The sequence below is a fragment of the Podarcis tiliguerta genome (genome assembly GCF_965153285.1).
Source record: "Podarcis tiliguerta genome assembly, chromosome: 9".
NCBI classification, from domain to species: Eukaryota; Metazoa; Chordata; class Lepidosauria; order Squamata; family Lacertidae; genus Podarcis; species Podarcis tiliguerta.
Genome location: NC_139542.1, coordinates 61,003,945 through 61,076,033, shown reverse-complemented (window position 1 = coordinate 61,076,033; position 72,089 = coordinate 61,003,945). Strand labels below are relative to the sequence as shown.

Sequence of the window (72,089 nt, the reverse complement as noted above, 5' to 3'; positions counted from 1 at the left end):
GTGCTGCTACGAGGCACAGATCTTTTTCTTATATTGACAAGAGGGATTGGGCATCACACAAGGCCCTTGAATGGGGTCTGATTTGCTTATGCGGTGATGGCAATTATCAAACCCATTTCACAGAACACCTACACAATATAGACACTTTTCTTCTCTGCCTATTCTCTTTTACAGCTTGTCTTCCCATCTCCCTCTGGCCTTCTCTCATTATCAATGTCATTCTGGTCCACTCCCTGTTCCAGTCCTTCCTACCTTGGCCACTAGCCTGAACACAAGCCCCTGCTTGTGATGGGACACACACAGTCCATCATTTCCCAATGTTTTCCACCAGCCCTGTCCTTCTCTGGGATCTGAGGAGCTCAGACAATGGTAGCCAAAGAACCCTTTGTGAGATTAGAGGTGGTCAGCCAGAGGTAAACTCACCATCACCAAATCTCTTGGTACAGTTTGGATGAGATTAAAAAATATGGGCAGAGATGACCTCAAGTAATGTCAATGAGCAGACAAGATGGAGCAGAGATGTCTTCATGGAATTAGATGGCACACTTTGTATTAGGACAGAGTAGGATTCTACTGCCTTATTGGTGGTTTACTAGCATCTTCAAAAGGCTGATTTTGCTGGGAATTAATCACTGCAGTTGTTGTACGTGACAGTTTGGTTCCTTGAATCAGAACATAATAACTCCCTTGGTAGGTCTGATCTATGGCTTTTCTAGTCTTATGTAGTTCAGCAATCCACTGGGGTTGGGAACTGGCACACAATCCCCACTGAAATTAATCAACTTACTTCTGAGTAGAGAAGTTTAGCATTGCACTGTTCAGATATAATCCTACACATCCTTACTCAGAAGCAAGGCTGTCTGAAATTATAGTCAGATTAAACTTGCAGCTAGCTACCAGAAGCTGATGGTGGGCTAGAAAGTTCAGCTACAATTCGTGGACCACTGTTCAGACCCATCAAATGTTATCCCACAAGAGCTGAGTGTGCATTACAATGCACTCAGTACTCTCCTGCAACTTCATTATACAAAGGAAGATCAATTACGGTGGATGTTGATCAAGCTGGTTTGGGCCAAACCACAACACAAGCCAAATTAGACATTTGGGGTAGAGGTTCCCCCATCACTGATGTGAGACATCAAATACTTTACAAGACAAAAGCCTGTCAAAATAAAATGCCTTCATAGACTGAAGAAAAACAGAGGGGGCTGTCAAAGCTTCACAAGGCAAAGTATTCCACAATAATGATGCAACCATGGAAAAGGTCTGAACACCATTACTGATGTTGTTACCAAGAAAGTCCACTGTTCCTAGGAACACACTGTTCTAGAAGTCACTTGCATATGTGTGATAATTTTTCTTCTTTTAATTAAGTCATACTAATGATCAAATGTGTACACATTAACCTATCATTTAATTAAACCTTAAGAAACAAGATGACAAATATCAGCCATGGATGGTACAAGAAAAATATAATAACACAAATAAAACAGTCTCCTAAAAGCCACACACAAGTCTACGAAAGCCCTGGAGAATTTTGATAATTAGTTTTCAGTGCTGTACTAGAAAGGCAACTTAATACTGTTCACCTTTGTTACTCCATGTTATATTATATCATAATTATATTATATTCTTTGTCTTCTTTTTCAAAATCCTCCGGAAAATTCTTCAGCATTTTAGTGCAAATTTCTCCCGCTATACACTATGCAAGTTTGCCTCGTGCATTTATTTTTTGCAGAGCAATGCTCCTCAATGCCATGCATTGTTTTCTTCTTATTTTCACTGATATATGCATTTTCATGCACACTTACTATTCTAGCATATGCATATTTGTACACGTTACTTGGCTGGAGAGGTACAAATTGCAAAGGATAAGCTGTGTTTTGATCCCTGTACTCTTTCAGGTGGGGCTGCCTTTAAAGGCAAACTGAACTGAATTTGGCTCCCATCTCTGCTTCCACCCTGCCCAGGTCTCTTGCAAGGTGGGCCACATTATTTCCCTTTGCGTTATTGCATGCTGCTGCGTCTCGCACCTTCGGGAAATGCACCCCGTTTCATCACTGAAAATTCTACCTGAGAAGAGACCTTTAGGCCCTCTCATGCCTACCAGTTCTATGACACTAATCTCTTTAATCTATTACTAATATGAAAGCCATCCCATACTCTTAATTATTTTTATATTCCTTCTCTTCACCTCTTTGCTCCTGCTATCCCTGTATTATTGGCACAGGGAAAGCTGCGCTCTCAAGCTGTCAAAATGGATCATTTCATAAGCACTCAAGTCATGCAAGGATTTTTGTTTGTTTGTTTTTAATATATGCTGCCTCCCAAGAACGATTTTTTTTCCATATATAAAAAAAGCTTTGATCTGTTTGAATGTTAACTCATCAGGAATTGAAGACTTTTGTTCTGTAGGATTTGTTATACAACACTTCAATAGATTCAAGTTCTGAAGTGCAATAATCTTAAAACTTCACGAAGCTCCTTTAAAGAGTTATTCCCATCCTTTAAAGATCATTCAAATATACTATAAAGAGCCAGAAAGAAGCACATTTATTGCTTTTGCTGTGTGATGTGTTGAATGTATGCATATCCTATTACAACCGTAGCTATTAGCATTCGGGCCAGAGATGGCGCCACATGCAACCTATCCTACCAGCCATCTAGGGCTCACCACCTGCATGACTGTCAGAAAGGTTCCAGGCTAGCCACCCATCAACAAAATATCTCCTCCAAAACTCCTATTGGTCCGGAACCCAAAGCTGGGTTACTGACCAGGGCTCATGCATCTCTCCAGTTTCACTGTGCATATTTTTAAGGACAATGCCAAGTAGCAAGGATGCCTCTCTGTCAGGGGCTGGACTAAGGAGGAATGGTGGAGACGGTTTTTTAAGGGGGAGATTGCGTTGAAATCAATGTCAATGTCCTGGTGTCACCAAGTGTGCAGAATGCCCAGAGAGCTGCAATTGGCCCACATACTGACACCACTGTCCTGCATTCACTTTTCTCCTACTCCAATAAGCAGTGGAGGCAGGGGAAGAGCTTCCATGTAGAAGGGCCCAAGTATTATTTCCAGACAAGGCTGACTCCATACCCCATCCCTTTACCTTCATATGCAGTGGCTGTGGTATTACAAACTTCAACACACACACTGCTCCCCATCTCTGCACCCAGGGGGCTGTGGGTGCCTGGGCACCCACAATAAGATAATTGTGGGAGCCAGAAACCCACAAAGTCAATGAAAAATGTTGTCAGGTGGCAGCGGTGCTGCCTCTGAGAGAGAAGCAATTCAGCTCTGTCTTCTGCAACCAGCCAGCAAGACATCCTTTTCTGTGGGCTGGGCCTCAGACAGAGAGGCAGAGTCTCTCTGCTTCTAACTCCAAGGCCTGTCAGCATCGACCTTGAGCCAGTGCCACCAACTGGACTCATACACTTCAGCCCCGACTGGGCCAGGCGAGCTGGGTAGCACTTCCAGAGACCACCTTCTGCACAGGAACAGGTCAAAGTGCTGTGAACTCACAGCTTAGAGTTGTGAGCACCGGATTCACTCCAACAAGAAGACAGTCGTCGCACAGCAGAGTACAGCAGAGTATAGCAGAGCATAAACGACTCGGAGAGCAGCTCTGTAGAATATCTTCTGTTATTCTATCTACAATTATAATACACAACTATGCACAGAGCTAAATGAGGTCTAAACGAAAAAATGCTGAACTGCACTGATTGTCTGAAGCTGCTCTTAGCAGCAACCTTATCTATACACACGATCTCTCTGTAACACTCAGTCTCTCTCTCTCTCTTTGATGTGAGGCTGGAGCACAATAAGTAGAGAGCAGAAACCGCCCCCTCCTCCCTGGAGAATCAGCAGAGAACACCAGCAGATTCTTGGATATGGGAGGGATGAAATCTCCTCAAGGCCCTCCCTGTGGAAAAGGGTGCCTCGCTGGCTGCGGATAGGAGGATGAAGAGGAGTCGCTGATGCCACCGGCCGCCACTGGCTGCCGCAACACGGACATGCAACGTCACATGCACACGGCTGCACATACGGTGTGTGATGTCACACAGGTTATGTTCAGGTGTGGTGTGTGCGGGCACCCACAATTCTGAGGGCAAAATGGCACCCCTGTCTCTGCATATAAAATATGTGATTGTTTTCTGAATGCTGGTTATCTCTCGCTCTGGATATTGAACCTGCTTTGTGTCTGGAGTTCAATTTCCAGACTAAAAGACATCCTGGATTCAAAGCACCACCGTTCTTCTGGTTTGGATGCTTCCTTCAACATGCAGAGCTAAGGAGGGGCAGGGAAGACTGGATGAGCCTGGGGGATTGAAATAGGAGTGTGTGAGGGAGTGAAAATGCACCAACATTCCTTTCTTCCTCTAAAGCCAGCATATTTTCTAGCAGGCTAAATAGAAACAGCACCATTTCTAAACGAAGCCTCTTTTCCGAATGGATTCTGACAAGGGTCCTTCTGAGCCTCGGAGCTACTATTCAAATGATCATTTTTCTTCTCCTACAGATTTAAAAGGTAACGTGCACCTGCAGTATTGAGTCATCAGAAGCAGAAGCCGCTTCTAAGCTCCTTCTTCCATGGCCCTGATTTGTTTAACTGAAAGAAATGAAAGTGCTCTTTCTTTCTTTCTAAAACTGTGTTGTTGAATTATTTCTGAAAAGCCCGCTTAGAATTATAAGAGATTCAGTATGACTGCAACAATGACAATAACTGCCCCACCCTCCAGAAGCCTGACAAGATAACATAACATAATGCTTTTGTGGTTGTGTCTTATTCTACAGATTTTATGTATATTTATAATCTTCTTTTTATCTGATTTATTTTATCAGGTTTATCTTCATTGTCAACTGCCCTGCGGCTTGCTCAAAGGACAGTATAAGGTAAAGGTAAAGGGACCCCTGACCATTAGGTCCAGTCGTGACCGACACAGGGTTTGCGGTGCTCATCTCGCTTTATTGGCCGAGGGAGCTGGCGTACAGCTTCCGGGTCATGTGGCCAGAATGACTAAGCCGCTTCTGGCAAACCAGAGCAGCACATGGAAATGTCGTTTACCTTCTCGCCAGAGCAGTACCTATTTATCTACTTGCACTTTGATGTGCTTTCGAACTGCTAGGTTGGCAGGAGCAGGGGCCGAGCAACGGGAGCTCACCCCATCGCGGTGATTCGAAACGCGACCTTCTGATCGGCAAGTCCTAGGCTCTGTGGTTTAACCCACAGCGTCACCCGCATCCCAAAGGACAGTATACAAATGGCTTAAATCAGCTAATGATTTAACAAACAAAACTCTTCACTCTCTATAACAGCAGCAGCTAACATGGTGTCCTCTGGATGTTGTTGGACCACAGTGCCTGGAGACAGTCAGTCAGGTCGTGTATCCACAGCAGTAACCAGAGGAGAAATGATCATTGGGAGGAGCACAGAGAGAAGAAATGCCATGGTGCATCTGCAGCAGCACAACCAGATGCCTTCATCTGCCCCAGCTGCAACAAAACATGCTTCTTCCCTATCAGTCTCAACAGTCACAGCAGGCACTGCAACTCTCCAGCAGTTTGACTTCACCCATGAAGGCACACTCCTCCACTGTCCTCTGAGACAGATGGATGCCAGCCAACCAACCAACCAACCAACCAGCTCCCACTAATCCCAGGCCAGCACAGCCTACAGTCAAGGGTGATGGGACTTGTAGTCCAACAATACCCATATAACACCACATTGGCTACCCCTGTGTTATTACACATAACTCATCCTTTCATTTGGCACATTCAGCTTATGTAGCCAAAATGGCACCATCCACACATGAATAGGCATGGGACAACCCCAAGGTTTGCAGAAGTACAGAAACATATTTAGGAGGAACCTGAAACGGCATAATAAGGATTGAATGTTTTCAGCGGCTGTGGGATGTTGGCTGGGACCTACGAAGTGAAGGACATAGCATAGCACTTCACAGTGACCCATTTTACTTCAAATCCCATGCCTGAGTTACATCATGGGAGAAGGGATTCCAGCTTTGCTACCTCTTGCCTTTAGAAGCCTCGCAAGTTGCAACGTAAGAGGAACTGTAAACAACATCGTAGGAGGGAAATTTATAGAAAGAAGATGGAACAATCAAGCTCCCTTGTTATTGCTGCTATTGCCAGGACATTCTTAAGGTAATCTTGTTGCCCAAACAGCACAACATTTCCGTCTTACAAATCTATGCTATTATACTTGTTATGGTGCCATTTTATTATACTATTTGAAATTGCTTTTGCACTATTTGCTTTTGAGAATCATTCCTCTTTTCTTTGTTGTAAGGTGCTTTGAGCTTGATTGGTTGATTGACTGATTGTGGAAAAGGAGCATACAAACAAAATAATGAATGAACGAATGGCCTTAAACCGCTCAAGCATAAACCCCATTGTGTTCATCAACATCTGCACAAGTCAGAAACAGAAGTCAATTTTCAAACAATTTACTCCCCGGGTAAATTTACTTTCCTTGAGCTACCTTCCTAAAATCTATTTTCCTTTTTCATGACTCAGTGTCGCCAGTTAACATTCTCATTATGTAATTGCAAATACCTGAGCATTTTGCTTTAAAGAAATGTATCACACGCATAGTATATTCAGTTAAGTGTCCACATGCCCAGAAGTCTTTGCTAATATCTGTTTGTCACCGCAGAAGGTTCTGGTTGACATGATTTTTAAAAGAAATGATTTCCAATTTGAATTCCTTTTCTAGATGATGAATCCAAGAAGGTGAAATAAGAGTATCCTATGTGTAAGCAATTATATATATAATTGAAATATGGTCTCATATCTCCACCTACAGACACAAAGACAATGGCAGGAGATTTTATTTTCCTCTTCTGCTAATGCCTTTTAGAAACCAGTGCCATATATTCTGAAGCAGAAGACATGCAGGTACTTCACAATAACACTTCATTATACTTGGGTCTTCACAGCAAATGCTAATAAATGAACAAATGCATATTTGCATATTTTACATTTGCATTTCATCTTCTCTCCTGTAGCAAATGAACAGTCCTGTGTTAAACCCTTTTCTTTGCAAGTCCAAATATCCTTCATCATCGTATGAAAAGTAGCACACGTGCTTTAGAGCAGCCCAAGGCATTTTGATGCCTGAGGCAAATAGCAAGATTATGCCCCTTCCCCAATTTATACCAACTAGACTGGCAGCTTTATGACTGGCAGCCATTTAAGTTTGTTTGTTTTTCAACTGTTTTTACTCTTGTAAATTGTTGTGACCTGCACTTGGGTTTTGGGGTGAAGTGTAGGTTAGTTAATTAATTAATAATACCCATCATCTTTACATAAGCACAAAGATTTTGTTGACTACTGCCTAGAAAGTCTTGCGAGTGCATTGTACACAGTTAGTGCACAAGCAGCACATATGCAGCAAAAATAATTTTAAACCGGAATAAATGATGTAACAATTCCATTAAAACATAAAAACATAAATGACCATGTTTAAAACATGAAATAAAATATCTTATTAAAATAACAAGGCAATTAAAACAGGATACTCGGGCCAAGAGGTCGAGGGAATGCCTGTAAACAGATGCGTATACAAAAGAGTGTGGGATACCAGTGCAGATGTGGGCTTTTGGTATTTCAGCAGAAAGTGCACTCCACAACACCAGAGCAACTATTATTATTATTATTATTATTATTATTATTATTATTATTATAAAAAAAACCTCTTTGTCACTACAAGCAAATCTCTACATTGTTCACAACAGGCTAAAGCCTCTTTAAAAAATACTGAAAACACCCTCCTTCTCAATCCATAGACCATAAAACACAATTAACAACTAAATAAATATACTCCCATCCCAGATATCTGAAATGCTTTTCTAGCAACACTCCTTAGAATAGTTTTACAGTTGTGCCTTGGTTGTCAAGCTTAATCCTTTCCAGGAGTCCGTTTGACTCCTGAAATGGTTCAAAAACCAAGGCGCAGCTTCCGATTGGCTGCAGGAGCTTCCTGCACTCAATCAGAAGCCGTGTCAGACGTTTGGCTTCTGAAAAACATTTGCAAACTGGAACACTCACTTCCAGGTTTCCACCGTTTGGGAGCCAAAACGTCCGAGTACCAAGGCATTTGACAACCAAGGTACGACTGTAGTGACAAAAACAGCTGGCCCTGTTGATGATGGAAATAAATCCACCTCAACAGCTTATTAATGGGTTAATTGAAATGACAGGCATAGAATCAACTTGAAATTGCTTATCTTTATCTGGCATGGTTGGGATAATTTGTCCTGCTTCTCTCTCTCTTTTTCCTCCTTTAAAAAGGAGGGAAACCGCCTTTTCTGTACCTATTATAGTGATCAGCACCAACACTGTAAATCGCACATGCGCAACAGAGAAAATCAGATGTGAAAAGGTGATATTCTTGTTAATCTGGCACAGAATGTGGAAGCAGAAAGACCTACAGGGGGAATTTCTGCTTTGTCAAGACGACGACTCCTGCCAAAGCACACATTTTCCTATTCTTTTTTGTGTCCTTCATCCATCATGCCAGTCTCAATTAAAAGAAAGTGTCTGTATTTTGTATGCGCTACCATTAATGACTGGAACGCGGGTGGTGCTGTGGTCTAAACCATGGAGCCTAGGGCTTCCTGATCAGAAGGTTGGCAGTTCGAATCCCCATGACAGGGTGAGCTCCCGTTGTTGCCCTGCCAAACCTAGCAGTTTGAAAGCACATAAAAGTGCAAGTAGATAAATAGGAACTGCTCCGGTGGGAAGGTAAATGGCATTTTCGTGTGTGGCTCTGGTTCACCAGAAGCGGCTTAATCATGCTGGCCACATGACCTGGAAGCTGTCTGCAGACAAACGCCGGCTCCATAGGCCTATAGAGTGAGATGAGTGCACAACCCCAGAGTCGTCCATGACTGGACTTAACGGTCAGGGTCCCTTTACCTTTTTACCATTAATGAAATTATTCCCACCTATACCTACTCTCTCGGCTGTGAAATGCACGCTGTTTGGTGTGGTGATGCTCACTAAAGTTCATCATCATCATTTTTAATTTGCATGCCGCCTTTCTATCTTACAATACTCAGGGCGGTTTACAAGCTGAAGAAACAAAAAATGTACATCTTATAACAATCTAATGCAATGCAAAAATGTGATAATAAAACATAACTTTAAAATAGGCCACCTCCATCGAAAAGGTAACATTCAACAATCATTAGAATAGTATAAAATAATAATATCAACATATAAAAGTTAAACAGAAATCCACTCAGCAGTTACAATAATATCTAAACCATAATCAATAAAACAACGGCAAGCCTGGGTCTCCAATTTGGGATGAAGAAGAAGAAGAAGATGTGATGGGATGAAGAGCTGCTTGTGTGTAAATTGCAATCCCTCAGAGTTTGAACAGCTTCTCAAACCTCTGCCTGTGACGGAGCCCCTCCAGCATGGCTGCGTCAGTCGCTAGCAGAATCCGAAAGTGGCTGCTTTCGGAAACGTTTCCAACATAAAAGCTCCTTAACGGAAACACGTCTTCTGGACTCTCTGCGTGACAGTTTCCGCCGAGGAACGGGTGTTCCTATAGGAGGTCCTGAGACTTCCCCACTGTTTTCACTGGAAGCATCTCTGAGCCATTCCTCCGACTCTCCTTCTCTTGACGTTCCTGTTCGCCCCCTACTGGTTCCCTCTTCAGGTGTCAAGTCTCTCTCTACCTCAGAGAGCCTTGGCACCTCCTGTCCTGCCGATGGCAGTTCCCTGACATCCACCTCCCCTCCAGGGCCCCCTTCACCCCCTCCCGTCTCCTCCCCTACGGGTTGTGAGGAGGTAAAACCCCGGAAAGAACCTTCCTCATCGTCTGAAGTTTCGAACACCTTTCTCCACTCGTTGTGGTTCCTAGTCTCTCGGTACTCCTCGTCATCTGAGTCCGTTCCTTCTTCCAACTCCGACTCCGCGAATCCTTCCAGTTCCTCTTCCTCGTCTGTGGTGCCGAAATACTCCCTTCTAAACCTTGTTACCGGCTGTGGTTTCCGCGGGAATCTTTGGTGGAACGTTTCTGTTAAAACCTCGTCATTGACCTCCTCTGCAGTCACCCAGGTGTTTTCTGACTCCGGTTCCCCTTCCCACGCCACTAAATACTCCACCTGATTGCCCTTCCACCTGGAATCGAGGATTTCCGCTACATGGTTACTGCTTTCCCTCTCTTCCAAGACCGGTCCCCTGGTGTGCTCCTCTTCACCTCCCCCCTTGTACGGTGACAGTAATGACCTGTGGAACACTGGATGCAATTTCATGTGGTTGGGTAACCGGAGTTTGAAAGCCACTGGGTTGACCTGCTGAATGACCTCAAAGGGTCCCAATCTCTTGGGTCTTAATTTCTTACAACCCCCTTTGAACGGCAACCCTTGGGTGGACAACCACACCTGATCCCCCACCCTTATGGTTTCACCTTCCCTCCTGTTCTTGTCTGCCTGCTTCTTATATTGAGCCTTGGCCCTTTCTAAGTTGAGCTGAAGCTGACGATGGATCGCTTCCATCTCTTCTACAAAATGTTCGGCCGCTGGGACGCTCCATCTCTCGCCCCCCTCCCCCGGGAATGCCCTGGGGTGACACCCGTAATTGGCCAAAAAGGGGCTCATCCCTGTGGACACATGCTCCGCATTGTTGTAGGCAAATTCTGCCAGCTCCAGCTTTTCGACCCAATCATTCCCTCTGTCATTGACATAGCACCTCAGATATTGTTGGAGGATGCCATTTGCTCTTTCCGCCTGCCCGTTGGTTTCAGGATGCCGGGCCGTCGAAAAATTGACTTCCACGTGCAGCAAGCTCATGAGCTTCCTCCAGAACCTGGAAGTAAATTGTTTCCCGCGGTCCGAGACAACCCTCAAGGGGGCGCCATGCAGCCGGAAGACGTGTTCTACAAACAACTTCGCTGTTTCTTCCGCTGTGACTGCATGGGAACATGCTACAAAGTGGCACATCTTAGTTAACAGGTCCACTACTACCATGATGGCCGTCTTCCCTTTGGATTTGGGCAGATCCGTCATAAAATCTATTGATACCGCCTCCCAAGGCCGTTCTGGCGTGGGTAGTGGTTCCAATAACCCTGCCGGCGCCCTTCTTTCCCCCTTGGCCCTCTGGCATTGGTCACACCCTCTTACATACTCCTTTACATCTTCCCTCACCTTGGGCCACCAAAACTCCCTGGTGACCATCCACATGGTCTTGTGTTGTCCAAAATGTCCCGCCGTGGGACTATCATGCAACTGCTTGAGTACCCTCCCTCTCAATTCACCTTCTGGTATATACAGTGCCCCTTTGTAATACAATGCCCCATTTCTTTCTTCAAAACCCTCCGGGCTCTCACCCTCTCCCCTGAGGCCTCTGAGCTTATTTTGGGCATATTCGTCAGTTTCCGTTTCTTCTACCAGCTCTCGTCTCCCCACCAGCGCCGCCCCACACACCCAGCGGTCCTCAGGGATGGCATGTCTTTCTTCGCTTGCCCCCTCCCCTTCCAAGTACTCTGGTTTGCGTGAGAGAGCGTCCGCCCTGACGTTCTCTGGGCCTGGTACATAACAAATCTCAAAGTGGAATTTGGAAAATTCCTGTGCCCATCTCACTTGCCGTTGGTTGAGTACTCGAGCTGTTCTCCAATACTCCAAATTCTTGTGGTCGGTGCACACTTGCACCTTGTGTTGTGCCCCAATCAATAAATGTCTCCACCTCCGGAACGCTTCGTGAATGGCAAGTAGTTCCCTGTCATACACCGTGTAGTTCCGCTCGGACTTATTCAGCTTCCTCGAGAAAAAGGCACACGGTCTCCACTCCGACGTATTTCTTCCCGGCTGAAGAAGCACAGCCCCCACCGCTCTGTCTGACGCGTCTGTCTCCACCCTCATGGGCTTCTGTAGGTCCACATGCAGAAGTTGTTCTTCCGAAGCGAAAGCCCTTTTCAGTTCTTCAAAAGCTCTCTCCGCCTCCGCCGTCCAAACAAATTTCTTCTTGCTACTGAGGCAGTCGGTGATGGGCGCCGTCAAGTGTGCAAAATTCTTGATGAACTTCCGATAAAAGTTCCCAAACCCCAGGAATCTTTGCACATCCTTCTTGGTTTTCGGTGTCTTCCATTCCAGCACCGCCTGGACCTTGCCTGGATCCATGGCCAATCCTTGGTCTGACAGGCGGTACCCCAGGAATTCCACCTCCTTGGCATGAAACTGGCACTTCTCCAGTTTCACCCACAGCTGATTGGCTTGCAGCCGGCCCAACACTTCTCTCACGTCCCTCACATGCTGCTCTTCATTTTCCGAATACACCAACACGTCATCCAAAAAGGCCACACAATTCTTGTAGAGCAACGGCCCCAGGACGTGGTTGATGAAAGCTTGAAAACATGCGGAGCCGGCTTGGAGACCGAAGGGCATTACGAGGTATTCAAATGCTCCCAAAGGGGTGAACATGGTGGTCTTCCATTCATCCCCCTTCCTTATTCGTATCAGATTATACGCCCCCCGCAGGTCCAGTTTTGTAAAAATCTTCCCCTTCCTCACCCTGGTCAGAATGTCATCAATTCGGGGCATAGGAAAGGCCAGGGGTTCCGACACGGCGTTTAGGGCCCTGAAATCCACTACAAGTCTCGGCTTATCTGTGTTTTTTTTGTCCACAAAAAACACTGGGCTGCCCCCCACCGCTCGGGACTCTCTGATGAAACCCCTCTTCAGGTTTTTGTCAATGAACTCCCTCAGCTCCTGCATCTCCCTGTCTGACATGGCGTACAGCTTGCCCACTGGGAGTTGAGCCCCCGGGAGTAGGTTGATTTGACAGTCAAAGGGTCTATGCGGCGGCAGTTTGTCCGCTTCTCTTTCGCTGAATACGTTGCTCAGATCTGCATATTGCGGAGGCACCTCCCCGTGCTTCATTACCTCCATCCCAGCTAAGGTGATCTTGGCTCCCCCTGGATCCTTCCCCTGCTTGCAGTGTTCCAGGCAATGCGCCGACCCAAAGGAGACCACCCTCTGGTGCCATCCCACTAGAGGATCGTGAAGTGCCAGCCAGCTCATCCCCAAAATAATGGGAGCTCCTCCCAAGGTGGCCACATTAAACGCTATCCTCTCGGTGTGTCTTGCCACCCTCATTATCATGGGAACTGTCTGTTGGTTCACTTCTCCTCCCAACAGCTCTCTGCCGTCAATCGTGGTTACCTGCAGGGGTTTACTTAAGGGGAGGGTTTGTATCTGGTGCTCAGCTGCGAACTCCTTACTCATGAAATTACAGGAGCTGCCTGAATCCAGCAGGGCCTTGATCTGTAGGGGGTGTCCATTTGGCAGCTCTAGCAACACCTCTATCACTAGAGCAGGCCTGGGAGGTTCTGGTGCGGGCACTCTCACTGCTTTTGAGCCTGGCTGCTGTGCCCCGACGGCAGCCAGGCGTTGGCTTTTACTTGCTCTGTGCTTTCCTCCTCCTCCCCCCCAACAGCTCCTGCCATGCCTTGCCATTCCTTTCTCCGTGGACAGACTCTGGCAAAGTGTCCTGGCTGTTGGCAGAGATAGCATTTTTTCCCGCCCTTTCCCTCTTTCTTGCGCCCTTCACCGATGTTTGAAACTGTGCGCGCACGCGCTGTTCCCACTTCCATCGGCTCTGCCGGCGGGAAAGGCTGCTCTGGAATGTCTGGAATGCGGAGCTCCCTCCAACGTTCTCCTTTCCCCTCCCGCTTCTCCAAAGCCCTCGCTTCCTGGCGCGCTCCAATGGCTAGCGCGGCTTTAGTCAGCTGGTCCATAGACTCTGCTCTGGGGTTCCGGGAAAGTTCATCTTTCAAGGACGAAGACAGACCCTCTTCGAAAAGCATTTGAATGGGCTCAGAAGCCAAGTCCCACCCCAATCGATGAATCAACATAGTGAACTCAGTCCAGTACTCACGGACAGTCCGGTTTCCCTGTTTGCAAGCCATTAACTGCCTTCGCACCCCTCCCTGCTCAATGTCACTGGAAAACATCAGGTCCATGGCACGAAAAAACTTCATTGCGTCCTTTAGGATCTCATTATTTGCTGCCATCAAGGGTCTAACCCAGTCCTTCGCCCCTGATTCGAGGTGGCTAATTACAAAAGCCACTCGCGATTCCTCATCAGGGAAGTCATCGAATTGCAGATTGAGAGCATATTGCATCTCTGTCCTAAAGGCATGGTAGTTCCTGGGGTCCCCCCCAAATTTCTGCACCAATCCTGGCATCTTTCTGTTGAGTGGGGTGGCTTTCTCCCTCCCCCTCTCTGCATCCTGAGCCCTCCTTTCTTCCAGCCTCGCCGTCTGCAAGGCAAGCTGGATTTCCAACGTCCTATACCTTTCCTCCAGGCTTGGACCTCCTCCAGCTGCCCCTCCGGTTCCTGCTGGTTCGCTCATGATGCCTCTCCCTGGCACAAGCTAGCTTTCGGTGACTTTCGGATTGCTGTGATGGGATGAAGAGCTGCTTGTGTGTAAATTGCAATCCCTCAGAGTTTGAACAGCTTCTCAAACCTCTGCCTGTGACGGAGCCCCTCCAGCATGGCTGCGTCAGTCGCTAGCAGAATCCGAAAGTGGCTGCTTTCGGAAACGTTTCCAACATAAAAGCTCCTTAACGGAAACACGTCTTCTGGACTCTCTGCGTGACAGTTTCCGCCGAGGAACGGGTGTTCCTATAGGAGGTCCTGAGACTTCCCCACTGTTTTCACTGGAAGCATCTCTGAGCCATTCCTCCGACTCTCCTTCTCTTGACGTTCCTGTTCGCCCCCTACTGGTTCCCTCTTCAGGTGTCAAGTCTCTCTCTACCTCAGAGAGCCTTGGCACCTCTTGTCCTGCCGATGGCAGTTCCCTGACAGAAGAATTTGGATTTGATATCTCGCCTTTCACTCCCCTTCAGGAGTCTCAAAGCGGCTAATATTCTCCTTTCCCTTCCTCCCCCACAACAAACACTCTGTGAGGTGAGTGGGGCTGAGAGACTTCAGAGAAGTGTGACCAGCCCAAGGTCACCCAGCAGCTGCATGTGGAGGAGCGGAGACGCGAACCCGGTTCCCCAGATTACAAGACTACCGCTCTTAACCACTACCCCACACTGGCTCTATGTAAAGCTGTACTTCACTTCATGGATTATTTGACTGTCCTCACTTACTGCCAAATAACAGATGGCCAGTATTTGACCAGGCAATTGACTGGCATGATAGCCTGGAGAGATCAGGCCACACTGCTTTGGGCTGACCTACAGACAACATACGCTCACCCCAACTTTTGAGGTGTCCTGGTTTTTACTTTTTGAAATACGGCAACCCCACTACAGAGAAGCCCCTCATGAGTGAGCAGAACCACAGACAGTGTAGGGAAATATCACAGAAACTAGCACAGCAAATGTATAGATCAAACAGTGCCCAGAACCTTTGGGAGGGAGGTGCTCTGGTAAACAGGATATATTCAAGGGAAGAACACATTTAGATAGGACATTTCGAAAGGAAGAGATCAGTGGACAGCTCAAAACTATTAACCAGCAATCTACTTAACAAAGGAAGAGTTGATGGTTGGCGAACAGCATACAGTGGTACCTCAGGTTAAGCACTTACCGGTAATTCATTCGGGAGGTCCGTTCTTAACCTGAAACTGTTCTTAACCTGAAGCACCACTTTAGCTAATGGGACCTCCTGCTGCCACCGCGCCGCCGGAGCACGATTTCTGTTCTTATCCTGAAGCAAAGTTCTTAACCCGAGGCACTATTTTTGGATTAGCAGAGTCTGTAACCTGAAGCATATGTAACCTGAGGCGTATGTAACCCGAGGTACCACTGTAGTAATAATAATAGTTTGTTTTTTTATTTATAGCCCACGCATCTGAGTTGCCCCAGCCACTCTGGGCGGCTTCCAACACACATAAAAACATAATAAAAACCAAACATTTTAAACTTCCTGATACAGGACTGCCTTCAGATGTTTTCTAAAAGTTGTATAGTTGTTTATCTGCTTGATATCTGTTGGAAGGGCATTCCACAGGATGGGGGTCACTACCGAGAAGGCCCTGTAACTTCACTTCTTACAGTGAGGGAACTGCCAAAATGCCCTCAGAGCTCAGGGCCAACACTATTGGTAAAACCTATTGGTGTTTCGCAACTTTCTGACTAGTTGGAGGACCTTGGCCAGACCTAGTAGAGTAAACGCAGAATCCACGGAAGCAATTGGCGACTTGGCTGCAGACAGGATAGACAAAGCAGGAACCAGGAACTTGTAGTTAGGTGTTTATTATATACAGTGGACTATTTACAGGAACAGAACACGGATCTTTTGCTAGCTCTCTCTGACACGACTCACAACTCCTACACTGACACACAGAACTCTGAACACAAACTCCGAATTAACACATTCCAGTTAGTAGGCCATTAATTATCACTCCCTTGAGAGAGCTTGACCAATCAGGGAGCGGTCTCCATGTCTCTGTTATCACCAGGCAGACTTACTCCTTCAGATTGCCTTCTGGCTGTCTGCCAAACTTTAATTGACTCTGTGTGAGTAGCTGCACGTACACAGTTTCCCAACAAACACTTTGAATTGTGCTCGCAAGCATACCAGGAGGCAATGTAGATCCTTTAGGACCAGTGCTGTATTGTCCTGTTCTCAGTCACCAGTCTAGATGCTGCATGTCAATACAGTTGGGGTATGAAAGTATATAATCAAATATGTACATTAGCTCAAGTGGCAAAAGCGTAAGTGATCAGAATAAGACGGCAGTGATCTTAAGAATCTAAGATGACCAGATATGGAAATCTCTGAACTAGATGGAATGGTACAAGGGGAGCCACTCACCCCCTTGCCCAGGTGAGTATGCCCACACCCGCCTAGCAATTATACTTTAGGGAAAAGTCATTATTGCTTTCCTTGCTCTTTGTAAGTAACTATAGATTTTGTTGTCTTGCTTTCTTTCCTTTTTACTTTTTTATTCTAAGCTGTGGCATGTGTCCAGTTTCGAAAGGACGCAGTTCTTGTTGAGGGGAAAGAACATTTCAGATTTATTCTGTCACCAACAAATCTAGGGTTAATTTGAGCTTAGAAATGGGTTATTTTATGCACAACTCAATAGCTCTAATCGCCATATTTATCGCCATGCAAAAGCTGGGACTGCTAGGAAGGTAGTGACATTTTAAGAGAAAGCACAGCTTCCCCATAGGGATTTTATTCTCCAGCATTACAGAACACCTGCCATACAGTGGTCATTGTCACCACAAGCTCAGCTGTGCAACACAATAACTTGTTTGCTAAGGGCAAATGGGCAAAAATGTCCTGGTATTATCTGAAGATTTCTTGTACTGTACAAAGTGCTGCACTGAACCTTTGTGAAAGCTTGCCAACGGGGGCAGGGAAGGGAGGAAAGATTATAAAGCATGTAGATTCAAAACCACACCAAGACTTTTAGAAACTATAGGCCTTTAAAAAAAATAGTAGCAAATTCTTTAAGGCATCTTTTAAAGTAGGGCTGAATCTTAGGCAAGTCAACTGAAAAATTGTGAAATATCACGATTTGGGGGTCTGCCAAAAAAAAAAAAAACTCATCAACTTTGGGGTGTCCTAGTTTTTACTTTTTGAAATACAGCAACCCTATTTTAAGTAGACAATGGGGAGATTAATACTGTTGTGCACACCCCAATTTCTGAGCTGCTCTAGGGGTGGCAGCTCTTACCCAGAATTCTGTTTCCTTGGAATGAAGGTCACCGGAGATGGCGGCGTCTTTAGGATATATTGTTTTGTTTACATACATATGCAGCCTGAGCACAATATAAAAGGGCTCACAACATTAGTGCCCCAACAGATCTTGCTTCCCCTAGTTTTTAGAAGGGACCCGAAAGTCATAGTTTTCATTTCAACACAGCAAGCCTGCCCAGGTTCGACATTTTTTGAGGTCCCAGCTTCAGACCAGACCAAAAAAAAACAACAACGGCTAGCTCTTGGCCTATTGTTCTTCCACCTACAAAATGGCAAGGCCTCTTGTAAGTGGGGGGAGCAGGCTTACCCCTTCCTTAAAGTGCACCTCAGTCAGTTGTCTCTATCTGTTCTTGACCAAGACTTTAGACATGTAAATGTATGCCTAACAGTCTTGGCTCAGCCCATTACCTTTAAAAAGAATCTGGCCTGACCACTTCAGCAGACCCTTCTACAGTGAACACCCATCCCACAGATATAAAACAATGGACTCGCTTGAAACTGCACAATATTAATAATATCTGCAAAACTGTATAGCAGAGGGTAAGAAGATGGGTACCAGAAACAGGGGCCTTTCAGTGTTGCCCCCATGCCTATAGATTATGATCCCCAAGGAAGTGTGTATAGCCCTTTTCCTTAATGGATTTGTTTAAAGTAAGGTTACCAGATGTCCCTGTTTCCCGGGGACAGTCCCTGGATTTACAAATCAGTCCCCATACAAAATCCATTGAAGTTGAAAAGCATCCCCGGATTTATTGGGAAAAAACTCTGGTAACCTTAGTTTAAAGGACTCTCAACACATGTTAATATCGGATCTGTTTTTTATTAGTTGTTATCACTTGCTGGGACTCACTGTTGTTTCATCATTGTTGTTTCATTTCATTGATGAATCACTTTCCACAAGGAACCCCAAAGCTATCTGCAATATAATAAACTATATAAAGCAGATACATATATAAAAGCAGTTAAAACAATCACATAAATATTACAAAACAATTAAAACAGCACATCAATTCATTTCCAAGGCAGATGTCAACTGTGATAAAGCTTTTAGAAGGTTTGTTGAAATAGGTGCTCCTCCAGCAGGCAGTGTCTGATAGAAAGTGCTTGTCTGATACACAATAGGAGCAAGTTCCAATGTATAGGTGCCACCACACTAAAGGCCCCATGCTGACATCCTGGTAGGATGGTAAGTGCCAGTTGCCCTCTCCAGCAGAACACAGTGATTGGGTGCTCTTTAACTGCTCATTCAAAGGTCTTTAATTGTTGTCTGAAATTGTTGTTTTTATTTTTCATGCTTTCCACATGCCACCTTGTGAGGACATTTTTCTTAAATGGTGGGACATAAATGAACACCTATGAGTGCCTTAACCACAGGCAACTTTTTTGTAAATTCTAAGCACCCGCTATCGGGTTACACAGTTCCAGTCCTTGGAGAAGTACGTGGAGGCACCAAGAATATAAAAGTTATTCATCCTTGTTACAAGAGCATCCTTAACAGCTGTGAGATCTGACTGAGACCAAATCCCTTTTCTGTTGCAAAAGAGCCTGCACACTTGAAACCATGGGGTAAAGCTCTGCAAGATTTATGATTTCTGCCCAGCATGTATTCCCCTCTCCGCTGACCACTGAGTGAACTATTGACAGTTTGTGCTAATTGTCTGTGGGTTTGTGTTTCGGCTTAGCACTTCTTTGGCACACCTCCCAGTCCGCTTCTCCTTGGGAAGGGAACATAATCATAAGGAACAGGAGATTTAAAGGGATGAGCACACATGGCCCTAGTTACAGTTTACCTGGACCGATGTGGGCAGCCACGGGAACGAAATGTTTAACAAGAATTTTTGGGAAGATTCAGCATGCCAGCTCCCATTAGCAAAAACAACAGAGCCTTGCAATGGCACCATAATGATCAAGACACTTATTGTGAGAGCCCAGTTCACTGGATGCATGAATGGAAACCAATTAGAAGAAAACATTTCCCCCCATGGGGCTAAGGAGAGGGAACTGCAAGATGTCAGTGGAAATATCCCAGCTCCACAAACTGCAGGTGAATGAGAAACTGTTAGTTTAGGTGCGTTTTGGGACTACAGTGGTACCTCGGGTTACAGATGCTTCAGGTTACAGACTCCACTAACCCAGAAATAGTACCTCGGGTTAAGAACTTTGCTTCAGGATGAGAACAGAAATCGTTCAGTGGCGGCACAGCAGCAGGAGGCCCCATTGGCTAAAGTGGTACCACAGGTTAAGAACAGTTTCAGGTTAAGAACAGACCTCCAGAATGAATTAAGTTCTTAACCCGAGATACCACTGTACTTGTAGTCATCCTCAAAATTGGACCTGGAGTTTTATTAGGCAGTTTTATCAAGTAGCGTGCCATCACCCTCCAGTTCTGACTACAGGGAGATATTATTATTTGTTTGCTTTTTTGTTTGTTTGTACCCCAGCCATCTGACTGGGTTGCCACAGTGCTCTGAGACACTTCCAACATATACAAAAACATTCCACATTAAAAAAGCTTCCCTACACAGCCTTCAGATGTCAAATAAAGGTTATATTATTACTCATCTCCTTGACATCTAATGGTAGGGTGTTCCACAGGATGGGTGCCACTACTGAGAAGGCCCTCATCCTTGTCCCCTGTAGCTTCATTTCTTGCAGTGAGGGAACCACCAGAAGGCCCACAGAGCTGGATTTCAGTGTCTGGGCTGAACGATGGAGGAGATAATAATAATAATAATAATTCTTTTGGTACCCCGCCCATCTGGCTGGGTTTCCCCAGCCACTCTGGGAGGCTTCCACAAGGACCAAAAATACACTAATATGTCATACATTAAAAACTTCCCTGAACAGGGCTGCCTTAAGATGTCTTCTGAATGTCAGGTAGTTGTTTATCTCTCTGACATCTGATGGGAGGGCGTTCCACAGGGCGGACGCCACTACCGAGAAGGCCCTCTGCCTGGTTCCCTGTAGCTTTGCTTCTCGCAATGAGGGAACCGCCAGAAGGCCCTCGGCACTGGACCTCAGCGTCCGGGCAGAACGATGGGCGTGGAGACGCTCCTTCAGGTATACTGGGCCACCAAACCATGAATCCTCTGAACCAGCAATAGATGAGATGAGATCAGGTGGTCCTCCTTGACCTTTATATAGGGTACCAGTTCTGGATTGTTCATTGGTCTCAGTTACTTCCTTCTACCTCCACTGTTGGAGGCAGTATTCCTCTGAGCACCAGCTGCTCATAAGTGTGGAGTGTTTTGATGTGTTCAGGACCACTTTGAGGGTTCCATAGGCATCTGGTTGGCTACTGTGAAAACAGGATGCTGGTGTAGATGAGTCTTTGCCCTGATCCAGCCTGGCTCTTCTTAACTTGAGAAGTCTTCTTCTGCTGCTGGATCCGTGTCTTCTGTTATCTTAATGGTTGGAAGGGAGAAGTGGCTAGCATTTTTTTCTTCACTTTAATTTATTCTGTCTCTTCCCTCCTCTCCCCTCCTCCCCACATAGGCCTCTCTGATGCTAGGACCTGTTTTGGAGAGGAAGGGGCAGTAGTTTCAGATCTCCTGCCAGTGGATGAGAAGCCCCGTCCAATGCAACTATTGTCTTCTCACTCATTTTGCTGGAAGCAGCATTGGCAGGATGCATGAGAAATTCAAGCTTTGTGAAGTCCTATATGAAAGCACACCCTCCAACATTTCTCCGATGAAAATAGGGACGTCCTATCCTGACCTGTGGGTCTTGGACTACTGTGAGGATCAGAATATAACTATCCAACAGATTTCATACTTCTCCATCGTTAAAATGTACCAAGTATGCATTGGTTGTCAGGGCATCAAGAAGAACTCTCAGCGAGCAATTTGTTTAACTCAGTGTCCTGGTCACTGCTGGATTCAAAAAACAGACATAAATGAATAAAGTAGGAAAAGTAAGTCTGTAACATATTCGTTTTCAGGAGTGGGGGGGGAGTTAGCTTTGAAAACCTTTTTTGTAGATAATTACCCTTTAAATAGGTCTGATTTGTGCTGTTCAAAGCTTCAAATTTGCTTAGTTGCCAAAAGCTAATTGTCCTAAAGGTTAAAACGAAATTAAGGCTACTGTTTCCTTTGAACTAAAGCTGTGGCATCCCCCCCACCCGCTGGAAAAGCCTTTCTTTACTTTCAAGAGAGCTTAATTAAAAATGCCAAAAAGTTGGAAAGAAAAATAGAAGTGGGAAGATTGAATAAAACATTCAATCAGTGTTATATTTCACTGGAACAGAAGTGCATCAACATATATATAAGCTATTTAAAAAAAAAAAAAACTTCCAAATTTCATCCAAAGTGAAATTTTACAATCAATGTTAAGGCTTCTGTTTGGGTAAAATATCTAAGGTATTTTGAGGAAAGGGGGAGGAATTATTTTGGTAAGTAATTTTTAAAAGCTTTTATTTTGCTAAAGGTATGTGCGCTGAAGACAATATTTAGTTTGAATCCAGTTTTGGCACTTTGGAAAGTGGTTCTTTTGCCTAGACTGCTTCAGAGGACATACACAGGTCAGAATCAGACCCTCTCTTCGGAAAGCCTGATGGTTTCTGTATCTCCCCATTGGCTTACAAGAGGGAAATGAAAACATGGCTATAACTTCTTTAACTTTCAACAGAATTGGATGAAATTTGCAGGTGCAATATATCATCCTGAGTAGATGATATGTGCCCAATTTCAGACAAATGAGTACAGGTTTCAAAAAATAACCTTTAAATTTTGATATATAAATATTTTTTAAAGTGAACTACCATTTAAAACAGCATCTTAAAAAGCAGAGACATCATCTTGCCAACAAAGGTCCGCATAGTTAAAGCTATGGTTTTCCCAGTAGTGATGTATGGAAGTGAGAGCTGGACCATAAAGAAGGCTGATTGCCGAAGAATTGATGCTTTTGAATTATGGTGCTGGAGGAGACTCTTGAGAGTCCCATGGACTGCAAGAAGATCAAACGCATCCATTCTTAAGGAAATTAGCCCTGAGTGCTCACTGGAAGGACAGATCGTGAAGCTGAGGCTCCAGTACTTTGGCCACATCATGAGAAGAGAAGACTCCCTGGAAAAGACCCTGACGCTGAGAAAGATTGAGGGCACAAGGAGAGGGGGACAACAGAGGGTGAGATGGTTGGACAGTTCTCGAAGCTACCAGCATGAGTTTGACCAAACTGCGGGAGGCAGTGGAAGACAGAAGTGCCTGGCGTACTCTGGTCAATGGGGTCACAAAGAGTCGGACACGACTAAACGACTAAATAACAACAACCATTTAAAAAACGGAAGAACTGGATTTTACAGTCAACTTCTGAGGTAATGTGACCCGATAGATTTCAGTCAGATAGATATTTTCTGCATTGCTCACAAAAGCACTGTGACTGAAAGTAGAAAGAAGAGGGTTGGTTAATTCCTGGATGGAAACTAGATGTGTCAGTAACAAAACTGTATTCCCTCCCCTCCCTCCCCTCCCTCTATGTGATGTTTTCCTAATTCCTAATGATGTTTTACTGCCGGGGGGTATCCATTTTTGCAGACACATTGTGTCTCTGAGTTCCTTTGAATCACCAAATAGGTCCCAAAGCTTTTGGAAATGCCCAGTTCAGTTTGAGCTCCTTGGGGGGGGGGGGCATCCATTTCTATTTGGACCTACCTCAAATCCACCAGTGTGGCTTTATTCAGTTAAGGATTCACCCAAACCAAGTGTACATCCCTAGTTCCAGCACATCTCTGCTTGAAATCTACAGAGGATACAGGTTTTGTTATATTCTCGATCTCAACTGTATCAGATGTTCGGTTGAGAACTTTGGACTAGATAAGAAACACTCCACTCTGTGTGCAAGAATATGACCTGTGGGAAATCACAAGTATCATCTAAAGTGAAAATTCATGGCAACTCTGAGGATTTCTGTTCAGGAGAAACTTCAGGATAATTCACAGAAATCAAAAAGTTCTCCATTTCTTTTTGTTTTCAATTTGTTACTAAAGGACAATTTTAACTTAAACCAGCTTTTGAGAGCACAGTCCTGTTCCTGTTTACGTAGATGTCAGTTGCATTCAATTCAGTGTAAGCCTGATTAGAATTGCAGCCTAAATAAATGTAGAGCTGTCATATTTGAATATTGGCAGAGTTTCATCTTAAACTCTGAATATGCTTTTTTGAGGAGATGCAGGAAAGTCATGAAAATAAGGATCCATGGGTATTTGGATAATATAGTCTTTAGGATAATTAAGAGTACATTGGGAACGTTTAAATGGATAAAGATATTAAAACATTACATCAAACAAGATGCTATTTTATTACCTTCATCTCTATGAAGCTATATTTAAACATGATGCTCATTTTGTATTTTCGAAACAGCATGCACACTAGATTAAAATGAGCTTGTAACGGTAATGTTTTGTTTCAGCGCTGTACAGGGATGCCAACAGGATTTCCTGGTTCCAGTATGAGCTCCCAAAATGCATGCATGTGTGGCAATCACACAGGGTCCCTGGACGTTTCACTGTCTATTGATCCCTGTGCCACCATTTTATTTCTCCCTGCCACCACCCAGGCCCTACCTGGTAAAATACAGTGGTACCTCGCAAGACGAATGCCTCGCAAGACGAAAAACTCGCAAGACGAAAGAGTTTTTTGTTTTTTGAGTTGCTTCGCAAGACAAATTTCCCTATGGGCTTGCTTTGCAAGACGAAAACGTCTTGTGCCTTTTTCTTAAAACCGTCAATGCATTCCTATGGGAAACCGTCAATGCATTTCCTATGGGAAACCGTGCTTCGCAAGGCGAAAAATTCACAAGACGAAAAAACTCGCAGAACGAATTAATTTCTTCTTGCGAGGCACCACTGTACTGAGTCCAGTCAGGGTTAAATTGAAACATAAACTTTTGTTTATTTATTGCATTTTAACAAGCGTATGTCTTCATAAACGGTATCAGCCAATTACAATGATGGGGTACCTATCGAGACCTGTAACTTCCGCTACTTGCTCTCACTCACTAAATAATAATAATAATAATTATTATTATTATTATTATTTATACCCCGCCCATCTGGCTGAGTTTCCCCCGCCACTCTGGGCGGCTCCCAATCAAATGTTAAAATCAACCACCTCTCTGATATTTACTTGTCTTCCTAGCCCCTAACTGTTCCTGACTCAGCTTATTTCGCTACACTAACTCAACCTACCCACAAACTCAATCCCAATTCACTCCCACTCCAACCAACCACCCAACGAACTCCTCCCTTTGCCCCTCCCAGAGCTGGTTTTATAGTCCCTCTGACACCACCCCCCTGGGTCCTGATTGGGTAACCTGTTTAACTATTTCACCTCCAGCACTCTCATATGTTAACGTCACAGCATGCACACACACTTTACTGGCTAGTTCTGCTGTTTATGTTCATATGTTAAATTAGCTTAGCTTCCCTCACAGGGCTATTGCAAAGATAAAATGAAGGAGGGTAATGCACACTTCCTTGAGCTCCTGGGATGTATCATAGAGTGGTAGAATTGTAGAAGGGACCACAAGGGTCATCTGGTCCAAGCCCCTGCAATACAGAAATCTTTTTGCCCAAGGTGGGGCGTGAATGCATGACCCAGAGATTAAGAGTCTCATGTTCTACCAACTGAGCTATTACCCTCCTCTCCCCCATTTTAGGGACGCAGGTGGCGCTGTGGGTTAAACCACAGAGCCTAGGGCTTGCTGATCAGAAGGTTGCCGGTTTGAATCCCCACGATGGGGTGAGCTCCCATTGCTCAGTCCCTGCTCCTACCAACCTAGCAGTTCGAAAGCACAAAGTGCAAGTAGATAAATAGGTACTGCTCCGGCGGGAAAGTAAATGGCGTTTCCGTGTGCTGCTCTGGTTCGCCAGAAGCAGCTTAGTCATGCTGGCCACATGACCCGGAAGCTGTACACCGGCTCCCTCGGCCAATAAAGTGAGATGAGTTCAGTTCACACTGTAGTACTGGAACCAAGAGATCCTATACAATGTTATAAGATTGGGCCTGCCAGACTTCCCTAAATTCCTGGACCCAGTAAGTGTTAGACTTTAATCATATTTTGTATTTGCCATTTGGGGAGGGGATTATTTAACGTCTATCCACACTTCTTGCGTAGGAGTATTTGCAGAAAACATATTCCAATGAATATCTGATCTCAGATGAGCCAACCACAGGACAGAAATATGGGCAGGGTAGAAATAAATTATTATTATTATTATTATTATTATTATTACGAGTTGGTGGAAAGGAAGGGTATGGAGATTCCAAAGACTTTTGGGAAATAAAACAGAACTGTAAAAAGCGCACTAAATGGGAGGAGAAAACAGAAGTTCTTATGATCCCAGGGATTCCTGTTGCCTCATGTCCAAACGACTCACTTAGCAACCACCATTCTGACTTCACTCATTGGATAAAATAGTGTTACGTGACAGCAGCTTGGCTGGCTCATCCCACAGAAATTTCTTAGAAGAATACCTCCACATGTTGCTTCATACCTGCCATTCTTGGAGGGCTGTTCCTCTGAATATTTCTGAAGATAAAAAAGCACCCTGCACACAACTACAAGTCAGATCAAGCAGTGCAATGAATCTTTTTAGTTAATTCAAATCAGCACATTTTTCTGGTTCATTTTGAAATCTCTGATATCTACATATGACCTTTCCATTTTTATTAATACTTTATTGGAATTTTGCATTGCGGCCAGTGGAAGATAAAGTTAATTTACACAGATGTGACAGAAAGTTAGGCAAGCAGCAGTAAACTCCAGTCTATTCACTGAATCTTCATGTATCTTTTACTTGACCTACCAATTTCGTTTTTAAAAAGCTGTGTACATTTTGTGTCTGTTAAAAAGATACACACACGAATGAAATCACCTTATTTCTGTACTTTTAAATTGCTTTTAAATTGTTTTTAATATTGTGTTGCGTTTCAATTATTGTTGCCTGCCATGGGACCTTAGTGTGAAGGGTAATAAAGTATTATTATTGAATGCCATCTTCATCATCGTTATTTTATTGTTCAAAAAATCTCAGAGCAGTGTATCAATGAAACACAAGATAATAAAATATGGCAAAAGCATCAAAATTGCAGCATATAAGTCTTTTATAAACTCCTTCCAATGTGATACTTTTTCAGATGCACTGTAGGTGAAAAAAGAGTGGCCTCCATTTTTTATTTTTTAAAGAGATAGTTGATGTAGGCCAATACTTCTGAAGGGACAGTGTCCTTGGTGAACATATTGGGTTGTCTCCAATTCAGAGTAGATCCATGAATAACAATGGACCTAAGTTAGTCAATAGTTCTACTCTGAGAGACTAAAATTGGACACAACCCCCCTTGGTCATGTGTAGGTAGGAAAGCATGGATGGAAGAAAGATGCAGAAAGCAAGCATGCTAAAATCTGGTAATTAGTTTGTTGTTGTTTTCAAAAAATGTCATAAATAACTTGAAATTTTGCAAGAGCATAATCCTGGCCACAGTTAGTCCATAGAATAATAAAGTTGCACAATGAGGGAGATCTGCTGATCCCTAGAAACCACTTGCAGTATTAGCATAGAGCTTGAAGCTTTCCCACTAGGTAAAAAAAAGGTAAAGGATTCCTGGATGGTTAAGTCCAGTCAAAGGCGACCATGGGGTTGCGGCACTCGTCTCGCTTTCAGCTGAGGGAGCTGGCGTTGGTCCACAGACAGCTTTCCAGGTCATGTGGCCAGCATGACTAAACCGCTTCTGGCACAATGGGACACCATAACAGAAACACAGGCGATGCTGTGGTCTAAACCACTCCCTCAGGCAAGGCCTCTTTCCACCAGCCTTGCCCCACCCTCCAGCCCTAGGAGTCCTCATAAGGGAGCTGGTCCTAGAGGAAGAACTGTGAGGGGAGAGACTCCATCAGGCAAGGCCTCTTTTCACCTGCCTTGCCCCACCCTCTAGTCTCTGCTTCTCAATTTGTATTGTATTATTTTATATACCATGGCTTGCCATTGTTTTATTGATTATAGTTTAGAAATTATTTATTATAACTGCTGAGTGGATTTCTGTTTACTTTTCTATGTTATTATTATTATTTAATACTATTCTAATGATTGTTGGATGATACTTTTTTGATATAGGTTACTTATTTTAAAGTTACCTTTTATTATCACGTTTTTGTATTGCATTAGATTGTTATTAAATGTATATTTTTTGTTTCTTCAGCTTGTAAACTGCCTTGAGCATTGTAAGATAGAAAGATGGTATACAAATTAAAAATGATGAATGATGATCATCAGCCTCTTGGGTTTGCTGATCAGAAGGTCAGCAGTTCGAATCCGTGCGATGAGATGAGCTCCTGTTGCTCTGTCCCAGCTCCTGCCAACAGGTATCGCTGTGGCGGGAAGCTAAATGGTGTTTCCGTGCACTCTGGTTTCCACTTTGAGGAGCACAGAGTAGAGGCTGAATTCAATACAGGGGCTTCATTTTTCAGAGCTGTTTCAAAGCACACAGTTTGAGAATCGTGGCTTGAGAGACTGGGGAAATATTGACACCATTACTTTCCCACAATATGGTTGTGCTTTTTTTTCCCAGGTACCGGGGCAGATTGGGTTTGCTGCTGTCATTACCATGAATGAGAAAAGACAAGGCATCATTTATGTGAAGCCACTCAGGGAATAGGCATGAGTCATTAAAATTTTCAGAAATGGTGAGTGTGTTTTTTTTCTCTCCCTCCCAATAAAGCAATAACTCTAAACTAATTACAGCAATCTAAGCAGTCCTCTACTCCAATGATATTAACATTCATTGATCCTTTGCATTTAATCTTTATTTGTCTAAATGCAAAATGACATTTATTGCACAAAAATAACAGTAAATTGTGCAAGCCTGGATCTCTGGATAATTAAAGGAGTCAGACGAGATTGGCAGGATTTTGAGAGAAAGGATGTCCAGTATGGTGTTGTTGAGCTAGAGGACATCTTGATTAATAACCTTCAGAAGAACACATAATTTCTTTTACCTTCTGGGCTGTTCTGTTGTATTTGGTGGAATTTAAGGCTTGGGGAGAGAATAATATAAGTAATAAAAAGAGCTCTACTGAGTCAGACTAAAGGCAGAGTAACCCACTAGCCTGTTTTCTGTGGTAGTCAACCCAGTTTATCTGGCAGAAACTCTAGAAGCAGGATACAGTTGTTACTGAGCAACTGGTATTTATTATGCCTTCATGGCTTTGAAGTATTCTTTTATATAAAGTTTATATGCCAAAATGACTTCTAAGTGGTTTACAACTATAAAATCAATGCAGAATTAAAATGCACAATAATAAATCCATTGCGACATTAAAACATCCTCAGTTAAAAATACAACAGACAAACAATTTAAAAGCATAACAATTAAAACAGTTAAGAAACAGTTAACAAAATTAACTAACTTGTTGAACAGTGTAAAGAGTTATTTGGGGCTGACAAGGTCAAAAGTCTTTGTCAGATCTACCAAGTCAATGTACAAGGGGCACCCCTAGATGTTACTTATCCCAAATTTATTGAGAGACTTTGGAAGAGACAAATGTTTTAAGGGGGTATCATGCGCAGAAAGGGTGAGGGAGTCCCATCGTTGTCCGATGATAATCATTGTTGTGTCATATCATGTCCACTGAGGTGATTGAAATTTAAGGTAACATATGCTGGTATATGAGTCAAAAAGCCACAGTTTCAGGTACTGCCATGTGGAAACAAAATTGGAGAGGATTATAGTGGAACCTCAGTTGTCGAACGCTTCAGAAGCCAAACAATTTGGAACCCAAATGCCAATAACCCAGAAGTGAATGCTTCCATTTTCAAAAGTGCCTCGCAGCTTCCGAGGCGTGTTTCTCCATTTTGTTAAAGGAATTTTCCCACCGGCAATTGCGCCTCAGTTGTCGAATGTTTCGGAAGTTGAACGGACTTCCGGAACAGATTACGTTTGACAACCGAGGTTCCGCTGTATTAGCATTATAATCAGGAAAATGAATACAATATTCCCCAAGACTGAATGCACACTAACTGAAGGGTCTTTAAGGCTCTTTGCCAACCACATCCCTTCCTCAGCAGTTCCAAACTATTCATTGCGTGTCAAGGTCCCCAGGTCAACCCCAAATAACTCACACACCACACAGAAATTTTTGTTTAAGATTTTTGGCATAATTTTGGCCACAACTTTATTAAAATACAAATTTGTGAGTGGTTGCGTAGGCATTGGTTGCAACTATCTGCCCCCACCATGGGGGACAGACTGACATTCCGCATGATGCAAAAGTCAGAATGGGGGAATACACTTGGGGGTTACGCGGAGCAGGGAACCTGCCCTCACCCCAAATGCAACCAGGAGCTCATTGCTATGGCCTGAGCCCCCTTGACAGAGTGGACAAGCAATAGTTAGCTCCCAGTTCCTTTAACGGAATCCCTTGCAGCAGCAGCATTAGAGGGGCAGGCACAGCCAATCCATGCCCCTTAACCAACCAAACCATAAACCAATGCCTAACCACAAACCTTACAAGTTGTGATGATTTGCTACGCAGTAGGCAAAAACCAAATGGCCCCAGCCAATCAGCCAGATGGACAAAATTCCTACCAGGCCCCCGCTCCAAAGCAGATGACCCCATGACAGGCATAGCAAGGTCAAAGCAAACAACCCTATTCTAGGGAGGGAGGGACGGGCAATCCGATGCATGGGCGAAAAGAGGAAGCCCTAGCCTCGTGCAAGGAGTTTTAGTATTTCTGGCTGTCAATCAATAAATGAAATTAACTTCTTCCCAACAACAAGGGAAGCCCCAATCGGATCAGTGGCCAACGATCAATTAGCCCGCCCTCCAACTTTGGAGTGTCCTGGAGGCCCCCACCGCAACACGTGCTCTCCATGAAGGAGAACACACTCTCTCAAACAGGTTTTCTCCATGCCTGTCATAAGGAAAACAGTGACTCCACCAATAATTCCTGCTGGATTGTGTAAGGTTGAGTATAGCAATAATTCAACAAAACAGTAATGCCAGCATCATCTGACGTCCAGCCAGCAAGAAGCACTTACCATAGCCCAAAGTTACAAAGCCAACATAGAAAACAACAACCCTAGAATTTAAACTGCTGTTTTTGATGATTGTGTAAGCATATCCAAAAGGAAGGCCTGGGTGAGCGGAGGGAGTGGGGGGGACATGCTCAACAAAACAAATTAGAGAAATCTGCTGGAGCTTACTGCCTTAGGGAGACCCAAAACATCGCACAATGCATGGAGCAAAAACAACACGGAAATCAAACTCATGGCAAACGCAAGCAGCGAAGCACAGAACAGGAAAGCTAACCCCCAAAAAGGATGTGCTGGTCAGGAATGACAAAAGAGAAGAGAAAATGTTGCCCTCAAGCTATGAGCATGCTGCCAGAAGTCATCAGACTTAATCTGCAATAGAGGGGGCTACTGTGAAAAGTAGGGCCAAGCAATGTGGGGGTGTGGTGGGGCAGGGGGGTGTCTATGCTGCCTCTGAAACACTCCTAGGTTGGGATGCTTCAGGAATTACAAATTATGATAGGAACTGGCCTGATTTGCTGTTCTGCCCCAGATTAATATGTAGCATCACTAAGGCCAGCTCTACCATTAGGCAGAGGGACACGGGTGGTGCTGTGGGTTAAACCACAGAGCCTAGGACTTGCCGGTCAGAAGGTGAGCGGTTCGAATCCCCGCAACGGGGTGAACTCCCATTGCTCAGTCCCTGCTCCTGCCAACCTCGCAGTTTGAAAGCACGTCAGTGCAAGTAGATAAATAGGGGGAAGGTAAACGGCATTTTTGTGTGCTGCTCTGGTTTGCCAGAAGCGGCTTAGTCATGCTGGCCACATGACCTGGAAGCTGTATGCCAGCTCCCTCGGCCAATAAAGTGAGATGAGCGCCGCAACCCCAGAGTCGGCCACAACTGGACCTAATGGTCAGGGGTCCATTTACCTTTACCATTAGGCAGAATGAGGCAACCACTTTAGATAGCATGGTTGAAGGACAGAGCTGTATTTGCTACACAACCCCTCTTGCGTACAGGAGCTGCTTGAAGGAGGCATACAAAGTGCCATCCAACAGTCTTAGGGACTCCACTCTAAATTTGTGTAGGGTTTACTCTTTATTCTTTTCCACTTCTGAAGGTATCTCATAAGGCTACGGAGAATAAAACAATAAAAAGTAGTCATAAAACCAAACAGAAGCCTAGACATTAACCTGAAGCACCACATTAGCTAATGGGGCCTCCCGCTGCTGCTGCGCCACCGGAGTACGATTTCTGTTCTCATCCTGAAGCAAAGTTCTTAACCTGAAGCACTATTTCTGGGTTAGCAGAGTCTGTAACCTGAAGCGTATGTAACCTGAAGTGTATGTAACCCAAGGTACCACTGTACCTAAAAATGCCTACTGGAATAAGAGTTGCTCATACATATCTGGTGGACCTGTGAAAAAATCAAAAGCTTCTGGGATATAGTATATGACGAACTTTAAAAAAATGTTTAATTATAACTTTGTGAAAAATACAGAAGCTTTCCTATTGGGAATAACAGACACGGGTATAGCAAAGGAAGATCGGAAAACATTCCTTTATGCCACAGGCAGGGTGAGGACCTTAATTGCCAGAAATTGGAAAAAAGAATTTGTGCCAACAAAAAAGGAATGGCAGGATAAATTATATTATTACTGAACTGGCCAGATTAACAGAGGTAATTAGGGGACAACCCAGACAAGAATTTCAAAAAGAATAAGGAAAATACAGAGAATACTTTACCAAACAGTGCCCCAAAATATATACCTGGACTTGTTTTGATTAATTTCTACAGGAGACTTTGTGGTTAAGTCATAACTAGGAAAAATTGTAATAATCACATATAAAAGAAACAGTATACAAGAAGTAAATAAGGAGGCCACTTACAGGATGAAGGAAGTCTTCTATTCTGATGTTTGTTTTCTTCATGTAAGGGAATAGGAGTTTAATTTTGATAATGAAATTGTCAATGGTGGTGGGTTTGTTTGTATGTATGAGTTGTTGTGGACTATGTTGTAAATAAATTTTTAATTATTATTTTTTAAAGAGTTGCTTTGTCATGCACTTGATGTTCAGCAAGGAGAGTGCTGAAACAAATAAATTCTTCAAGATCCCTAATTGGGTTCAGCAACACCTGGTGGATCACAAGTTTCCCATTGTTGATATAAAGCAAAGAAAAAGTATAACAACAACAACAACAATTTATTTATTATTTATACCCTGCCCATCTGGCTGGGTTTCCCTAGCCACTCTGGGTGGCTCCCAACAGAATTAAAAGCACAAAAAAATCAAACATTAAAAACTTCCCTAAACTGCGCTGCCTTCAGATGTTTTCTAAAAGTCAGATAGTTGTTTATTTCCTTGACATCTGATGGGAGGTCGTTCCACAGGACGGGGCGCCACCACCGAGAAGGCCCTCTGCCTGGTTCCCTGTAACCTCACTCCTTGCAATGAGGGAACCACCAGAAGGCCCTTGAAGTTGGACCTCAGTGTCCAGGCTAAACAATGGAGGTGGAGACGCTCCTTCTGGTATATGGGGCCAAAGCCATTTAATTCAGAACAAACCCTTTGAATTGTGATCGGAAACGTACTGGGAGCCAATGTAGGTCTTTCAGGACTGGTGTTATATGGTCTCGGTGGCTGCTCCCAGTCACCAGTCTGGCTGCCGCATTCTGGATTAGTTGTAGTTTCTGGTTCGCCTTCAAAGGTAGCCCCATGTAGAGTGCCTCCTCTTCACTTAGTGTGATGCTGTGTAGAAGAAGAAGAGTTTGGATTTGATATCCCGCTTTATAACTACCCGAAGGAGTCTCAAAGCGGCTAACATTCTCCTTTCCCTTCCTCCCCCACAACAAACACTCTGTGAGGTGAGTGAGGCTGAGAGACTTCAGAGAAGTGTGACTGGCCCAAGGTCACCCAGCAGCTGCATGTGGAGGAGTGGAGACGCGAACCCGGTTCACCAGATTACGAGACTACCGCTCTTAACCACTACACCACACTGGCTCTCTTAAATTCCCTAAGCATGGGAATTTAAGAGCGTGAGTTTGTTGAGCTCAGCCCAAGCCACTATTTCACATGTTTCATAGAAGACTGCTGAGGGGATGTATGTTTGTGATTTGTCCCATACTTGCCCCCCCCACCCGTTCAGTGGAACTGAGGGAGGCAAGATAGGGTGTGGCAGAGCAATATGGCAATGTGGCAGGAACAACTGTGAGAGGTAATCTTGATGCTTGTTTTTCACCCATTCCCAAACTCCCCTGAGCTCCTGTCCAGACACCAAGAATTTTAAAAATCTCCCTCTTCCTTTCTTCCCCCATCATCATTCCACCTGCTTTCAACATCAGGTGCTAGTCATCTGCCACAAAGTTTCATCAGATTTCAATTTTCTACCCATGTAGGTCTTTCCCGGAAAATGCAAAGTCTGCCCTGGTGGTTCCGATTCACCATTCCACTTAATTTATTTCCAAACCTGCTTAAATTAAACGTGACTGGGGACTTTATCCGTTCCTGCATATATGAAGTTGTCAGAGAGATCATAAACACACAGGCTCATTTGAGATATGATGAAGTACAAACAGTCAGGAAGGCATCCAGCTATATGACAGAAAGAGGTCCAGGAAAACTCCAGCTGTTTATGCAAATAGTGATACTGAGAGGCTGGCATCCTATCAAGGACCCAGGGATCAGTGGCATATTTGTATACTGTCGTCAGCATGTAATGGATGTTTACTGCTTCAAAGAGAGAGAAAAATGTGTGCTGTTCTGTAATAATTTACAGGGTTCAGAATACAGGGATGTTCAATAGTGCCTAAACTAGGATTATATAATTGAACTTGCCTGGAACTACTTGCAGTTTTCACTCGCCAGTGTTCCCCTGCATGCTTCAAAGAAAGAATTTTATTTGTTCTTTTCAAACAGAGTTGCCACCAGCTTTCTCCTAAAGTGAAATTTGAGGTGAAATTGGTAGACCCTATTTAGGAGAAACAGTTCTAGAATTTCAAGGGGAAACAAAGGAAGTTCACTGACGTTAACAAAATGTTTCCAGTAAGGTAAAAGGTAAAGGACCCCTGGACGGTTAAGTCCAGTCAAAGGCGACTATGGGGTTGCAGAACTCATCTCACTTTCAGGCTGAGGGAGTCGGTGTTTGTCCGCAGACAGCTTTCTGGGTCATGTGGCCAGCATGACTAAGCTGCTTCGGGTGAACCAGAGCAGCACACGGAAACACCATTTCCCTTCCCACTGCAGAGGTACCTGTTTATCTACTTGCACTGGCGTGCTTTCGAATTGCTAGGTTGGCAGGAGCTGGGACAGAGCAATGGGAGCTCACTCTATCATGGGGATTCGAACCGCCGACCTTCTTATCAGCAAACCCAAGAGGCTCAGAGATTTAGACTACAGCGCCACCCATGTTTTACCTTTGTTTCCAGTAGGTCTGTCTGTCTGTCTGAGTGTCTGTCTGTCTCTCTCTCTTTCACACACACACACACACACACATACTCCCCTGAAATTGAAGCATATTTTGGTGGGTCCTGTTCAGGCAAATACTTCTGCAAGAAATCAAAGGGTAGTTATAGCAATTATAATTTTAAATACAGTCGTATCTTGGTTTACAACTATAATCCATTCCAGAGGTCCGTTTGTAAACCAAAACAGGTTGTAACCCAAGGCGCGCTTTTGCCAATGAGGCCTCCAAAAATAAATTGTTCGTAATAAAAAACAATGGGTTGTAATCCAAAAAAAAAAAGGTTGCAAACCAGGACACACACTTCTGGGTTTGACGTGTTTGTATTCCAAAATGTATGCGAACCAAGACATCTGCAAACCAAGGTACCACTGTGTAGCAATATTTCAGGAGGTGTGAGTTGGACTCATCTAAGCGATTTCTGCATTTCACCAAAAGTGAAGGTTCTTTATCAGGTGGCACATGTATAGGGGTTTTCAGACAAACATTTCTCAGGGTCCATTTCACATGTATCTTTTGTTCTCTTCTGGTCCAGAATTAGGAAATGGCACCACCAAGCTGAATTGCCCTCACCTGCCTGCCTTCTTCCATACATCCAGTTCAAGGCTGCCAGATACCTCTTACTTAGCCTCAGTTTTGCCTTTGTAGAACTCATCAGAAAAGATGGGGACTAAACTGGAATGAATTGCCTCTGCCTCTCATTGACTATGGCCCTACTGAACTTTGAGCTACATGCTGTCTGCTCTACCACTACCATGGACTGCACAAATCCTCTTTAGCTCTGATTCCATACATATTTTTTTTTCCATATCTTGTGCTGTGTTTTCACAGCCTGAGCTGCTGCTGGTGGCTTCTTTGCCTGGTTCATCCTAGATGGGACAACACTCCTTCTGCCACTCGAAAACCAGTCACATAGCCATATAACTGGAAGAATACACCTCAAAGTTGTGAAAGCCAATGCTGTCCAGTGGGCAAAGTGGTGGCTGCGGACCTGGGTGACCTTGATTCAAATTGCAAGTCAGTGGTGGCCTTCATTGTGATATAATCTCTCATGTTCAGTTATATGGCAGGGAATGAGAGCTATCCCATACAGATGTGCAGCTGCTGATCAAGATAGCATACTCATAATATATCTATAAGAATTTGAATTATGTGTGCTTTAGAATCATGACTCATTTGAGGGCCTTTTCTTGAGTACTGGTGGAGGGGAATGAACACTATCATTGCCATTCATTTCAGCTTCGAAATGCTTACAACATTTTAAGCTGTCCAAAGCGAAAGGTGTCATTTCACAGACGGTGGTCACATTATGAGCATTTCAGCATGGTTTCTTAAATGTGGTCACCATCAGGAGTATGCATGGACCAATGGTACCAAATAGTATGGGAAACAGCCCTATTAGAAAAATTAACCAATATACTGAAACTGACACGGGGACAAACAGAAGATGGCTCCCCTTTATCACATACACAGCCCAACAAGACAATGACAATAATCCACCAACAGCATATAAATCAATATGGCTAACCTGATCCAAAACACCCACCCACCCCACTCACACATGAAAACAAAGATCACCACAGCCAATTACAAACAAACAACCACACCCTAGGCCAACCCCAACCTCTCTCACCACCAAAGGAACACAAGTGAACAGCACAAGCAACGCTGACACCAAACCCTACATACATTAAGCATAATAGAAACATCGCCACCCGACCCCTCCCATCTTCCCCCCTCCCCCCTCCCCCCAATGTCTCAACAAATGAAATGGATTTGTAAAAATGTTACATGGAAAAAATACGAGAGACATTACACATATTTCTGTAAAACAAGAAAATCTTTAATAAAAAAACCAAAAATCTAAATTTAAATGTGGTCACCAGGATCTTCTAATAAAGTCTCCACCCCACCCCACCCCCACCCACCCCGTTGAGCTGTGTGTGATATTATAGTGTTGTGACTGTTGGGATACTGTGACCAGTGAACATATTTTGTGACAGTATACCAATTTCATAACCGCTGTTCTTGAGCGTCTGAGAAGCTTATCAAAGATTGTAATTATCCAGTCCTCTTTTTCCTTGTAGAATAATGCAAGCCAGTTAATTTATAAGGTTTGTGCATGAGAGAGGCTAGAGTATGTGGGTGCTTGAACACAGTGAGAGTTTTAAGCAAACAGGCTCATGCACTCTTAGAGGTGGACATTAACAAAGCAGCATTTTTTCTAATGCAGAAATCTATAGGCAAGGTAAATCAGAATCTGCATTAAGTAGACTTCTAATCCTGTAAACAAAATGTAAATTAGAACGGAATTACAATATTTAATTGCAATTTCATTTATGATCATGAAATTATGGTTGTGAAAATATTTTACCCCTAACTTAAACAAAGTGTCACATTCTCTTTATTGAGGCTTACAAACTGTATAACAAGATGACACATTATTATGATCTTTGCTAAGCACCAATAAATATCTACTTAGTAATCAGATTTGTATTTAACAAGTACTTGCTACCCTATTAAATCCAAATTAAACACCGAGTGCATGCAAGGAAAGAAAATGTAAAAGTTCTTAGTGATTGTCAAAAAGTTAGTTTCCCAGAACTAACTTTTTCTTTCTTTCTTGGACTGTTTGTTACATTACATATAACCTCACTCAGATGTTCAGCACAATATAGAAAGAAGTAGATAAAACCCAGGGCCTCTTCCCAGTACTCCATTACTGTTGTTGCTTATTACATTTTCTTTTGCCAACCATTCACCATAGGTTCCCAGGGCAGGTTACAGCAAGATAGAATTCAGTTTTTAAAACAGTTCAAACGAATTCCAGTCACAGAAATAGGGTAGCCCCCCCCCCCAAAGCAGGTGCCAAAGTCCAGCGTAAAAAGGTGTGTCTTTGTCATCGAAAAACAAACTACATAATGAAATAGCCCGATGCCAACACTATATCGAAGGGGTCTACAGCTTAGGGGCTGCCACAAAGAATTCTCTCTTCCAAGCTGCTACTTTCTGAATTTCTGAGGACCATAGAACTACCAAGAGGACTCCCTCTGCTGATCTTAAGACCCAAGGTGGTCTTTAAGGATGGAGGTAGTCTTTCAGATATCTGGGGCTGAAGTCATTTAGAGCTTTAATTACTAGTGTGAACACCTTGAATTGGGCCGTGAAACAAACTGGCAGTGGTAGCCAAGTCAAACTACTTGCGGTATTTTTCCATCTATAAGGCACCCCTATGTATAAGACGCCCCCTATTTTGGGGGACTCTGATTTAAGAAAATGGGGGAAGAGCTATCCATGCATAAGATGCCCCCAAATTTTGGACATTGTTTTTTTAGGGAAAAACCTAGTCTTATACATGGAAAAATACGCTTCAGAGCTCCCCCACATCAAGCACTCAGTTGCATTCAGAAGCCTCATGGACTTGAATGCAAACTGCTTCTAGTTTTAATGACTCAAAAAGATGAACTAAATAAAAATGCACGACAGAAATGATCCAAGTTGGAGCAGGGACTCCTGTCTTTGATACTATCCCACCACCACAGAAGCTTTGTGAACACCACAGAAGACCTCAAGGTCTGCATGTTGGTGATGGCTGGATCGGACCATAGAACCCTTTTAGTGCAGGGATGACTAACCTGTAGCCCTCCAGATGTTCTGGAATGGTATTTCTCTAGCCACTGATTAAGTTAGCAACCCCTGCTTTAGTGGATTATGTTGTCATCCAAAGTAATTGATGGCATCCATATGAATGTTAGGTTGTCCAGATTGGAAGCTCTGGATTTTTAGCTAAAGAGCAATGAAAGAAAAGTTCAAGCTCCCAAAATAGAAGCTTTCTAATTAGATAAGCTAAATTAGCAAAGCAAGTAAAGCAATAATACTGATGCAAATGTTAATGTCAGTTGTGAATGAGACAACAAAGAACCTAAACAATTCTTTGAAGTCAGAGAAGCAAGAGACAATGGAAAGGATTAGTGTCTGGGCTGAAAAATATTTCTAGTTCAAAGTGGGTGAAGCGTTATCAAAGTCTTTCAGGGTCAAGGTACAAAATGTTTTCCATTTTCTCCAAAGTGTGATATTATCATCTGAACAGCTACAGGGTTTAAACCTTTCCTGCTTCAAAAATGCATGGGGGCCACATATATAGTCCCCTGTAAACAATTGTGTAAGTGTTGCAGCAAATAATAATAATAATAATAATAATAATAATAATAATAATAATAATAATTTATATCCCGCCCATCTGGCTGGGTTTCCCCAACTACTCTGGGCAGCTTCCAACACAATATTAAAATACAGCAATGCATCAAACATTAAAAGCTTCCCTAAACACCTTGTATGTCACTTTCATTTGCTCTCAGTGGTGAAAACGAGCTGAGGTCAGAAAGCTTGTTATGCTGTCTGTTTTGAGACATAGCAGCTTGCCATTATAAAGCAAGGAGTTAGTTTTCCACGTATCAACGAAGATCTAGAATACCATTCTGAACATTCACATTCATAGAACACTCAATCTTGGTTCACCCATGCGCACTGGTCACCAAATGACTGCGCCATCAAACCATGTCATCAGAGCCACCTCCTAGGAGCTGGGGGGGGGGCTTTGGCCCCCACAACAAAATATTTGGGGGGACAGGCCCCCACAAAGTTGATGGGTATTCCCATTCAAATGGTGTGGGTGCACTGCGTCATGTGATCGATTTATGTGGGGCGGGGCTTACCTAGGCCTCCACAATATTTTATTCAAGTTGGTACCCCTGAACCATGGCACTTTTGAATGTGTTGTCCTAAACAAAAATCTACCATCTCATCTTTCTTCAGGTGTAATGCTCTTCAGTGGATACACATTAACAAAGTGATGAGAATTCCAAATGCCCAGTTTATTGAGCATTCATCCAGATTTTTTTGCAAGGAGATTTGACAATGTTAGCTATTTAATATGCATACAGTCATCCTACAGGGCTCAAACCAAGTCACGGCAGCATCCCAGCCCCGTATCTGTTTTCAAATGGATACACTTCAGAGTAGTGAAGAATCAAAGTGCAATGAGCTTTTATACTTAGAATGAAACCAGTTTCTCACTTTTTATGAGCAAAAAACATGCAAGAGATCTGGATTGTGCATCGACTATGTACACAAAACAAGTGCTCAGTTACCATTGATTTTAGAATAAAATGTCGTGTGTACACAGTCTATGACTAAATTGACTCCATCAGATTGGTATTTTCTGTATTGGGTATCATTTCCCTCTGATTTTAGTGACTTTTTCTAAAAGCTTCACCAAAGAAATTCCAAGATTTTCTGTTTTTGGAGAGAATCCTGAACCACATCTCTGAAATGCAGGCTGTGCTATATATGTCTTGTTTACTCGTGTAAATGAAATCTCTACTTACTAAAAATGACAATCTCCTGAATGCTAATTGTCATTTTGTGAATAAGTGTTATGTTTCGTGTTGCACGCAGGAGAAGAAAAAAATGGCACTTCAGCTTGCTATTGTTATGTTCATGTAGGTTGCCAAGATGATCATGAGGCGCAATAAGGCATTCTTTTTATCATCCAAAGAACAAGGACGGGAATGAGATGACTGCTTTTCCGTGTCAGTTAAAATCATTCATGCAGTTTTGGCCTTGTACGCGATCAAAATAAAGCTTGTAACAGACGTTTTATCTTTTTAAAGGCATATAACAGTCCTTACTTTTCAGCTTTTTTTTACTTCCTCATTAAAAAGCCAGAAAGCATAATTATGCTTAACACATTTTACCTGTGACATATTTATGAAAGACAACATCAACAAAGTATAGGCACAGCATGGATTTTGGCAGGATTGAGGCAGGAATGGGGAGACTGTGGCTCACCAAGTGATGCTAGACTACAACTCCCATCTTCCCTGACAATCAGCCATGTTGATTGGGGCTAATGTGAGTTGGAACCCAGAAACGCCTGGACTTCACAGGTTACCCATTAGTGGATTAAAGAGTACAATCCATCAAAATTTATGGATTCTTCAGTCTCATTAAAATCAATTACTGTCAAGGAGGGGAAAGAAATTCAGTCTAGGTATCATTGAAAGAATGGAGGCAGTGAGAGATTTTACTTTCTTGGGCTCCATGATCACTGCAGATGGTGACAGCAGCCACGAAATTAAAAGACGCCTGCTTCTTGGGAGAAAAGCAATGACAAACCCAGACAGCATCTTAAAAAGCGGAGACATCACCTTGCCAACAAAGGTCCGTATACTAAAAGCTATGGTTTTCCCAGTAGTGATGTATGGAAGTGAGAGCTGGACCATAAAGAAGGCTGATCACCAAAGAATTGATGCTTTTGAATTATGGTGCTGGAGGAGACTCTTGAGAGTCCCATTGTACTGCAAGAAGATCAAACCGATCCATTCTCAAGGAAATCAGCCCTGAGTGCTCACTGGAAGGACAGATCGTGAAGCTGAGGCTCCAGTACTTTGGCCACCTCATGAGAAGAGAAGACTCCCTGGAAAGTCCCTGATGTTGGGAAAGATGGAGGGCACAAGGAGAAGGAGACGACAGAGGACGAGATGGTTGGGCAGTGTTCTCGAAGCTACCAGCATGAGTTTGACCAATCTGTGGGAGGCGGTGGAAGACAGAAGTGCCTGGCGTGCTCTGGTCCATGGGGTCATGAAGAGTTGGACACGACTAAAGGACTAAACAACAAAATCATTGAAAGCTACTCTATCGAATGAGGACTTTCCAAAACAATATACAAATTGAACCACAGCTATGCTTCAAAATTCATACTTTGTTAAATTGTGTGATGCAGTTCAACAGCTAAGAAATCTTTACGAAAGTGCATATATGAGACGAAGTGTGCATAAAAATGAATATACTGGTGAAAATACCACACAGAATGCCTTATATTAATGGAAATTGCTTGCAGAAATGTGCCCATTTGTTAAAACTGCATATACAAATGTGCCCATTGGGAGAAATTCACTCTAAAATTATGGTGAATTTCACAAGGATTTTAAAAAATCATGAATTGCTGCAAAATGTGGAGAAGTGAATTTAAGATGGGAAAAATGACAAGCCGAGAAAATCGAAATTGACATATCCTTCCTCCATATTTGGCCAGTACAATTCTAACCATCTAATCACCTTAATGAAGACTTATATTTTAAAGTCTCCTCCCTTCCAGTCAAATTAGACAATGAAAAGAATACGCTGGCAAAACGAATAAGCTTCTTTCTAGAGGGTAAATCCTTGTTTTGTTACTGTTGCTTATTTCCAGAATGATATTTTCTCAAGCAAACTGGAGCAGGACGGCTTTTGTGCCTGCCAAAAATTTCTCAGGAAGCAGAGCATGTTTCAGGGATGCACATTCTTGAGTGCAGAAGACTGAGGAAACTGTCTGCTTCAGTGCCATCCACAGCAGCAGGAGATGACAACAGTGGCTGTAGCAGTGGCATGAAGCCGGTTTTTCAATTTAGAAATGAAACTGAGCATATGGAGTACTAATTAGGCTTTTCCTCATTTGACCAGAATAGACCCAACTGGGCAGCATCAGTAGAGATACTGTACAGGCAGAAAAATGCAAGGTGCCATTTAGGAAAGACCTTTTAAAAAGCACACTAGCAACATGAATTCCCCTCTAAATCCGGCGTGCACAACATACAAGCAACCGCGCCAAACTCACCCTTGCATCTACCAGGAGCACAATAAATGTCCCAGCTTCATTGGCTGCATGGGATTTCAACATCTATGCCAAGAGGTCATGGAAGGCCCTGATACATGCATTGTGTTTGGTGGGACACATGTCAGACCACCCAGTCCATATGGCCTTGAGGAAGGGTTTATTCTTCACCTTTAAAGCAGGGATGGGAAACATTTTTATCCCACGGGGCCACATTTCCGTCTGGGCAATGTTCCAGGGGCCATAGGCCAATGTTCTGCAAAAGCAGGCAGAGCAGCAAATGTGGATGTTGCAAGCAATTTTCAACCTCTCTAGTCTCCTCCCTCGCTAGGAAAAGGTATTATCAGGGTTCAGGGACACACTCCAACCATGCAAAAATACACAAGGATAAAGCAGTGTTGAATGCAGCCTGGGAAAATGAGATATAGCCGGATAGAGAGTCTTGGGGCCACAACTGGCACACAGGTCTGAAGTTTTTTAGTCGTGCTTTCATATGAAGTTGTTCACTATGATGCCCCCCCCCCCGCCGCCTTTTAAAGGTAAAGGACCCCTGACAGTTAAGTCCAGTTGCAAATGACTCTGAGGTTATGATGCTCATCTCACTTTACAGGCCAAGGGAGCTGGTGTTTGTCTGCAGACAGTTTTTCCGGGTCATGTGGCCAGCATGACTAAGCTGCTTCTGGCAAAACCAGCACACGGAAACACCGTTTACCTTCCCACTGGAGCGGTACCTATTTATCTATTTACATTTTTGGTGTGCTTTCAAAATGCTAAATTGGCAGGAGCTGGGACCGAGCAACGGGAGCTCACCACGTTGCGATGAGAGAGGCTTGGGGCCACAATTGGCCCACAGGCCTGAAGTTTTCTAGTTCTGCTTTCAAATGAAGTTGCTCACTGTGATGTCCCCCCCCCCCACACACAGACCTTGTACCCAGCCCTCAATCTACAGCAGTAAATCTCTTAATTTATCTCCAAAGATATGCAAACTGAGAAAGTAGGCTGGTATTTACAGTGCCTCATTCTGCCGTATTCTATTTCTTCATGATCAATCATTCCACAATAGGATGATTGCACTAAAGTAAGCAGCAAGTGGCCCGTGGACGACATTCATCTCATGAAACACTAAATCTTGTCATTTCCCCCCTTTCAATTCATCCTCCTCCTGATTCTCTTTCAGAAACGCTGGTTCAAGTATTTCGCATTCTGATTATGTCATACAGTTCCAGCTGGTATTCTCCTTGGCAGGTTAGTTTTGAATGTGCAGGGTGACGATCATCATCATTATCTTGAGACAGCTAAGAAGTTCTGTATTTATCTACTTTATATTTTGAGAAGTTGTTTATTTGCTAGGCATTTGGACACCTCTTAAGTTACCACAATCAACTTTTTGTATGGTGGTTCCTGAGAGCAGTAACTCCATTTTCATCTAAGTTTCGATACAATTGGACACTATTTTGAATCCAGAGGGTGGAGTGACCTTTTCAAAACTGCTCTGATTTTAACAGCTGATTTCACAACTTCACTGAAATTTTGGCTCCTTGAGTTCCTGAACAATGTCAGGTATGAGGCTATTAATTATATTATAATGTCAGGGATGGCCAAAATTTGTCCTCCGGTCCAAGCCATTGTAAACAGCAGCATGGTGGAGGGACTGAATCCAACTGTCAGGAATGTCGTCTCCCCCCCCCCCCCCCCCCCGAGCACAGGAGAAGAGCTAGACTCGGAAATTGAACTAAACAAACGTGGACTTTGCAGATGAAAGCTGCCTGTCAGAGTCGAGAAAGGGAAGTTCAACCCCCCTTCCGGGGAAAACTCTATTAGCTCTCAAGATGAAGAAGAATTGGAAGGCAGCCAGAGTGTTGCTAGGCAATCAGCAGATAAGCAGAGGTCAGAGTGTGGGTCGAGTAGCAGTGGGGAGGGGGCAGGCCAGCTTCACAGTCCTCAGGCTAGGAGTCTGGATAAGATCAGATGGCAACGGAAGGGCAAGAGGGGAAAGGTGGGTTTGGCATCCTTCCTGCTGTGGGAGGGGCGAAATTTCAGACTGACCAGCTACAGTGGTACCTCAGGTTACATACGCTTCAGGTTACATACACTTTAGGTTACAGACTCCGCTAACCCAGAAATAGTGCTTCAGGTTAAGAACTTTGCTTCAGGATGAGAACAGAAATCGTGCTGCGGTGGCACAGCAGCAGCAGGAGGCCCCATTAGCTAAAGTGGTGCTTCAGGTTAAGAACAGTTTCAGGTTAAGAACGGACCTCCGGAATGAATTAAGTACTTAACCCGAGGTACCACTGTATTGTAAATGTGAGCAGGCGAGAAGCCATACATACATAAAACTCCCGGAGAGTTATTACTTTTTATCAGGGCTTGATTGTCTGCCAGATATCATTAGACCAACTGAGATAGCGGTAGTGATAAAATGTTAAAGACCCCTTCCTGACTCCACCCTCCCATGCCAACCATTTGCTAAAATGGGTGGGGAATGTGTGACTTCCTATACATTGCAATAGCGCAGCTCCCATCATCTCTGACTCTTGGCCTACTGTGGATAGGAATTGAAGTCCAGCAACACATGTAGAGACACAGGCACCGTACAATGCAAACATCAAATCTAGGATGGCCCTTAGCATCACTCTAGACAGTGAGTCAGAAAAATGCATTTTATGGTATACATATGTCGTCCTGACAAGAAGGATGTAACATTAAACAATGAACCAAGAAATGCAATCCAGGAATGCTTCAACCTTCACTGAATTGTGTCTCTGGTCCTGGCCACTGCTGGCATGTGGCTTACTATGAATTACCCTTGAACGAATGTGACCCTCAACAGAACAAAATGTTCCCCAATTCCTGGAATTAAAGTGCAGAGTAAGGTAAAGGTAAAGGACCCGTGGATGGTTATGTCCAGTGAAAGGGGGATTGCAACGCTCATCTCGCTTCTCAGGCCAATGGCATTCACCCATTGACAGCTTTCCAGGTCATGTGGCCAGCATGACTAAACCGCTTCTGGCACAATGGGACACTGTGACGGAAACCAGAGTGCACAGAAACACTGTTTACCTTCCCTCTGCAGTGGTACCTGTTTATCCACTTGCACTGGCATGCTTTCAAACTGCTAGGTTGGCAGGAGCTGGAACAGAGCAATGGGAGCTCACCCCATCGCAGGGATTCGAACCACTAACCTTCTGATTAACAAGCCCAAGAGGGTCAGTGGTTTAGACCACAGCACCACCTGTGCCCCAAAGTGTAGAGTACAGTAAGCCCTCAATTTATGAACATTTAATTTGTGTGCATTCAGCTTTACATGCTTGGCAAAAAGAATTAAAAGGGAGGCGGGGGGGGGGAGAGAATACCACCTGCCATTGCACCCAGTGTGTTTTGACTATACGTGATTTTGGCTTTAGGCACTATCCCCTGGAACATAAACCCCATGTAAATTGTAGGTTTACCTCTGGTTGTCACCAGATTGGATAACGCTGCTCTACTCTTACAACTTGAAATAATTCTCCATTCCTTTTGTGAGAAACTATGGACTACGTTTTGATCCCAACTTGATAAATAGAATTCCCCCCAGATTTTGGGGGGTCTTTACTGATGTTCTGTAGTTTCCTGGTAGGGATGTTGAAGGAGCCATCACGGTTCTAATCCAGAGCACCATCATGGACATGCAGATTTGCTGTCTCCCTTGAAAGAGTTGAATGATTTGAGCATATAAGCAGGCAGAAAGTTACTTTTTCTCCCTTAATTGCAAGAATTTTATCTGAACCAAAGCCCAAAGTCTTTCATAAAGTCTGAGAAAATGACACAGGAGTATCACGTTATTAAATCAATCCTTGCATCAATTTCTCTTTAGTGCACAGTGTCACTTTTTATTCTGACAGCTTGTTGTTTCAGATCCTGGCTGGAACCGAGTGAAAAATGTAGTGATAAAAGGGAAAGCTGGAAATGATATATAGCCCTTTACTTAAGTTCTGCTTTGTGCTTTAATTAGGAATCTTACTAAGGCCTACACTTTGAAAGGCCATATTTTATTTCATGTTTTCACAAATTCGTTCTGCATAAACTGTTGGATTGTGAGGTTTGGATGGAAAGATACTTCGTAGCCTCTTTTTAAACACATCAGACAATGTCTGGTGTTTAACTCTCAGACTTCTGCCAAACTTTGCTGTGTAAATGGAAAACACTTGATGCTGCTGTATTGAAATAAATCAGGATAGTAGTACTTACTTTTATAATTATTCCATAGAATCAGATATTCTTGTATTTCTTTCACATTGCATGACCACTGGGAGAAAAAACAGCCCAGGTGGATCTCTCAGGATTTGGTAGGACAAGATTTGTGGACAGCAAGGAGCTGCCCAAGCATTAAAACTTCAAGCTACATTAAGCTTTCTCCACCTCACTTCTAGATCAATTAATGGCCACACACACAATCCTACCACATGATTTTTTTCTTCTGATTTAGGTGCCCTTGCATTTCAGTCTAAATGGAGCTAACTTCACTAAGATATTCAGGCTTCATAACTAGAGCCAATGAGGGGTGTTCAGGTGTCAAGTGTTCCTTGTTTAGTTGGTCTTTAATAGTGAAGCCTTTTTACCTTGTCCCGTCTCCCTTGGCGCGTTGCCCCACGTGGAATGAGAAAGGAGAGTAATGAACACCAGGGTGTGGTTCATGGAGAAAGGATTTATTCAGTTCTGCGCAGAGGCAACCAGCAGAATTGCTTCCAAAGGCTGGCGGCACTTACAGCAAGCAAGCTAGCATCTTTTATACCCTTCACATCACCCCATTCCCCTCATTCCCTTATTTGGCTCATCTAGTGCCCTCTTGGCAGTTTATCATTGGCTCCGGTTTTCTGCATAGCTGCTTCCTTATGTGGCTATATGGTATGGCTACGTGTTCCTCTTTACACAACATGTTTTTCTACATCCTTACAGCGTGTGCTCGTGACACAACTCTGTTGCAATTGTGACACCATCCTGTCCTCCTATTTCTCGTCACCTTTGTAATTTTCCTTTTACACTGTTATCTCCTTCAATAGTAGTTGGCTTCTATTGATGGAGGGCTCAGCAACTGCAACTAGGGCTTCAGCAAACTCAGAAGAAAAATGGAAACAGGAATAGAATTTGCTTATCTGCCCCATGTCCAAATCCTGGAAGAATGAGGTATATAACTTAAATACTTGAAATATATTGAAGAAAGAGAAATCAACATTTTAGCCCTTTTCCAAAAACCATACAGGAATATCGGTGATGCATTCACCTAACAGCATTCATTATTTTTATTTTTTAATGCTTGATTCAAACAAATTGTGCTTGTGGGACCAGTGCTCTCCCTATGTTACCTTCATACCTTCCCCAAATCTTCTTGGGACAACCCTTAAACAGAGCAGAGGGAGGAAATGAGTGGCCGTTCTGTCTGGCAAGCAGTTACTTTTGCACAATGTTGAATTCCACCCATAAAAGCTTTATCTTAATAGTTCGTAACAAGCTATTAGAAGAAAAACAGCCAGCATGCAAGAAAGAAATGCATGTTTGAAAATAAAATTTAAAAAGCTTGCCTTCTTTCTTCATCCTGTCTTTCCCCCCTTAAAGAATATAAAACTTTGAAATGTTCCCATTGCATGCAGTCTATGCTCTATTTGTGGTTTGATATGTGAATGACAGGGATGGAAACAATATAAACAAACTCTGGATAAAGGCTCAGTCAGTGAAAGTTTTGAGTTCCATGAAGATGCAGTGGTCCATGAACAGAAACATTTCCCCCCCTTCACGGCTGATCATATGGCTGAATTTTTAAACTGTAGGCAAGGATCTAAGTTCACCTTTAAGGGCATTCTGCAAGTTAAAAACTAGCAAAGGAAGCGAGAAAGCCTTTTCACCCTGAAGTCTTAGTTCTATAAACCCCTTCTTGTCAGGCCGCAGTGCATTATGAAGACTTTATTTCAGCACTCTGTTGCTGAATGTGCTTCTGCTGTGGACTGCTTTTGTGGGGTATTATGGGAATTTATGGATATCTACTTATTATTTTTTGGGACGCGGGTGGCACTGTGGGTTAAAGCCTCAGTGCCTAGGACTTGCCGATCGAAAGGTTGGCGGTTCGAATCCCCGCGGCGGGGTGCGCTCCCGCTGTTCGGTCCCAGCGCCTGCCAACCTAGCAGTTCGAAAGCACCCCTGGGTGCAAGTAGATAAATAGGGACCGCTTACTAGCGGGAAGGTAAACGGCGTTTCCGTGTGCAGCTCTGGCTCGCCAGAGCAGCGATGTCACGCTGGCCACGTGACCCGGAAGTGTCTTCGGACAGCACTGCCCCTTGGTCTCTTTGAGTGAGATGGGCGCACAACCCTAGAGTCTGTCAAGACTGGCCCGTACGGGCAGGGGTACCTTTACCTTTACTTATTATTTTTGCAATATTCTCATGAACCAAGTGAGGGTCACTGAGAAGTAGAGCTGCATTTTAACCCACAACAATTAGCACTTCCTGCTGTTAAAAACACAGGATTAGGCTCAAGTCTATTTTCCTGAAGAGCAAGTTGAAGTACAAATGTATAAGTGTATGAAACTAAAGGTTCCTATTATGCATCTGCATGTGTTTGCATACATATTGTGTCTGAGAAATATGGGTTGTTGTTGGTTTTTTTTGAGAGGATAGCAATCATCTCATTTAAACTTGTGGTAAAAAGTATAATTGCATTTGTCAGGAATTGTGACATCTCTCCACATGAGGTCTTTAAGCCCAAACAAGAATATAAAAAAGCATTTGGAACCCTTCTTTTAAAACTCAGAATATAGATGCAGACCTATTTTATTACCATGTTTGGGGGCTTTCAGAAAGCACACTTTGTTGCAGAGCTGAAATGAGAAACTTCTGTCCCTTTTATCTAGCAAGGTTCTTGAAACATCTGACCCAATCTATGCCTTCAAGACTGTTAAATGTCTTTTCAATTCGCCACCACCAGAATGAAGACGTAAGGAAAATAAGATGGGTAAAAGGGTCAAGGCTATCTTACCTAAAGTTCTGCAGCAGGAAATAAACATGCATGAACGGCAGCTTGTTCTAGGAAGTGGCCGATGCTCGTTCACCTTTGGTTCCAAAGTTGGGCAAACCTGTCTGGCTCAAGGCTCAGTCTAGTCCAGGGATGGGGGACCTCTGACCTGCAGGCCAAACTTTGATCACGAGGCCTCCCCAATTGATCTGCAAGGCTGTTAGAGGCATGCCATGCCTGCCATACCTCCCCCCCCCATACCTGATGTGTTTGGAGCAGTTAAGGGCGGGGCTTCAAAGTAACAATCAGGAACTTTAAGTGAGCTTCTGGCTGTTCTTTTGCTGGAGCAAGACATGCCCTTCATGGCCCATCAACTTATTGGTGGTGAGAATGTCCCTAACTCTGGAAGAGGAGAGTGGTTTCCACTGAAACCACTTTTAAAATGGAGGGGAGGAATCTCCATTTTAGCAGTGGTTTACCGCTCCCAGTGCTGCTCCTTTAATCTCCAAAAACTGTTTAGAAATTTTAAAGGGGCTTTCAAACAGGCCAGTGCTGTGCTTTAAAACAGAATGATCCCCTCCCCCCAAAATCTACCTCCCAGGCAGCAGCTCCCCTGAAGCCCAAACAGTCCATAGCATGGAAAGCTGGGTTGCCATGCCAAATGCAGCTGAGGAGGGGCAGGTGGCAAAGACGTTTATACCAACATTACCCCTTCTGATTGGCTGCATGTACAGCTGAGTGGATGGGAAGGTAGCCCCTATAGGAGAAGGAAAACTCTGACCCTAAACCTCTGCTGCCTTGTGGCTCTACACATTCATGAGAAAGGCTTTGGGAGGGAAACTCCATGCCTGCCAACTTGTAGGACTTCTCTGGGAGAAGAAAGGGCTACGGAGTAAACCCTATCCAAATCCATAGTGGAGTACCTATGATGGTTGGATGGTGTCATGAATGAGCCAGCTCCCAGGGAAGGATTACTGCCAAATGAAGAAAGCAGCCAGGAACAGAGAGGGTTAACTGCCATGCAGGATGAACATTGGCTGGTGCCAACTCCCCTGCCTCTAGGAATGCCGGCTGATAAGGGAATGGCGGACAGCAAGCTAGAACATGGGCAAAGCTCACCGGAAACACAAACAGGTGGAAAAGCATTAAGAGACAGCCTCTCAGAGAATGGGGTAGAGGAGAGAGCTGACCCACTCAGTCTGATGTCTCAACGAATGGGAGGGCTGCAAGATAGGAAGCAAAATGAAAGATGTATGAAGTGAAAGTTCAGGTGCTGCTGGTCACGCCGGCAGCAGTCTTCAGAAGGGTCATCTTGATTGATGATGGCGGAAGCTGTCTTAAAGCCATCCGGTGCTATCTGTTTGTTTTGACAAAAAAAGCATCCTTTTTAATTAACAACCCTCACTGTGTTATCAAGCCGGGAACTGGACTTCTGACAGATGGCACCTGCTTCTGGCAACTCTGGCAGCCAAGCTGGTGCCAAATGTATTGTTTTGCTTTCTTTCCAACAGCATCAGTGAGGCCAAGATGGGATGTGTGTCTGGGAAGCCCAGGACATCCATACATACTCCCTAGGCTTGCACCTTGGAGGGGCACTTCGGTTCTGCTGATACAACAGAAACAATGAAGGAGGGAGCAGTTACAAGTTATGGGTCCCTGCAGCCACAGCACATGCTGTGATTCTCCAGTGGTTTGAGTTCAGTCCTGGTGGCACACTCCATTGTCTCTCAAGATTGACGGATGCCAACAACACCACATTGGGGCACCCGTGTGCCTCTTCCGCATGACTTCATTCTAGCGTTTTGTGGGAGGGGGCAGACCTGCTCTCCACCAATGGCAAGGTTTGACATTCTCTAAGTAAGCTGCTCAGATTGTGAGGGAGGAATGATAATATAGATGGAACTGATTATACCCTCTAGGCTCATTTGTTCGCTCCCCAAGTTTTCCCGACGACAATATGTTGAAATCTCTATTGAAAATGCAAAAACAGACAAGCAAGCTACCATTGTAATATTGGATCTTTCCATTTTAGAGATAAGATATCATGTACACAAGTCTGCTTTTTTATATAATGAAAGAATGACAGGGCAAAATCTCACTAGGATTAGTCGGAGAACATCCTTCCCACCGAGACGGAAGACGTTTAATCATTCCTTCACTGTTCTGGGCAGCTGCACACTGACCCCTGAGACATCACCTGCTTCTGGTCTGTCAGCCGCAGTGCCTTGTATTGAGGAGAGAGGAGATACTTCTCATGCAAGCTTTACAAAGAAGAACTGCCACTAGCTGTGACAACATCCCTAATTAGATGTTGAAATACTATTGCGAGGATTTGTCACTAGTGATTATTCATCTCTATAATGCTTCCCTCCAACAGAGCTGTGTTCCGGCTATTTAGGAAATGGCTGATGTCATTACTAGTCCCTTATGGGCTTATCCTAGTACTCTAAAGGACAGCTGTTCAATTCTGGGGTGAAACACAGTTGCCAACACTAGAAATAGCACAAGTGGGGCAAGCTGATCTTATTGCAAGAGGGAACAAAGGGTGACTGCAGACAGGAGATGACCTGCTTAAGCCCACTGCCAGCGCAGAAGAGACCATGAAAGGCGTCACTCAGAGATCAAACTCTGAACCAGATTTGGAAACTCTTCCTCTGGTAAAACATGCAAGGCTTTTGAGGGAAGCCTCAGATGTGTGACTGCATAGTGTCTAAAAGTCTTTGGAGGGATGCCTCCACATCTCTAGATAGTCCCCAAATTTTGCCAAAGTAAAATTCTTGGTGAATTTGGAGATTCCTTCTCAGGAGAAATGCCCAAGGGGTGCCATAGATAGCAAAATGTTCCAGAGGTTTCACACTTCCCAGTACTGGACGCTAAGTAAATAATAACAAAGTGTGTGTGGGGGGGTGAGATATACTGAGAAGAAAATGGAGGAAGATTAGTCTAAAACTGACCCAGCATAAGTAGAGCAACCATTTGTGCGTTTTCCAAAAGAGAATCTTATCGAAACCACACCATTCATGATTTTTGATCTGTTTTTAGTCTGTGGCACACATCCACTTATTAACACCTTACTTGCACATCAAATAAACCATGGCTTACCATGAAGCAGCAGCATCACTGTATCACTTCCTTTGTGTTTTGCCATTCCCCCCCCCCCCCTTTATTGGCTTTGGTTTATTGTTTCATGTGAGCTGGCCCTTCGTGAACCAAGAAAACCTATTGGTTTAGCATTGTGGTTTGACTAGAGAGAAGCAAACCATGAGTATTAGCTTCCATACCATAGTAAGCTAAGACTTATGACTTGTACTTGACTCAAGGAAGAGTGGAGTGAGACAGGAGTGAGTCAGTATTGCGCTTGTATACTTTTCATTCACGGTAAACTATTGTTAATGACTTTCCATGATAGGAAAACATCAGTATGTGTTGTTGTTTTTCCAGCTCATTAAAAAAAAAAATAGTTAGCTTGCACACAGACAGTGCTTTATTCCATCTTCCTGATGTTTGCTTACCAGTTAATTTTTGCTCGCAATGTGATCTTTCGCACAATGTAAAGCCTGCTTCAAATATAGTGGAATCTAGCTAGAGTTTAGTGCTCATTTCCATGTTACTTATTTCCAGAAAGAAAGAAGAAAAATCAGGCCAAACAGGAGCTGATGACACAAGTTCTCTGGCCTGGGCTCCCTCGTTTCTCCTTTCCCTCAGGTCCATTCATGGTCTGGAAATGGCTGCCCCGTCAGTTCTGCCTTCCCTCAGAGCACACAGATCTTTTTTTAAACCAAGGAAAGGTTGGGGAGCAGCTGCCACAACATCTCTCTCTGGTCATTGATGGTTCTGTCAGGGGCCTATGGGTTCTGACACAAAAGAAGGCTTCTAAGTGCACTGAACCAAATGCACTTAAGAAGCTTCACATTGGATCTTAGCACTCAACACAGGTGCTGGACTGGGCAGTGATGGAGATTTTGTGGGTGGTGTCCATACATCTGTTCCCCCCAATGGCCAAAGAACACAGGAACAGCCCTATACTAAAATTCCTACCTTATTCATACTTTTATGCACAAAGTTTGAAGAACTGCATTAATGCAAACTTAAATTTAGATGATTTTCCTACATATTCTATCTGCCAAACTAAATTAACTTTAGCTTAACTTATATGCGTGCCCTGTAGAAATTCATTCCAATTTAAAGCAGTAGTTGTTGGCGTTTCTAAAAAGGATTTCATCTCTTCCTAATAGCCTAGACACTCTTCGATACACAGCACACATTATCATTTTTGTGCATTGAGCAAATTGATAAACACGGAATAGTAACCTGAAGATTTGTAATAGAGGGTCTAACTTACTAGAAATAAAGTAATGGTTCATTCAGGTGGCAACTCAGCTGAGAAATTACAGATGAATTATTACTGACCAGAATAGCTAATTGTCACAGAGTGAAAACATCTTCCTTGTGGGTTAGCTTACATGCAGGGATGAACAAATCAATCTATTTTCAGTCCATGTCGCTTTCAAATGTGTTTACATCACATCGTCACATTAATTTGCACCCAGTCCCCCCCCAGTGTATTCTCTCAAAATACACATTTTTAAACTGTTTCCTTTTTCAATTTAATTTTTCGCCTCAAAAAATGCTTTTAAAAAACATACTTTTTCGACATTTTTCAAGCTAGGGGCTGTGAGACAACATTTGCAGGAATGAAAAATTCAGTGGACAGCTCCTTTCTGATCTGCACATTAGTTCAGGAGCTGGTGATAAGGTCAGTTCATATTGGAATCTTCAAAGACTGAATTCCTCAGATATCCATATTCACAAGACCATTACTCAAACACAAGGAGATTTTCATGCATGATAGGATTGGATGCCATCTGTTTTTTTGGAACAGGTTAGCTGATGGGTAGGCAAACTAAGGCACGGGGGCTGGATTCACCCCAATCGCCTTCTCAATCCAGCCCACGGATGGTCCATGAGTGGAATGTGTCCTTTTATTTAAAATGCATCTCTGGGTTATTTGTGGGGCCTGCCTGGTGTTTTTACATGAGTAGAATGTGTGCTTTTATTAAAATACAGTCCATTCCCCCCACAAGGTCTGAGGGACAGTGGACTGGCCCCCTGCTGAAAATGTTTGCTGACCCCTGGGTTAGCTACTTACCTTGGATATTGATTAGTAGGTGACACAAGTCTTTTGCCAATGAATTATTATATGATACAATTATTTCATCTAACTTTGACAGTGATCAACATAATCTATTTCTACGTTTATCTAGCTCAGCTACAAACTCAGCTCAGCTACAAGCTACAAAGGACTGTAAGGTGAAATATAGCACTATATCACTGAAAATAGTTTTTATTGGACATTATTTTTGCAATGCGAAAAATTCAAGAAGGAGCCCGTGAGTGGAGTACGAACTTCTGTGGATTAGACAACGTCCTTTGACACAATAAATTGTGAAGGTCTGTGGCACACCATGCTGTCCGTATATGATTGCTATGATTGCTTGTTTTTATGATGGGGGGGGGGGTTATAACCATGACACTGTGCAAATTTGTCTTACGGACCCATTCCACTGTGTCGTATTTATCAGCCATATTTCCATTTCAGGGTTTTAACAAATATGTATGCATCAGATTTATGATCAATTGGAGACAGGCTATCAGAACAGTTTTTGAGAGAGATCCAGTGCCCGATCTACATATAAGCTAAACAAGCTATAGCTTAGGGCCCCACTCTCTTGGGGGCCCCCAAAAAAATTAAAGGGGAAAAACTGGATGTACATTTCCAAAATATAAGATAAAAATCAAATAAAATAAAACCTACAAACAGCGTTTTGTGTTTTGTAGGCTCCTATGATGTAAGTAATGGGCCCTGCCTGCTAGCCTGCTCCTTAAAATATCACTGGTTTGCTTATTTCTATATATAGGGTGCCTACATTCTGCTATTTATAATGATTAGTAGTTTGCATCATATATTTACACCTATTATTATTTCATGTTATAGCAAGTTTTGAGAGACTAGATTATGAGTCTTTGTAAATTGTAAAGGAACTTTCGTTATTGCCAAATGCCAATGTGTTTGCATTATTAAGTTTGTTATGAATAAAAAATCATTTTAAGTCAGAGCTTAATATTTATTTCACTATTAATATATCGGTACCTCTTCTTAATTGTGTTTCACTATTAATATACTTCTTCTTAATTGTATTTCAGTTCCACAATTACTTTGATAAAATACATATTTTGTTATGTGCAAATGGCTTTAGATACCTATTAGGTCCATAAATTACCATTTACTGTAGCATATATTCAACACAAAAAACAGTGACAATTTGTTAACAAAGGACAGGGGGACATATAAAGGGCCCCATTAGCTTTAGGAGCTTAGGGCCTCATCAAACCTAAATCTGGCCCTGGAGAGGTCATAAAAACCTAAGAAGAGTTTTGCTGGATCAAACCAAAGACCTACCTAGCCCAACATGATGTCCTCGTGGGGAACAAACCCAGAACACAGATCATGAGCACCTCCCACTCACAATTTCAGCAACTGGTATTCGGAGGCATACTGGTTGTGATATTGGAATCATCAGGACCTGTGATAGCCTCACCCTCAATGGATTTTTCTAAACCCCCTTTAAAGCTGTCTAGGTTGGTGGCCTGTGTCCTCATTGATCACACATTTGAGGATATTTAGCAAAACTGTGGGCAGCTTTGCTTTTGCTGCCACATTTTCCACATTTATGCAGAAAACAGAACATTTGGACACACAAAAAGACGGAAACTTTGCACTAACCAACACAAGGTCATCAGCATAGTGTTCATCTCTCTATTGAATCCAGAAATTCTGTCACCAAAGTCATGCTCTAGCAGTATTGTGTGGGATTATGCAGTGTCTGACAAAGGTGGGTTTTGTGTTTGGTAGGCTCGCTTGCAGGTTTATCTTATCACTGAGGGAAAAAAATATCTATCCTGTCACTGCCCTTGCCTCACTTCTTTATAGCTGTCTATAAACAGCTATATCAATGCCATCTATAATCAGCTGGGATATTTCCATTTTAACCATTTGCATTTTAAACTGGGAGTAGAGAACTTCTTTTTGAACGACGCGAATTTTATCAAAATCCTTACTGGGGAACATCTGCACTGGCACGTGGAGGCCTTCTGTAAACCTGCAGTTGCAATATATGTGTTACAATGAAATACAAATATCCAGGAGAGGAAACATTGTTAAGGTTAGCACTGTGTACTCTGATGCTTATACCAATGTACAGTAGATGCATTTGCATGCAAACATGTGTGCCAGTCTGAGATTGGGTTTATATCTCATATAAGTAAGGACCTTAGCTGATGGCGGCTGTACAAATATCAATCACTGTGGAGAGAGACTGACCATCCAACATAAAAATATATGGTTATAGTGATATATCAAGGGTGGAGAACACATGGCCATCTAAATGTAGTTGGACTTGAACTCTCATCAACACCAGCCAGCATGGTGGAATAATGGGAATTTTAGTCCAGCAAAACCAGAAGGGGTGGGTGGGGGTTCCACAGGTTCCTCACACCAATATATATGGTTCTTTTAGTGCACATGATACTTTAAAATCCCAGGATCTCTCTCTGGGATCAGAGAGAGGAGATCAACCATCCAACATAAAAATATATGGTTATGATTATATATCAAGAATGGAGAACATATGACCATCCAAATATAGTTCGACTCCAACTCTCAATGCAACTCCCTGTAATGATGAATGAGCTTAGGATCTCTCTCTGGGACCAAAGAGAAGAAAGTTTTCAAAACTGCATAAGGCAGTTAAAGGACTGAACCGCACTACTTGTTTGCAATATGTTACTCTGTTTTTTTGTTCATGTTATGTAACTAGTATTTAAGACTGCTATGCAGTAAAACTTTGAAACTCATTCTTGGTGGGGAAAGCTCATATATATCTACACAAGGTCCAGATTATTGATTCCACTGAACAGTTCTAACACAATTCGTTTGTTATAGCAGTGGCAACACTTCCCTGTGGAGGAGGCCAGCTACAAATGAAATAAATACATTGATCATTTAGCCTTAGAACTGCTTTACACGTGTAGCAGAATGAGGTAGTGGACTAAACTAGCCAGATTGAAAACAGGGTTCACATATTATTATTATTTTAAAAGAAAATGTTCCACCATGTAACAATATTCTGACAATTAGAAAGAAGCACATCAGGGGAAAAGTTGTAGTACATCATTTTCCCTTCTGTGGTTGCTTCAACTTGCAGGTAGATTGGATACTTGTTTTTACAGCAGGGATCGTTTTAAAATGTGGCAAGACCCCACCTAGTCTGAACAATCACAGTCCATTCTCCCATCTCATTCTACTGCAAGTGTATCTAGTCTCAAATCAGAAAGGCAATTCATAAATCAATAGGCCCAATAAGGCTGTGGTGCCATGGAAGGCTTCCTGTTCAAATAAGCTCTCCAAAGGCTTAGGCAAAAACAAACAAAAAACAGAATCAGGACCAAATGCCAAAACTTCACAGACAACTGAGGCAACATAATCTTTCATAAACCTGCTGTATTGTTCCCAAAACAGCCAAGCTCCCATAATCAGAATCCATTCATTTGTGAAGAATGGTTCTGAGGCTTTCCATCTGTACTAATGTTTGTTATTGGGCTATTTTGTAGGCACGCAGAAATAAAAAAAGACTAAAAAAACTAATAATAATCAAGCTCTTTCTTTTCGGTAATGCTTGAAAACAAACGAACCAAGGCAACATGGTGCATACATGTGCTCGCAACAATTTATCAATTTTGAAATGTCACATCACTTAGAAAGGAACCAGAGAACAGGGCAACTAATGACAGCTACCACAAAAGTATAATCCTCTAATGGACAATTGGCAAATTTTTCTCGGTGCCTGTGCTTTGGAAGCATGTTATTTATTTCCCAAGCAGGTTAGGAGGTGAGAAACATGGTGATTAGAATTCAATACAAAAATACTCTTAAATAAAGTTGGAAGGAGTGCTTGACTCAGGGCTGCAGTGAATACTTTCATAGCTTCCAAATAGCTTGGATTGTGCTTTTCGTTAACTTCTTTCCCCCCTTTGTATAGTGCAATCCCTTGGAACCAAACACCCATCGCACTTTTGTTTGTGAGATAACAACAGGGGTGTTCACGTGCTACATTCAGTGAGTGTACACAGATACAACAACTGTGCACTCTTTCACACAAACCTTTATAGATGTGTAGCTTGTACCTGTGTTCAGGGTAATATGGGCCCAGTTCATGGTGCTCACATTCAACGCTCTCAACTGACTTAGGCCCTAAGTATCTCAAAGACTCCCTCTTTCCTGACAGACCCCCTCAGGTATTAACATCAGCAGAGGAGGCCCTCTTGGTAGTTTCACCTCCCTCAGAAGATACGTGGTAGTAGCAACCCCGTAGCTGTCGAATGCTCTCCCTACAAAGCTGTACAGTCATACCTCATGTTGCGTCCACTTCAGGTTACGTCTTTTCAAGTTGCATCCCGCGGCAACCCGGAAGTACCGGAATGGGCTACTTCCAGGTTTGCCAGTCGCACGTCCACAAGCGCGCTCTTCTGTATGCGAACGCTTTGAGTTGCAGACGTTCCTCCATGATTACGTCTGCAACTCGAGGTTCTACTGTATCTGACTTCTTCACTGTACAACCTTTGGCCAATGCTGAAGACACATCTCTTTACCTTTGCTTTTGACAACTGAGATATGTGATTTCAGGGGCCCACCTTATTCTTGTGAATGTAATATGGTCTGTTTTTAATTCTAAATTTTAAACAGTGGTGGTTCACCTGGGGACCTTCTGGAGAAGGGCAGGCAATGCATTTGATGATGAGAGGAACAATAATAATATTAATGTGTGAACAAGACAAATGCAGCCCTGTGCATACTTCCTTGAGAGGAAGCACATGGAACACAATGGGAGTGATTTTTCACAAGCAGAACTTGAACCCTTTTCTCTCTTGCAACAGCCCTGAATAAAATCACTGACTCGAAAGTGCTATGTTCAATGAGAATAAATTTCCAGAGCCGGAACCTTTGGTACAATCCACTCAATAGCCATGGTAGTAGTAGAAGTAAGGTGTGGGTTTTTTTTGGGGGGGGCACTATTTTTTACCAACACCACAGAGCCTAGGACTTGCTGATCAGAAGGTTGGCGGTTCGAATCCCCGCGACGGGGTGCGCTCCCGTTGCTCGGTCCCTGCTCCTGCCAAGCTAGCAGTTCGAAAGCACACCAAAGTGCAAGTAGATAAATAGGTACCGCCCCGGCGGGAAGGTAAATGGCGTTTCCGTGTGCTGCTCTGGTTCGCCAGAAGTGGCTTAGTCATACTGGCCACATGACCTGGAAGCTGTACGCCAGCTCCCTCGGCCAATAAAGCGAGATGAGCGCCGCAACCCCAGAGTCGGTCATGACTGGACCTAATGGTCAGGGGTCCCTTTACCTTTACCTATTTCAGTAAAAATATTCATGGAGGCTAAGACTGCAACTGCCATGTGGGGTCCACTCAAATGAAGTACCCGGGAGCAGACTCCGGGGAAAGAAACACTTGACAGCCACAACTTTCTGAATAGGGGGGCAATATGCAATGGGGGGGGGAGAGAGATAAGGCTGAAATCTTCAGCACATTTTCATAATAGGAATAATTCTTATTAAGCTCATTGGAACTTGCTGTTGAATAAATATGCATAGAGCTGAGCTGTTCATATGTTTCTTAGGGTAAATGGGTTTTGAAGACTCAGTGCTATATATTAAAAAGTCTTCCCAAAGTTATGTCCCATATATGGAAGTGCAAAAAGTCGGAACCACGTCTACCTTTCTGAGGAGGAAGTTGTTGCCCAATTACTATTCCATTTCTACTGTCTTAACAGTCAGTGAGATGTTAGAATGCCTGTGACATAGCAGGCAGAATCTCACCTGCTAAGGAAAGAACCCGTTGAAGATTGCCCGAGGCGGTGTTGATGAATGACAGAAACTCAGATTGACAATCCACTATAGCAAATATTAATCTGCAATGTAAATGACACACCTGCACCTTAGATAAGAGAAACAAAAGAGGTATAATTGATGTAGATCATTAATTATATTATTAAATATAGGACATTTTAGTAGAGCTATGAACAATGGCTGATGCCGAATCTGGAGTGTAGAGGGGAGTAGCTATGTCACTAGCACAGATTCCTGAAAAGCATAAAACAAATTGGGGGTTTTGTGAGGGGGATGATTTTCTAACCACATCCACAGCCATGCTATACACTGTGGTCATGGTAGAAGGTGGAGCGGCAGGCAGATTGTGACATCAGCTGGAAGCTAGAGCAGTGATTGGACCCAGATCAGGCCTGACACCATCATCTGATGGCAGCAGGACTGACTCGCAATACAATAGACTCCAGGCCAACCCAGCAAGCCCTGTTTTGGAGTTGGCAGGAGGAGATCTGCCCTGGCATCACTCAGCAGGTGCTGGCTGGTGAAAGATTGGCAGTTTCGAGCTCCTTCACCAAGTTCACTCCCCCTGCCCCCAGCCTGGTGAAAAGCAGATATGGATTGCTCTGTAAAATATGTATTGCACCTGAATACCACACTTAAGGCAGCTTTCCTGGATCAGTTTTTGTTGCAAACGGTTGGTTGGTTTTAAATCCCAATACTTTCACTGTAGCTGGGACATGGAACCATGCCAGTAGCAAAAACCAAGGGATTTCTTGGGATGTTCTCCCAACTCTTATTGATTTTCACAAACCAAACACAGACACTTAAACCTGCACCACTGGATCATGTAAAAATCAGCTGATTTTCTTTAAGGTGGGTTTTCTTTTTCTTTTGGTCCCAGGTGTTTTTTGTGTATAGAAAGTTGGAACTTGAATGATGACACTGTCTTCTGCACTGATGTTTCATCTCCTCCTATCCCAGTATATTAACAACTAATTAAATTGTGAAAATATGAGGGTAAATGGTACCTTTCTGGTGTCGGATATCAGTGAAGAAAGACATTGAAACCGAATCTGAAAAGCCCATGGCATTGCAGGCTCACATCCATGTCATGATAAATCTATCTCTATGCAAGATCAGCCATCCAGTCCTTTATTGGAACACGCACAAGCTATGTTTCTGGAAGATACAGATAAAATTTCAAGGGCAGACACCACACTAAAAAACAACAGCATTGCATTGCTATATCCCACTTCATGGCAAATGCTGGAATTTTACCTCTTTACCAGATGCGCAACATAGCAAGAGACAAAAGGCCATAGCAAAAAACAGATTTACTTCTCATGGTGTATGTGTGCAGAACAGTCAGAACACAGCCAGACTAACATGTCTGATGTTACTTTACAGTGATAAATACAGTATTATAATTTAATGGAGAATGTAATGCAACAATGTAATGCATGTCTTGGGCTCCATGATCACTGCAGATGGTGACAGAAGTCACGAAATTAAAAGACGCCTGCTTCTTGGGATAAAAGCAATGACAAACCTAGACAGCGTCTTAAAAAGCAGAGACATCACCTTGCCAACAAAGGTCTGTATAGTTAAAGCTATGGGTTTCCCATTAGTGATGTATGGAAGTGAGAGCTGGACCATAAAGAACGCTGATCGCTGAAGAATTGATGCTTTTGAATGATGGCGCTGGAGGAGACTCTTGAGAGTCCCATGGACTGCAAGAAGATCAAATCTATCCATTCTTAAGGAAATCAGCCCTGAGTGCTCACTGGAAGGACTGAAGCTGAGACTCCAATTCTTTGGCCACCTCATGAGAAGAGAAGACTCCCTGGAAAAGACCCTGATGTTGGGAAAGATTGAGGGCACAAGGAGAAGGGGATGATGGAGGACGAGATGGTTGGACAGTGTTCTCGAAGCTACCAGCGTAAGTTTGACCAAACTGCAGGAGGCAGTGGAAGACAGGAGTGCCTGGCATGCTCTAGTCCATGGGGTCACAAAGAGTTGGACACAACTAAACGACTAAACAACAACAATGCAGCAAAGTTTGTTCCATTATCTGTATACTATCAAAAGCTATAGCCAAAAAACCAGAAAAGGGAAGCACAGCTTGCTTAGGTTGATATGCAGTAGCTTTCCTTCATTTGAATGTAGCTAATGAGCATGAGTGTTTAGAGAGCCAATCAGGTGTTATGAGCCATCAAACCTCAGAAATACACTTTCCCCAAAAGTTTTCCATCTTGTCATCTTGTATAAGCCAACTAACTCAGTATAGGGCCTGCAATTCGTGATGCCACCACAGCATCCATGGACAATAGCCATCCAGCCCCCCCAGAAATATCTCCAGTGAAAGATCCCACCATTCCCAATGCACTCTTTGCTACTGTTCAACAGTGTTTCTTCTAATACTTAGCTGAAATCTGCTTCCCCGGCAACTTTCCAAACATTGGTTCTAGTCTTTCCCTCTGGAGTAACAGAGAATAAGTCTGTTTCATCTTCTTCATGACAGCCCTTCATGAAAACTGCTCTTATGTCACACCTCACTCTTCTCTTCTCCAACTAAGCAAACAACATTCCTCCAACCATTCATCACATAACTTGGCTTCTAGATATTTCGCTGTTATGGAGACTTCCTCCTGGACTTCCTTAAGTTGTGTGGGGGTTTTTTTTTAATATAATGTGGTGTTCACATCTGAATGTAGTTTGGGCATTAGGCCAAAAGGTGGTACATGAATATACCATAACACAATGCAATACAACATCATATAACCAGCCCTTCCCATATGCCAAGTCTGTTCCTCGTATTGGAGTTTACTTGGCCGATTATATGCATGGGACTTCTGCAGTAATGTTGTTTGTCTTACTTAGGAAGTGAATTTTGCTAGCATAAATTGAATTGTGAAATTGGGCTTGCTTTTGGGAGGCCTGGGTTAAAAAATCCCACATCTGCCTTGGATTCATTTTGTGGCCTTGAGAAAGTTATTTGAACAACTCAGTACTGCATCCCATGAGTCATACCCTACAGAGTCATCAATCTATAAGAAATGATCAACAGATTGTGCCTGAAGGTTTGCAAGCAGTGCAGGAGTCCCCTCACACACCCCCCCCCCCCGAAAAATATTTGATTTCACTGTCTGGGTGATTGGTATGGTTACTCCTCACGATGAAGTCAGTAGAATTCGGTACGTTCTCCTTTTATATTGACTCCTTTAAAAGAACAACTTGAGAACATCTGCAGAAATGAAAAGTTGGAGAAACATTTTTCGAGTTGTTTTATTTTAGTTGTAGTGTAGGAACAAGGAGGTGCAGCTGACACACGGCTTGTAGGAAGAGCTTTACGACTGAGCTGAAACCAGAAGGAGTTTTGAGCACCAGCAATTTTGGCAAGCCTTAACCACCAGTGCAAAGGGAATATACTTCCAAAATGTTGTAATGGGTAGATGCCCTAAGCTGACAATAAAATGCAGTCTGTTTTTAATGAGTTGTTTTTGTGTGTGTTTTAGAATGTTGTTTTTAACTTTTTTCCAGAAGTTTTAATTATACTGTTTTATATGTGTGCAAGATCTAAATTTAAGAAATAATATAAACAATATAACCTGGGTACAATTAAATTAAGTTCTATTTAATTGTACCCAGGTTATATTATTTATATTATTTCAACTTTGGTATGTACAATGAAAGTGAAATAGTCAAAGGCCTGGAAACGATGCCTTATGAGGAACGGCTAAGGGAGCTGGGCATGTTTAGCCTGGAGAAGAGGAGGTATGATATGATAGCCATGTTCAAATATAGAAAAGGATGTCACATAGAGGAGGGAGAAAGGTTGTTTTCTGCTGCTCCAGAGAAGCGGACACAGAGCAATGGATCCAAACTACAAGAAAGAAGATTCCACCTAAACATTAGGAAGAACTTCCTGACAGTAAGAGCTGTTCGGCAGTGGAATTTGCTGCCAAGGAGTGTGTTGGAGTCTCCTTCTTTGGAGGTCTTTAAGCAGAGGCTTGACAACCATATGTCAGGAGTGCTCTGATGGTGTTTCCTGCTTGGCAGGGGGTTGGACTCGATGGCCCTTGTGGTCTCTTCCAACTCTATGATTCTAGGAGCAGGCAGCAAGTGGGGGGGGGGCTCCATTTTAATTTGTCATTAGTCCTAGAAAACACACACAAATATTCTTCTTTGCATGTTAAGATCCCAAGATCTCCCCCATAATAAAGACACAATTGACACAGAATTTAGTTTAAGGTTATTGGCATAATTTTGGCCACAACTTTTTTGATTACAGATCATGAGTTGTTTGCTTAGGCCAGCCTTTCTCAACTTGTGGGTCCCCAGATGTTGTTGAACTACAACTCCCATCACCCCTAGCTAGCAAGGCCAGAGCTCAGGGATGATGGGAGTTGTAGTCCAACAACATCTGGGGACCCACAGGTTGAGAACCGCTGGCTTAGGCATTGGTTCCTGACTAGCTGCACTGGCAGGGCAGCACTGACAACTGGACACTGGCAGAGGTCAGTACAGGTAAACATTGTGGGGGAGCATTGGACCAGGCTCAGACTCAAGCTCACCCCAAATGCTCCCAGGGGCTCTGGCATGGCCCTAACCCCTGGAAGGGGATCAGACAAAAGCAAGCCGAGCCCCTGGATTCCTTTAACAGAATACCCTCTCATGCATTGGAGGGGCAGGTGTGACAACCTCCCCTCCACATTGAACCAATGCCTAACCACCAAATCTTACAAAGTTGTGACGATTTGCTATGCAGCAGGCGAAACCCAAGTGGCACCTGCCAATCAGGCAAACGGGAAAATTCAGACGACCCACAACAGCATAGCAATGTCATAATGAACCCTAAATATATGGAGGGTGGGCAGGTGATCCGATGCACGAGGTAAAAAGAGGAAGCTCAATACAATGTGCAGTGGTACATATTGGTCCCTCAGGTAATGCATGAAGCAATCCGATTGGCCAGAATTACCCCAGCAACTGAGGGACCACCAATCGGGTTGTTGTGGCTATCCAATTACTCCCACCCACAACATCAGTGAGGTCAGTCTTGATGATCTCACCGCAACGCTTCAGCATGCTTGAATATAGTGGTATCTTGGTTCTCAAATGCCTTGGTTCTCAAACTCTGAAAACCCGGAGGTAAGTGTTCTGGTTTTTGAACGTTTTTCGGAAGCCGAATGTCTGATGTGGCTGTCGGCTGTTGTTTCTGGGGCACCTGCACCAATCAGAAGCTGTACCTTGGTTTTTGAACATTTCGGAAGTACCTTGTGAAAGAAACGAATACTTTCTTGTCTTTTCCCTTCAAACTTTTGCCTTCCACTCTCATTCTCCCCCTTACAACTTTACTCTTAGCAGTTGCCCCCCCCCACCAATGTTTTACTCACCACAATTCTGCTGTTCATTTCCCCTCATTGCTTCTCAGCTTTTCCTCCCCTGGATTTTCTTCTTCTTCCAACCTGTATTGCATCAACTGTACCCTAAGTCACAGGGGAAGCTGTGCTTCTGTTTTGTTTTCCATACCTATCCTGCAAATCTTCCTTAAACTAAAAAAGTCCCACTGTGCGAAAAACCTTTTTGAGCTACATGCAGCTGCAGACGCTTTGTGTGTTTCCTCAATTAATAATTTTGGCTTTCAAATATAATAAAGGCGATATGCCTTTACTACTTCTTCCCTACCAACCTATTCATTGTTAGTAGTTGGCCACTTCAGCTGGCTTCCCCCTGGGGGAGCAGGAGAGGAAGGCAAGAACTCCATTAACCAGCCTTTCTTTCCATGTCAGAAAATTATGCCAAATGTTTATTGAAACTTGGATAGACAAGGCAAATTTATGCTTGGGCAACCAAAGCGATTTTGCCTTATTAGGAAGGCACTTTAGCTCCTGGTCTACTTCCAAAATTACCATGTGATTGAAGCTTTACTGCTTCTTTATTTTTGCATCCAAAATGTCCATATGTCAAGTGCATATATTCCAGCTGAGATAACAAGGCGGGGGGAGGAAAAATAAAACCAATTCATTCTTTCACAGAAAATAATGCAACGGTGACGTGCCCTGTTCCAGAGTTTTTAATATTTTAGACACCCCAGAGGTTTTATTGTGACATTGCCAAAAACAAATGAATGGAGGCCTTTTGTTAATTGCTCCATTGTACTCACTCTTTATCTGGGGAGTTGATCAGTTAAAAGGGGAAACGGCTGGTGGATATTTAGTGCAATCCTTTGCAGGACCAAGTAAGTCCCGCTATATTCAGTCAAACTTACTCTCTCCACCAACTGTGCGTAGGGTTTCAGCCTGTCTCTTGAGGATTATATTACCTACCGCTGAAGCGTCCAGCGGGGTGGAGTATTCACCAAGCTATATTTTCTAGACTATATCTCATTGCAATTTGTGTATTTTCTCCTGATCTTGAAAGCATGTGCAAGGCTGAAGCAGGTGTTTCGTATTTCAATGGGACTTACATCATAAACATGCAGACTACATTTTAGTTTCATATGTCAGGGCTTAAACTATGGCCTGGTCCTTTTAAAACTTGATAAACATATAACAATAGAGTCCAGCCTTGAAACATAGGCAACATCAGTGCTGAACTTTCATTCCAATATCACCATCTCTAAGGGAAACAGTCTTCAATACCACCTTGACGAATCCCAGTGAGTTGTATGTCAGGTTTCAATGGAGGCCACAAAGTATGCCTTCTTTGTGGTCTTCACTGCCACATGGCAGTTCTGTTCATGTGCTCTAATATTCAGCCATCCTTGTAGCAAGAGCTCTTTTGTTGTTGTTTAGTCATTTAGTCGTGTCCGACTCTTCGTGACCCCATGGACCAGAGCACGCCAGGCACTCCTGTCTTCTACTGCCTCCCACAGTTTGGTCAAACTCATGCTGGTAGCTTTGAGAACACTGTCCAACCATCTCGTCCTCTGTCATTCTCTTCTCCTTGCGCCCTCCATCTTTCCCAACATCAGGGTCTTTTCCAGGGAGTCTTCTCTTCTCATGAGGTGGCCAAAGTATTGGAGCCTCAGCTTCACGATCTGTGGATTAAGGGGTTTTCTCAGGATGGTGGAACAGAAGCCTGAAGGGGGAGAAGGCAGGGTGATTCCACTTGCCTCTGATCAGCCTTCAAAGTCACAGAGGAGGTGGTGCTGATGAGAACCAGCTAGCTTCAGCCTTCTTAAGCAGAGCTTCCAGCAGCAGTCAATGGTAACAATGCTTTTAGTTCCGGGTCTTACCTTACTGCTTCCTGCTCATCTTGACCCTTGACCCCCATGATCATCAGATTCCCTGACTCCCGGACCATCTGAATACATGGATTGCAGTTTGCCTGCCCCTAGGACTGGACCTGGTTTTGGATGCTGCCTCTGCCTCCAGGCAAGTACACCTCAGGGACTCTTCTCGTTGGCTGGCTTCCCACTCCACTGAGCTCTGCACATGGTTGCTCAGCAATGAGATTATGACAGAGGGTGTGTGTGCTGTGTCCCATTGGTGTGATAGAAAATGCTCTGTGGACGGTGGGGTATGGGGTTCAAGGAGTATCAGTTTATGTAGACAACGATTAAATGTAAGGCATTGGTTGTGTTTAGAATAGATTTATGAAAGATTTAGAAAACCTATTGATTAGAATATTTGTGTGAGATTGTATGGGGGAAATATGGAATAACAGATACAATCTTGCTTAAAATGTATATAGGAAGTGCAGTGTAGTGTAAGCGATGGAAGTTAATCAATGAAATTTTATTAGTATTTTCATATTGAGATATTTATAGAATAAACTTTGCAGAAATTCTTCCAACTTTTCTTCTTTTTTCTCTTTTGTTCCTGCTTATTTGAAATATATATGTATGTATGTATTTGCAATATTTTGCTTATATTTTATAACAATTACGTTAAATAAATTAAAAACAAAAAAGGAGTGTCAGTTGGTGGGCGGGAACAAGAAATGTTGCTATTTTCATCTGAGGATTGTTGAAGGGGATTAATCACATAGTACAACCCCCCCATCATTTTATTCCAACATTGACTTTTTCTTACAGTGTGGATTGAATATGTATGTTATTTAGCTGAACTTCTTAACTTTCCTGGACTAGGGATTAGTGAGATAAGAACAAATTTAGGGGAACGTGGGGGACAGGCAGGGGAAGCTCCATTGAGCAACCAAAAAAATCCTTGCAGTTGTAAAAATACTTTGTTGGATGCTGCCCATAAAGAACAAAATGGTTATCTGGATCAGTTCCACACTGCTAATACACTCATGATGCTGAGAGCAGATAACTGAAAATTCAGCCTTAGCTGTATCTGAAGGAATCTATGTGGCTATATGTAAATGAATTTGCATATGCTTTAATGTTTTTTTAACATGCTGCATTTGGATCTCTGCTATAATTCATAGGCTTTTCAGCTTCTGATGTTTCTTACACTCTGACCTTGGTGGCTCCTGTCAGATTTGGTTCCTTGTCTAGCTCTTGTCTTCCTGGTTTGCCTTTACTTGCAATGGCATGTTGCGATGTGTGGTAGCTTTGCATGTTTGCTGTGAGCTGAAGGGGCCTGGCATTGAGCTGTTGCAAAAGGAGCAGGATGTCAACCCCCTGCCATGGCTGTCAACATTGCTTGGCTTCAGCACCATCATACCCCATTTTTATCTCATCATCTACACGTTGATTTCCCTTTGACCCTCACTGCCCATCTTGCATGGTAAAAAAAGATCAGTTGTTGAACTGGACATTGAACATGCTTTTATTTTGTTTCTAAGCGCAGACTCTGACATCTTAAGTTCACATCACCTAAGCGCCCACTTCTTGCCCATAGAATGAAAATAGGCAAGGCTAAGGAGACACAGGTTTTTAAAGAGAGCAGCGTTCAGTGGTACCCAGTACGTTGGCTCCCAGTACATTTCTGAGCACAATTCAAAGTGTTGGTGTTGACCTTTAAAGCCCTAAACGGCCTTGGCCTAGTATACCTGAAGGAGCGTCTCCACCCCCATCGTTCTGCCCAGACGCTGAGGTCCAGCGCCGAGGGCCTTCTGGCAGTTCCCTCATTGCGAGAAGTAAAGCTACAGGGAACCAGGCAGAGGGCCTTCTCGGTAGTGGCGCCCGCCCTATGGAACGCCCTCCCATCAGATGTTAAAGCGATAAACAACTACCTGACATTCAGAAGACATCTTCAGGGAAGTTTTTAATGTGTGACATTTTAATGTATTTTTGGTCTCTGTGGAAGTCACCCAGAGTGGCTGGGGAAACCCAGCCAGATGAGTGGGGTACAAATAATAAATTATTATTATATTATTATTATACCCAGGGGGGCTTCTATAAAGTTATGCTTTTCCCACCCTGCCTGGATCATCTATACTGGGTGGCAGGCATTATCAAGACCTTGGCATACTAGAGGTCATGGCTGATGAACTGAGAGTGGTGGGCTAGAAACTGAATAGAAAAGAAACCCCTACAAAACGGAGACTGCCTGAGCAGCACCAATAAATGTCGGCAACGTAGTGCAGGTGAGGTTGTGTTGCTGAACTGGTTTTCCAACCCTGTGCTTGCTGGTCAATGAGAGGGAGGTACAAGGCAGCAGTGAGCTCAGTGCAGCGCAGGAGCAGCAACAGAGCCAATCAGATGCTCCCTCCATGGCTCTTTCCCACTCAGTAACTGGCAGTAATGTGAAGCATTGGAAAGCAGATCAGCAGCGCAGCGCCGTCTGCACCGCACCACTGGCAGGCAGCAAAAGGAAGACTAGGTGCTAGAAACATAGCTTATTGTAGCATAGATGCGTTTCGTCTTTCTTCTTTTGAGGCCACTGCAAATGGACAACTAGGTGAGGAACGATAAATGTGGAGCAGATTATATCAACAATAAAAATTACCAGGTTTATTTTGTAAAGTTTACTACGCTAACACACACACACACACACACACACACAGTCTAACAAACAGAATTCAAAACAGATTCCTGAAAAAAAGAGACAACAGTTCATCTACGTACCTCAAAAGCATATTCTTTCAAACTGGAAATAGGAATGAAAGTAAGATTCAAAATGTAACCTGAAGACCTCTATAAAAATAAATGCATAAATATTATAATAACGAAGCTGCAAGCAAACATAAGAAGGTGGAATAACCATTTATAGAAACTCTTCTCCCATTTGAGGTATTCTCATAAACTGGCCAGTTCTAAAGATGTTGGATACTATCTAACTTAGTTATTGAATAGACCTAAAGTATTTTGATTTCAATAGGCCTGAGTAGTTCTGAGTCTGCTTTAGTTGGCTATCATCCCATTATGTGTTCCAAGACATTTGCAACTTACATGGTTTTTTTCAGATTTCTGCAGAAGTGGAGAGAACAAAGTACCCAACATCTTAGGTTTGCTCCTGAATACATGAATTTGCATACACACATACACTTTTGCATATCTCATAACAACTGTAGCATTGTTATCAGTGCAAGCAAAGATTATTTATTTTTAAAAATGGTGTTTATGGCTTTGGCATATATAAATAGCTAATATGTAGTCCCTAGGGGTGTACAAACATGACTCAATGCATTCCAGTATTCATTTGCACTTTCATCTGGTATTTTCCATTCTGCTGCAATTGGTTTATTCTGTTTATTCTTTGCTGATGCAGAAATGTACATATTTTAATGTATTTTTATATAGCCCACAACAGACACACATAGCTCGGCCATCAGCAGATATTTGCAAATCAATTAAGTTCTCTCTTAGTTCATCATAAAGCCATCATAAAAGTCCATCATAAAGCCATCTATGGCTGCAAACATGACTATTTCTACTCAGAAGTAAGCCCCATTGAATTCAGTGGGTCTTTCTGCTAGGTAAGTGGAGTTAGGATTGCAGCTACATTTGCTACCTTGATATTAGGCAACCAAAATGGTCAAAGGCCTGGAAACGATGCCTTATGAGGAGCGGCTAAGGGAGCTGGGCATGTTTAGCCTGGAGAAGAGGAGGTTAAGGGGTGATATGATAGCCATGTTCAAATATATAAAAGGATGTCACATAGAGGAGGGAGAAAGGTTGTTTTCTGCTGCTCCAGAGAAGCGGACACGGAACAATGGATCCAAACTACAAGAAAGAAGATTCCCCCTAAACATTAGGAAGAACTTCCTGACAGTAATAGCTGTTCGACAGTGGAATTTGCTGCCAAGGAGTGTGGTGGAGTCTCCTTCTTTGGAGGTCTTTAAGCAGAGGCTTGACAACCATATGTCAGGAGTGCTCTGATGGTGGTTCCTGCTTGGCAGGGGGTTGGACTCGATGGCCCTTGTGGTCTCTTCCAACTCTATGATTCTATGATTCTATTACAGTTCAGTATACACTTGTCATTTCTCATT

At 43.3% G+C, this 72,089-nt stretch overlaps 1 long non-coding RNA gene across 2 annotated transcripts; it reads right to left on the bottom strand.

The window, feature by feature from the left end:
- Positions 1-28,983: 28,983 nt before the first annotated feature.
- LOC310685725 lies at positions 28,984-68,164 on the bottom strand. Of its 2 annotated transcripts, none has more exons than XR_014515435.1 (5): positions 67,984-68,164; positions 61,772-61,922; positions 60,735-60,852; positions 47,044-47,101; positions 28,984-29,382 (listed from the first exon to the last, which is right to left on the bottom strand). It is a non-coding gene; the product is annotated as an uncharacterized lncRNA (long non-coding RNA). The 2 variants fall into 2 exon arrangements; XR_014515436.1 differs by lacking the exon at positions 28,984-29,382 and adding an exon at positions 46,396-46,500.
- Positions 68,165-72,089: the final 3,925 nt, after the last annotated feature.